This window comes from Helianthus annuus, chromosome 6 (genome assembly GCF_002127325.2).
Source record: "Helianthus annuus cultivar XRQ/B chromosome 6, HanXRQr2.0-SUNRISE, whole genome shotgun sequence".
Classification (NCBI taxonomy): domain Eukaryota; kingdom Viridiplantae; phylum Streptophyta; class Magnoliopsida; order Asterales; family Asteraceae; genus Helianthus; species Helianthus annuus.
The window spans coordinates 47,177,410-47,249,498 of record NC_035438.2 but is presented as its reverse complement, the minus strand read 5'-3'; the positions used below and the strand labels follow the sequence as shown (position 1 = coordinate 47,249,498).

The window sequence follows — 72,089 nt, the reverse complement described above, 5'->3', positions numbered from 1 at the left end:
AAGATCTTGTTGGGCCACAATTGAAGGTTCATAAAGATTATATGTTGTTGTGTCCACGAGCCCATGAACACTTGGTTTTTCACGAACAGTAACACTCTTCGAGAAGTGATCTCCCACGAGACTAGAAGGTCTTTGTCTAATATACTCTTTGTCCAATAGATTGTTCGTCAATACAGTGGTTGGTGAGATTCCCTTTCTTACAGTAATTTACCTTTTCTGATTTTAAGAAAGTTGGTAGATGAACTACTAGTTTTAGTTAAAAACCGATATTCTAAAAATCAACTTTTCAGTAACGTTTTTGAATCTTGTCTGTAAAACATGAATATTCCGGTCACCTCTTCCGGCCAAACACCTTACTGGAAAATTTTGCGAAACAAGATTTTGCAAGAAATTTTAACAAAAACCTGATTTTAACATGTCTTCATGTGTTTTAAAAAGGTTTTAGTAAAAATTTTAAGCAAACAACAAGTTTTTCCAAGGATTTAACCCATTTTTCTTTTAAACCACATAAACTTTCTGAATTTTTTTTTAAATGTTTGAAAATTCGCCACACGACTTGGTTTTAACAAGGACGAGAGCCAAGGCTCTGATACCACTTGTAGGTCCACTAGAGGAGGATCTAGAACACCTTCACCTTGTTACCGAACACACCCGCAAGTGCGGAATCCAAGCGGGTATAAAACCAAGCCAAAGAGCACACACACAAGAGAAAGATTCAACGTTAAAGCTCAAATGTATTAACATTCAGCAGAGTTTGGTTACAAAGATTAGTACAAGAAAGTGCTCTCTCAAACTCACTGGTGTGCTCTATCTGTTCTGTGTGTTTGTGTCTGTATATATATAGGCCCCAATACCTAGTACCATTCCGAAGAGTGATACTGGGCCACGAACAATTAAGAGGTCCACGAAGACTGGGAGTCTTCGTGGACACTACCAGCGAACCCTCACACACATTGACGAACCCTCACGTCTTCGTGAAATGGAGTATTCGTCACAAGCAAGGAGTGTTCGTCGCCTGGAGTCTTCGTCAACAGAAGCAGTGTTCATCTCACAAGTAGATCCTACGAAGACTAATTATCCTTCGTTGCATTCAAGACTTCGTCAAGGAGTCTACATCAATACAGTCTTCGTGCAAACATGCATGGAGTGTGTTGATACATATTGTGTGGACACGGATCGTTTCGGGATCATTCTAGTTCGACTCGGCTACAAAGTGAAGGCCGAAGTCAAGATATCCTCCTATCTTGACTTGGTACATTGTTTACTTTGTAATGTACAATGTAAATGCAACTGCGTGTGTGCAGTATGCATATTAGTGTATTAACTGTTAAGTTGTTTGCTATTGACAAAGTTCCCCATGGTGAAGTTTAAAGTTCCCCATGGTGAAGTTTAAAGTTCCCCATGATGAACTTTAACGTTCCCCATGACGAAGGTTCCCCATGTGGAAGGTTCCCAATGAAGAAGGTTACAACCTTCTTCACCTGTGAAGCTTCGTCATCAACCTTCGTCGCACATGTGAAGGTTCGCCGTCCACTTCAGTATATAAACAGCAGACTGAAGACACAGATAGAGGCAAGTCTGAATAGATTTGAGAGCGAAACACTGTAACACACACACACACTGAGAGTTTACAGAGGCCATTTGTAAACATTGCTTTGTAACCGTTTTCTAGATTAATACAATGGAGTGTTAATCGGTGAATCTCGTGTTTGTCGTTTTTATATTCGTAACTTGGTTTAACTTACCCATTTGGATTCCGCACTTTCGGGTTTGTCGGAAAACAGGGAATAGAGGTTACTCGATCCTCCGGGTGGACCTACAATTGGTATCAGAGCGTTTGGCTCGATTCCTTGTTAAAACCAAGTGTTTTTATTGAGTTTGAAAGTTTTTAAAGTGTTTTTCTTGATTTTGAGCATTGAAGATCATACTTTTCTGGAAAATCATTTTTAAAATCTTGAAAACCTTGTTGTTTTGCTTATTAATTCATGCAAAACCTTGTTATTATCTTACGCATACATGTTAGTTTAAGGTTTTTATTGAAGTTCTTTGCAAAACTCGTGTTCGGAAAAATATTCCGGTGAAATTATTGTCGGAATCTTCAAAAACTCATCGGAGTTCTTTATTTGTTCTTCAGGATCTTCATGGTGTTCTTGATAAATTATCCATGTTTGATCTTTGCTGAAACATTACTAAAGTGTTTGTTGATTATTATATTGTTGTGTTTGAATTATTTGACAACCAATGATGAAATGTTGAAAAACAAGTCACAAGATATGATCTATTTGAAAATAGAGTGTTATGTGTCAGACAAATAAGATGATAAGGTGTTTGACAATTGGGCTCTTTTTGTCAGAAGATAAGGTTCAAAAGATAAGATTTACTGTTTGTGTGAAAATATCTAATTCAACCTTCCTCACCTCAACCTTCCTCACTCACAACCTTCGTCACACTCACTTTAACCTTCCTCACCTCAACCTTCCTCACTCACAACCTTCGTCACACTCATCTCAACCTTCCTCAACTCAACCTTCCTCACCTCAACCTTCCTCACCTCAATCTTCCTCACCTCAACCTTCCTCACCTTAACCTTCCCCACTTAAACCTTCGTCACATGCAATCAACCTTCGCCACTAGACAACCTTCGCCACTAAACAACCTTTGCCATACATTCCAACCTTCGCCACTCATAACGACCTTCGTCAAACCCTTTAAACCTTCGTCGACTCTACCACTCGACGAACCTCCCAACCTTCGTAATCTTGTTGATTGCTGAACATTCATATACTACGTCACATTCACTTGATCTTTTTAACAGAAGATATTTAACTTGTTTGTTTTGATTTTGTAAGCAGGTACTCATCAACATACAGTTAAAATGAATCCGGATTGGTGGGGTACTCCGTCTAATACGGAAAGTAAGTATAGAAGCACGGGATTATCTCCATCATGGGCCGAATCTCCCGCACCACCTCGAATTACGGCAGAACAATGGGCATCGGTTACTAACCAAAAGCAGAGTGAACCGAAAATGACAACAGACATATATGGAAATCCAATACAATCAGTTCCCAAACCGGAAAGAACAACAGACTTGTATGGAAATCCATTACCACCAGTTGCTTCACAACGTCATCGTTCTACTGTAGCACCATCATCTCTTGATCCAAGGAACTGTAGTCAAACAAAAACGACGTTTTATGTCAAAATTGTCAAAGATGCCAGCAATGGAGAATCCTTGGGAAACGATGACAGTTCTGAACATGACAATAGTTCAGTTGAAGAAGTTTAAACTTCAGTTGAAGATGTTACAACTTCAAGTTCAAGTTCAAGCGAGGTTGGATCTGAATGTGAATCAACAAAGGAGGTTGTTGATTCTGATACAGATAAGTCAACATCTGAGAGTGATTCCAGTCAGGTACGTGTCGATGAATCAAAATATGATAGTTGTGATAGATGTGATATGTGTGTTGGATTAAATGTTAAATTGTCTGATTTCCAAAGTAAATATGATGATTTGCAAAGCAAATATGATGTGACATTTATCCACAATCAACATTTGATCGTGGATCTTTCAAAATGCACAGAGGCCAACATGTTTTGTGAAAATTATGAAAAGGAATTTAAAAAGATAATTGAAACATTAAAACAAGATAAGACCGAGCTAACGAAAATGGTTTCAAGAAAACAAACTGAAATAAACCTTTACATCAATAGGCTCGAGTTAATGCAAAAAGAATTGGCCTGTGCTAAGTGTGAAAGTGAGGCGATCCAGCTTAAGCTGAATAGTTATTCAAACTCTAGGTATGTGCTGGATCACATCATTGACATACAGAAAAAGAAAAATGATGTCACGTGCATAGGTTATAAGAAATGTCCACCGCCTATTAAACACGATTATTCTTCGATGCCTGATGAGGAAAATAAACCTCATTTTGAGCCCTCAGTTTCATTGAGCCTTGAGGAATTCACATTTGGGCTAGGTTACAAAAAGGAAGTATCCTCAGATTCGGATGAATCAGCAGATGCGAAAGTGTCAACAGCTGAACGAAATCAGGATCCTCCGGTCATTGTTGAGGATGCTGATTCGTCAGATGATGAATCCGAGGATACTAACTTCTAAACAATCAGAAACGGTAACAAAAGAGGAAAACATACCTCTCAAAAATTACATTCTTTGTCATCCACATGCAAAACCGTTTGTGACTGCTAAAGCCAAGTCTGTTGAATCCTCATCTGGAAGTTGTGAAAGCGTGAACTTGCTTTACACGTTGATTGGACCTGATAAAATATACTCAGACAATGATTTTCCAATCAAGAATGTCAATCAATCTTTGATTGATAAAGTTTTCAAAGATTCTACCAGTAAGTTTTTGGGAAAGTCGAGCCCAGGAGTTGTAGTAACTCAGTGTGCTCCTATCCCAAAATCCGAAGTTAGAAAGAAATATGGGAATCAAAAATTGCAACCACAACACAATCAACGAAAGCAAAGTCACGTTCACCAAGGAAAGGGAAAAGGCAAACAAAGCCAAAACAAGAAGACGATTCAGAAGGTGAACTTCGTGAAATCCAGAGGGACCGATAAAATTGAAACTTTTGAAAACAAATCCAACACGGATTTTGTTAAACAATTTAAAATTTTGAAAAGAAACAGTCAAAACAATTACACATAACACACAAACGGTTGTGATGTAGGACCAAGAACCTCAAGATCACGAAGTTCATCATCAAGTTCTTACAGTTATGATACTCCGAGGTTTGTTGAGCGGAGATCATGCTTTGAATGCTTTGAGTATGGGCACATTGTTAGAAACTGTCCATATCTCACGAAAGGAAAGGCAAAAGTTGATGCCCCCCATGGTAACAGTTACCATAAAAGATCTGTTTCACCAAAACAGGACCCTCGTCTTGTTAAACAACGGGAAATGAAACAGAAAAAGAAACAACGAAAAGAAGTTGAAAAGGTTTTAAAACCAGAGTTGTCCAAACACAGTCTGTTAAATCAGATGTTAAAAATGAAAAACAAAAACAGATTTGCAAACCAAAATCGGAAACTGTTTCAAGGGGAGCTACATCAATTCCGAATCATCGGGAAATGGATGTTACAATTCTCGATGATGACGGACGACCCAAGTCTGTGAAGGCTTGGGTCACCCGCTCTAACTAATCTCTAAATGAGTGTGCAGGATGTTCCAGGAGGAAGTATTGATAGTCTTAGGATTGTTGATAGTGGAGCGTCCATGCACAAGATTGGCGACATAAGGCTCCGAAATATTGTTACATTTAGGAGAATATTGTTGCCATTGATGGAGAGGAAAAAGGAATGAAGTTAAAAAATTCGACCAGATGAAAAATGTGCCAAAATTTGGTTGTTATGGTTTTTGAACGGGTCCCCAGGATATATTCAATGAAATGTACGCGCCTGCAGCACGTCTGAAGCTTTTCGAAGATTCATGGATTTTTCTTCCACAAGAAGTTCAAAGTCCACAAGATGAACGTAGTGTACTTTTCTCTACGGTGTGATTGAAGAAAATGTGTTGGTTGATCAAACCAACCGGGTGTGCGGATGCCTTGGCGTGGATTGAACAACCTGTAGGTCCCTGTCACGAGGATGACGAACCTAAACCTTGTTATACAAACCTACTAGCGAGTGCGGAATCCAAGCTAGTAAGCAAACCGAGATGAAGCAAGTAGAGAAACAAACACACAAGAGTTCACCGATTAACACCACTGTATTAATACGTATGAAGGTTCCGGTTACAAGCACAATGTTTACAAATCTAACTTGCAAACTCTCACTATGTGTGTGTGTGTGTGTTTCGGACAGAATGCTCTCAGCTCTATCTTTCTGTCTCTGTGGGAGTGTCTGTCTCTTCTAAGTGTCAAAAAGAACACAACACACTGCATGGGTATTTATACCCATTCACAGCAGGTCTTGCTCGAAGGATTCGATAGATGGTCCGAAGGATCATCTTTCGAATGCAATGCTCTCGAATGATCAGCAAGGACCTCGAAGGATGATCCTTCGAGGTCTATCAGTCGAAGCACATCTTTCGAGGAGATCGAAGGATCCACATTATCCTTCGATCTCTTATCCTTCGAGACAGACTACCATCTTTCTAACTGTTTACCAAGTCAAACCAGGAGGACGGTTGACTTGGTCAACTTACAGGACTGACACTGACATCGTTTACATCGTGACCGAATACAGACAAAGTACAGACACAAGTGCACCAACAAACTCCCCCTTGGCTGTAGCTTTGTCTTTATCTTCTATAGTTGTAGACTCGTCTCGAACTTCGATGGTCTTTGGTCTTCGAGTTCTCAAAACTCTGATGTCCTTTCAAGTCTTCAATGTCGGAGGATCTTCAAAGTCTTCACGTCTTGAAAGCAGAGAGTGTATCAACAAACTACCCGTATCATGTAGGAAGTGTGTTGACAAACTCCCCCTTAACATAAGCTCCCCCTTGAGTTATGCTCGTGAGAAACTTGATCTTTATGAAGTGAGATCCTTGTGGTGTTGATGATGGCCAGCGTCAACTCGATCATCTTCATCTTTTGAGCGCCTTCTCGTCGTATCTTCATTCCAAAGCTTGTCATCGACCATGTTCTCCTAGCTTTTAGAATCTGCACATGCAAGAAATCTAAACGCGTAATGAGAACAACTGCTTGGAATAGTTAGTATAACCAAATGACACACGAATGACCATGTCATAATCAACCACCGTCCGACAGTTTGAAAGTTTAATAAATTTGTCAATGTTAGTTTTAACTTTCAAAACTTGCAAATTTCGACCGTTTATGAAGATTTAGTCAGTTCGGTTTTCAGTCAGGTTTCAGGTAACGAAGACTAGAGTTCCAACATCGTTCGATCGAAAATAAAGTAGAAATAAAATCTTTTTGACTTTTATAAAGTTTATATTAAAACACACATAAAATCTTTTTGGTATTTTTGAACTTAAAAGACAACAATTTAAAATCCTTTGAGTGTTATCAAACGACATCACCGCTAATGTCGTGCTGATATGCACCAAACGACGAAACTGTTTAAAAGAAAACAATAAAAGTTAAGCAGTAAACAGATAAATATATACAAACATTCTTTTTGCGAGTTTCGAGGGTAAGAGAATCATATCAGTGTACGGTCATGCCAAAACACTCTTGTTGTTCAGTTAGTTAACATTAAGATAAGCATCCTATAACAATTATCGGTATTGTTGTCCACTTAAGCTCAACTTATCAGATGTAATCATGGCGAGGGGATACGTTAAGGTATGATTTATACTTACCGACCGGTGTTCATCCACATCACGACACATTCCCGTATCAAGGTATGCACGAGAGTTCATCTTACCGGTGAGTATACCGATTATCATCTGTTTGACCGTATAAGTTGTGAGATACTCACTTATTTTGATTTGAAAACAATCCCTATGTGATATAATCACTTATTTATGAGGAACTTGATTTTCATATGCATGAGGGCACAGGTGCAAGTCCGTGAACAGGTCAGTACTTCCGTACAGCAGAGAGACGAACTTGACGCCCGGAAAAATGTGATATTTTATCACTTATTTGTTTGGACATGTGATTGTTTATCACTTATTGAGGTCGAATGCAGTATGTAATATGTACACGTATGTATAGTATCATGGAAGATCTAGACTTGCGTCCCCGTTATTTTTCGGTAAAAGATACAACCATGATACCCAGATGATGAGCAGCATAAAGACCGAATATCTCAGAACCTCGGCAATCTATCAAACGAAATTTCGGTACTAAGACCATATGCCAATGAATGGTTCCCACCTGATCTTCAGTCGATTAAGATTTATATCACCCTGCACACTTTAAAATGATTGTGAGCCTACCGATACATCTTATATAGAGCTGCTTATCGTTTTACATTTAAGGTTTAAAGAGGTTTGGACAGACCACTGATGTACTATCATTTTCTCTTTTGCTTTCCAGGAAACTCATTTTTGTTTTTCTATTGTTTTTGTGTTTTTGAAATTTTTCAATGTTTTTGGATTTTCAGATTTTCGGATTTACTCCCCCTAAAATCAATAAACTAAGATAAATTTAAAACACACAAAGATATTTACAAAAATGATTTTCCGATGTTGGTTTTACTCTTGCTTGACCTTAATGCCGTTTACCAATAATAAGAAGTCAAATCTAGATTTTTCAAAAGCTTTGGTAAATAAGTCGGCACGTTGGTCATCGGTGTGGACCTTAACAACATCGATTAGCCTTTTCTCAAAGCAATCACGTATGAAGTGATATTTGATTTCGATGTGTTTGGTCTTTGAATGCTGCACAGGATTTTTAGTGATATCTAAAGCAGCAGAATTATAAACGTAAATAGGAGTAGTTAGGAATTCAAAACCGTAGTCCCGCAATTGTTGTTGGATCCAAAGAACTTGGGAGCAACAACTTGAGGCAGCAATGTATTCAGCTTCGCATGTTGATGTAGCGACGCATGTCTGCTTCTTGCACTGCCATGTGACTAGGCGATTTCCTAAAAACTGACATCCAGCCGTTGTGGATTTGCCGTCGATTTTGCATCCACCAAAATCAGAATCACTGAATGCGACCAAGTCAAAGTTATTATCCCTAGGATACCACAGACCGGTGTCGGGGTAAGCCTTCAAATAACGAAAAATCCTTTTGACAGCTGCAAGATGTGAGGCCTTCGGATTAACTTGATATCTGGCAAGCAGGCACGTTGGATACATTATGTCTGGCCTTGATGCTGTGAGGTACATAAGAGATCCGATCATTGCGCGATAGTATGAGGGGCTAACAGGTTCACCCTTCAAGTCAGGAGTAATTCCGTGATTAGTTGGCAATGGGGTACCAATGGGCGTTGCATCTGACATCTGGAACCGGCTCAAGATGTCACCAACATATTTAGTCTGATGGATGAATATCCCAGACTCCGTTTGTTGCACTTGTAGGCCCAAGAAGAAATTCATTTCCCCCATAGCACTCATCTCGAATTTATCCTGCATGATGCGCTCGAAATTCCTACACAAAACATCATTAGTAGAACCAAAAATAATATCATCAACATATACCTGTACCAGAAGAAGATCCCCATCTTGTTCTTTGATGAAGAGAGTACAATCGATAAGACCTCTTCGAAAACCGTTCTCCAGCAGATAGGTAGATAAGGTTGCATACCAAGCTCGTGGCGCTTGATGAAGACCATAGAGAGCTTTGTTGAGCAACCAAACCCGATCGGGATGGACAGGATCTTCAAAACCTGGAGGCTGTTCGACATATACCTCTTATTCAACCACACCATGTAGAAATGCACTTTTGACGTCCATCTGGTAAACCTTGAATCCTTTGAATGAGGCATAAGCCAGAAAGATCCGAATAGCTTCCAGACGTGCAACTGGTGCATAGACTTCGTTGTAGTCGATCCCTTCTATCTGACGAAAACCTTGAACGACTAAACGAGCTTTGTTCCGAATAACCACTCCACGGTCGTCTTTCTTGCATTTGAAGACCCATCGAGTGCCAATCTTCTTGTAGTTCTCAGGCTTTTCAACAAGCTTCCATACACCAAGCTTGTGAAATTGCTGTAATTCTTCCTGCATGGCTTCAACCCAAGCACTGTCTTTCAATGCTTCTTTCCACGACTTTGGTTCTTCTTGTGACACGTAACACGCGAAGGACCAGTCATTCTGTTGACCAGATTCTCTTATAGCTGAATACAAACCAGCATTCCGGTTGTTTCTCAGCTGATTACGCGTCTGCACACCGCGATGGACATCTCCTATTATGTTCTGCTGGGGATGGGTATCATGAATCCTCATTTCAGGATTATCTGGCACACGAGCATTGATACCCAAGTTGGTAAGATTAAGATCAACAACCAACTCCACACCAGGAATGTGGCTAGAGGTGGATGCATTCCCTTCAGCAGTGTCTATATTCTGCGTATGAGGTGTATCACCAGAGGCACCTTGAACAGGAGCAGCTGGAGCTGAGGATCCTTCAGCTGCATCATGATATTCATCATCTTCAGAAGAATCATTATAATCAGCAGCATCTTCATAAACCTCATTTTGAACCATATTGTTGACAGACGAAGAAACTTGAGGATCAACAACAATAGGTCTAACCAAAGGCGAGACAGCAGCATTGTCACTTTCCAACAACATCCTAGCCGCTGCTGATTCTTCGTCAAAGGTTGGCAGATTGAAGGAGTCAAATAGCCCATCATAATCGAACATCCACGGATCACCCGGAGCCCTAACAGGACTCGTGTACCTTTGAACCCTAACTTCGCTCCATAGCTCAATCTTTTTGGTAGCTAGATTCCAAATACGAAAATTCGGAGTAGCATATCCAAGGAAGAAACCCTCGATAGCTCTTGCACCAAACTTTCCATCCGGCTCAATCATAGTACAAGGAGCACCAAACGGTTCAAGGTAAGAAAGATCCGGTTTCCTTTTCTGAAGGAGTTCGAAGCAAGTCTTGCCATGTCTCTTTACTGTAAGAACTCTGTTTAACGTGTAGCATGCAGCCGATACAGCCTCCCCCCAGAATTGAATAGGGAGTTCCGACTCTACTAACATTGTTCTTGCAGTTTCTATAATCGACCGATTCTTCCTCTCAGCGACACCATTTTGTTGTGGAGTATAACGAGAACTGTACTCATGAAGAATGCCTTTAGAAGTACAAAACTCATCCATAACTTGATTCTTGAATTCGGTTCCATTGTCGCTACGGATCCTTTTTACTTTCAACGAATAGAGATTCTCCAACATTGTAAGAAGATCCTTGAGGATGCCAGGAGTTTGACTCTTGTGTGCCATAAAGGATACCCAAGAAAATCTAGAATAGTCATCAGTAACTACTAAACAATAGGCATCACCGAATGTTGTTTTGTGCTTCATAGGTCCAAAAAGGTCCATATGAAGACGTTCGAGAGGCATGCTGACAGTGTTGATTTTCTTCAAAGGGTGAGATTTCTTTGTTTGCTTCCCCTTTTGGCACGACACACAGATATCTTGTAGATGAAAGCTTCTCACAGGCACACCATTCACAAGATTATTTTTCACCAAATGGTTCATTTTTCTCAAGTGAATGTGCCCCATTCTTCTGTGCCAAGATATAGACTCCTTTTCCGTGGCTTTTGAGACAAAGCAAGTGACTTGTGCAGATGTTGTAATCGCTTGGCTCATGTCGAGAATATAAAGATCATTAACTCTCGGAGCCGATAAGAGAATCCATTCTTGTGGAATTTTGAATCCAGGTTTAAGCACATAGCAGCCGGCATCATCAAAATGCACGGTGAATTTCTTATCACAGATTTGTGACACACTGAGAAGATTATGATCAATTTGCTTAACTAATTGATCTTATCGAAGCACACCATGCCATTTGAAATACTTCCTTCTCCAGTGATAAATCCGCCTTTGTCACCCGCAAAAGCAACATACCCTCCTCTAATGTTTCTCACGTCGTATAGGAGCCGTAAGTCGCCAGTCATGTGCCTGGATGCTCCACTATCAACAATCCAATGACTATTAATAGTTCCTCCTAGAACATCCTGCACATGTCAATTAAACACATCAGTTGAGAATGGGGACCCAAGCCTTAGTGGTCTTGGGTCGTCCCTTAGCATCACGAAACGTGAGCTCGATCTCTTGATGGTTTTCAAGAACAACTGCTCCCCCTGAATTGTCACCCGACTTAGGTAACCAAGTTCGTTTTTGCCTACCAGTTTTTGAAGATTCTGGTTTTACAGGTTGTGACACTCTTGGTTCCTTTTGAACTGTTTTAACTTCAGATTTTAAAGCTATTTCAACAGTTTTCATGTTTTTACGTCGTTGTTTAGTTTCTTGTTCTTTTACAGTTCGTTTATCATGTTTAGGTGAAACTGACCGACGTTGAGGGCGAACTGTTTCAGGTGGAGCTTTCTCAACAAATTTCTTCTTCGGAGCATTTGGGCAGTTTCTGATAATGTGCCCAATTTCTCCACATTTGAAACAAGTTCTCCTTTCAACAGACTTAGGAGAACTTGATCGACTACCAGATGTTGAACCTGTAGAACCTGAGGTACTTGCTCTTTCATCACACCCGTTTGTGTGTTGGGTGTAATTGTTATCACTGTTACGTTTCAAAATCTTGACTTGTTGTACAAAATCAGTGTTTGATTTGTTTTCAAAAGTCTCAATTTTATCTGTACCTTTTGATGCTACAAATTTAACATCTTTTCCTTTCTTCGTGTAACGAGCTCCTTTTGATTCAACCTTAGCCTTTGGCTTTGGAGCTCGTTGTTGTTGTTTACCCTTAGAAGCAGTAGGTTGTTGAGTGGTTGGAGATTTTTGATTACCAAACCGTTTTCTAATCTCAGCCTTAGGAATTGGATCACATTGTGTTACCACAATTCCCGGAAGTGTTTTTCCCAAAAATTTGTTTGTGTTGTCTTCAAAGACTTTATCAATCAAAGATTGATTTACATTTTTAATTGGAAAAACTTGATCTGAGTAGATTTTATTATCTCCAACCAGTGTATACAACACATTACTGCTTTTAACAGTAGACATACATGTCTCATCAACTTTGACAGAATCAATCACTTGCTTCTTAACAGATGGAACATCAGGAGCATCAGGATCACAAAGGATGTGATTTTCTCGTGGAATATCTACTCCTTTCATCTTGCTAAGTGATTTATCCTGATCACTTACAGCCACTTCTGATTCATCATCCGATGTCTCATAGTCCTCGATAATTGGAGGACTTTGCTTCATGGATGATGAAGTTTCTTGTTCCTTAGAGGCTGTGTTTGAAGAATTGTCCGGTTTGAACCCAAGGCCAGTAGCAAACTCCTCAACATCAAGAGGCACACTGGGTTCATACCGAGGCATTTCTTCCTCATCAGGCATCTTGGTATAGTTGTTCATCAAGGGGGGCGGACATTTATTATACCCTATGCCTTTCTGATTTCCCTTTGGTTGTTGAACATCAATGATGTGATCAAGCACAAATTGGGAGTTAGAATAACTATCCAATTTCTGTTTGATCGCATCATGTTCGCATTGGGCAATGGCTAATTGCTTTTTAGTTTCTTCCACAATGTTAATATATTCATTTATACTCACTTGCTTGTGGTAAACTACTTTGTTAACCTCGGACACATCTTTCTTTAATGTTTCTATTACAGATTTAAATTCTTTTTCATTCCGAGTTAAAGCCATGTTTGCCTCTTTGCATTTCGACAATTCAATAACCAAATTCTGGTTATGACTATGAAGCTTTTCTGATTCAAGCTTCATATCAGCACATGATTTACACACAATAGGAGCAGGAGGTTCAGTATTTACCTGACTAGAAGAGGCTGAACCATTTGCCATAAAGGCAGTTTGAGAAGAAAAAGCTCCATCTTCAGAAAATAGCTTCTCCATTTCCTTTGATGCAGTAGCAGCCTTCCTAATCAGAATTGATTTCTGACATTTAAGCTCATCAGCTTCATTCAATAGATCCTGAATATCATCATCTCCTTCCTCCTTCTCTCCAGGCTCTGAGTGATTATCCCCAGAAACAGAGCCTTCTTCATCCGAACTTCCAGAATAACCAGAACTGTCATCACTTCCAGAAGACTCTTCTTTATCAACATGCTCGATGACCTTAGCATACAAAGCAGTTCCACTTCCCTGATCACCTTCACCAAACTGCACTGACCAGTCACATCCTTCATCAGCTTGAACAACCAAAGCTCGATTGTGATTTGTAGTTCCAGGTTGTCCCTGATTGTTATTCACTGCCACCATCCTCCGTTCACGGTTTTCTTGTTGGGCATTCACATTCGTCTGGTTTCTGAAAGGGTTGTGATTGCCGTGTTTTGTTGGTAGAGTGCACTCACGTTTGAAGTGCCCTTTATTACCATAGTTGAAGCATGTAACGACATTGATATCAAACCCATACTTCGTATCTTTCTTTCCTTCTAACGAAGTTCTACCAGTACGAGCCATGAAGTCTTTGGCCCTTCTAACCGCACTTGCAAAAGCCCACTTGATATCCATCAACTCCATTTCTTCCTTGTCGATCTGTTGGTAGTCTTCATTGGTCATATTGATGTTTCCAAGCTGACCTGCTACCAAACCACAGTAAGCACTGACCATGGTGTTGATAATTTCCATATGTTCCTTAGCAACTTCAATGCTAAGGTGTGAAAGATTTGAATTGTCGACTCGGATTGTGTTAGGATTTTGGGGTTGAGGTTTAGGATTGCTTGCATAATGAGCTTGCTGTTGTTGTTGTTGTTGAGGTTGTGGTTGTGGCTGTGTTGGGACAGGAATGTAAGACCTCGGATCAAATTGAGGTTGTGGTGGAGCAGCTGTTGATTGAGGAAATGGAAAGGAACTTGTGTTGGAGACAAATGCAGTCTGCAGTTTAGGTTGCTGGGCTGCAGCTGCTCTTGCTAGAGCATCGAAACCCGGAAGATACATTTCTGTATTTTGAGGGGCGGGAGCTCTCCTGGCTTTCCTGATTTCTTCATCATTTTTGTGTTCCAGTTTCTGAATGAACTCATAGATGTTGACTTGATCTAGAGTTCCAGTATGCTTCAACAACTCAATGAAAGAGCTCCACTTTGGAGGTAAGGCGTCAGCAAACCTACTCACCATGTCTTGTTGAGTAGAGACAACTCCATAAGCACACATTTCACTAATCAAATGATAGAAACGTGTGGTCATATCATTCAGAGTCTCGTTTTCCAAAAACTGAAAAGATTCAAACTCTTTCTTCAACAAATCATGCCGAGACTTTCGAGCAGCTGCATTGCCTTCTCCTCTAGCTACTAAACAATCCCACAATGCTTTCGTAGACTTGCAGTATGAGAACTGATGGTAGATGTCTTTATTGAGTGCTTGAGTAAGTGTGGCAAAGGCCTTTTTCTCCAATTCATAAGCCTTCTTGTCTTTTTCAAGCATATTGGCATAACCCTCAGAAGTGGACGCAGCAGTCTCCAGATTTTCATTGAATGCATTGATGAAACACGTCCAAAGATCGGTGCTTTGCCCTTGGACATACGTGTGAAAACGGTTTTTCCATGATGGAAACTCATTCATATGATTTAGCTTTGGTGGACGATTGTTGCTGCCCGTTTCGCTTTCACTGATCAAAAGGTTTTGAATGCTTTGACTTTGATTGGATACCAAAGCCCATTGACTTGGACTGATTGATGGAGAAGGTAACATACTCTTTGCCCAATCTGCAGCAGTGACTAACTCTTGATTGGATCGTGAGTCCAAACTCCAATCCCATGGACTTGTACAGCTCATTTTGATCAAATATTAATTGAGAATCTACACAAGCACAAACTGTTAAGTGTACACAGACACAAATCGAAAGATACAAGACTTGTTCGAAAGATCAAGATTTGTTCGAAGGATCAACAGTGATCGAAAGATTACTGTTGAGTTTCGAGCAAAGTCTTCGAAAGATTCACAATGAAAGATCCTTATCTTTCGAGCAATTATCACGAAAGATTCACAATTCGAAAGATATTTATCTCTCGAATACTGATCTCGAAAGATTCACAATGAAAGATCCTTATCTTTCGAGATGAATCCTTATCTTTCGGACAACTAACTTTCGAGAAGATTCCCTGGTTCGAAGGATAGATCTTTGACTTCGAAGGATGGGTCGAAAGATGATTATCTTTCGAGCCTTCCTTGATCGAAAGATGGTCTTTCGATGTCGAAAGATATCTTTCGAGACCTTCTGACACACTGACGCGGATGTGACAGGTTGGTGAAAAGGTGATGGGTAGGTAAGTCAACTTTCGGCAGAAAGGGATGTGCAGGCTGTACCTTTCCCACCAACTTTGAAAAATTGCCCAAAATGGATAACCTTATCCCCAAACCAGTCACCGGAATCCTTAACCGGAAATATGGCCGGAAAACACAAAGACACTTAAAAACAACTTTTTAAGTTACCCAACCCAACCTTGAACACTCCCGAAGGTTTAGAATCCGTTTTTCAGTTTAAATATGCAAGAAAAACCACCAAAACGGGTGCTAAACCAAGTGTCCAAACACACCAAACACTTGAACAAACCCGGTTTTAAACAAGGTAAAGAGCCAAGCTCTGATACCACTTGTAGGTCCCTGTCACGAGGATGACGAACCTAAACCTTGTTATACAAACCTACTAGCGAGTGCGGAATCCAAGCTAGTAAGCAAACCGAGATGAAGCAAGTAGAGAAACAAACACACAAGAGTTCACCGATTAACACCACTGTATTAATACGTATGAAGGTTCCGGTTACAAGCACAATGTTTACAAATCTAACTTGCAAACTCTCACTATGTGTGTGTGTGTGTTTCGGACAGAATGCTCTCAGCTCTATCTTTCTGTCTCTGTGGGAGTGTCTGTCTCTTCTAAGTGTCAAAAAGAACACAACACACTGCATGGGTATTTATACCCATTCACAGCAGGTCTTGCTCGAAGGATTCGATAGATGGTCCGAAGGATCATCTTTCGAATGCAATGCTCTCGAATGATCAGCAAGGACCTCGAAGGATGATCCTTCGAGGTCTATCAGTCGAAGCACATCTTTCGAGGAGATCGAAGGATCCACATTATCCTTCGATCTCTTATCCTTCGAGACAGACTACCATCTTTCTAACTGTTTACCAAGTCAAACCAGGAGGACGGTTGACTTGGTCAACTTACAGGACTGACACTGACATCGTTTACATCGTGACCGAATACAGACAAAGTACAGACACAAGTGCACCAACACAACCGCACACTACTTCTGAAAGAGAAAGACAAAGACCTTCACTGGTGCAATGTGGAAGACCAGCCGGACCCAGAGGTTTCTGATCTTGTTGTTGTGAAGAGATTTCTCAGTAGCTACAAAATCGAATTTGAAATCCACACCTGGTGGATATCCAGCTTAGGAGACCACTCAGATTCCTTGCAATGCATGAAGCTGTTGCAGGATACGGTTTTAAGTTTCTAATCTCTCCTATACTTGTCGATATTTAATCTGCTTTATGAATTATTATCATCTCGTATAAGCACTCTTTGACCTGACACGTTGAACTCGAATATCACTTCACACGTGATTGTTTCACTATGAAACTCGCCAATGTTGTCATAGTCCATACTGATGACCAACGTGCCGACCTTTTTACCAAAGCATTTGATAGATCAAGATTTGACTTTTTATTATTGGTAAACGGAATTAAGGTCAAGCAAGAGTAATCCGCATCGGAAAATCGTTTTTGTAAATATCTTTGTGTTTTTAAAATTATTGTAAGTTTGTTGATTTTAGGGAGAGTAAATCCAAAATTTGAAAATTCAAAAACATCGAAAAAATTTCAAAACTCAAAAGCAATAGAAAAACAAAAATGAGTTTCCTGGCTAGCAAAAGAGAAAATGATAGTACATCAGTGGTCTGTTGAAACGTCTTTAAACTGAAATGCAAAATAAAAAATGTTAAGCAGCTCTATATAAGATGTATCGGTAGGCTCACAATCATCTTAAAGTGTGCAGGGTGATATAAACTTAGATCGACTGAAGACCAGGTGGGAACCATTCATTGGCATATGGTCTTAGTACCGAAATTTCGTTTGAGAGATTGCCGAGGTTCTAAGATATGTGGTCTTTATGCTGTTTATCATCTGGGTATCATGGTTATTTCTTTTACCGAAAACAACGAAGACGAAGTCTAGATCTTCCACACTACAAGAAAATGAAGCTATTGCAACTCCATTAAAATGTTGCATTAGGCCTTGAAAAGGTTGCATTAGGCCTAATGCAACCCTTTATCCAGAGCTACATTAGAAGCAGTTGCATTAGACCTAATGCAACCTTTTTAAGGCCTAATGCAACCTTTTCTAAAAGTGTTGCATATACTATTTAAATGCAACCTTTTTAATACTCAAACGCAACTTTTATTTTAATGTAGTTACAAAAATGCAACTTTTTCTACACTTAAATGCAACTTTTTATGTATGTAAATGTAACCTTTATACGAAAACGCAACCTTACTCTAGACTTAATGCAACCTTTTAATATAATAAATGCAACTTCTATTTACACCCAAATACAACTTTGGACAACTACTTTTCAAACACTACAATTGCTATCAATTTACCTTTTTATTAACAATAATAACACCCATATTATAAAGAATCTTTATGCAGTTTTACATATATGTTCAAACTCAAAATAACGTATTCAACATAAAGTTGTCACTTACAATTAATTAAGAGTAATAAAAACCTTCTACACATGTTAAAAACTCTCCACCTCTAAAAGGTAGTTGCTTCGGTGTTTTCTTATGGGTTGTCAATTATCTTTCCATGTGGCTTCTACCTCGGCGTTTTTTCCTTTCACGATCCTCTTTAATATCTTTTCGCATTTCATGCAAATTATTGTTTTAACTTCAACACTAGCTTTGAATGATTCCATAAGTCCCTTGGAATCATGTATGGTAATATATCACAACCATCCACTTTTTTATCAATTTGTTAATAACGCCTCTACCATAAAGTCCACAGTGTCCTTATGCTCTTTGTTTGTCACAACCACAAATTAATCCACGGAAGCACTTCCATCTTTTGAAGATTCGTAGCCCTTCATTTGTTCCTTAAATATTATTTTGAAGAGAAAAAAGAAACTATTATCAAAAATCGATATTTATGTTTGAAGGTACAAAACTTTAATAAATTAAACCATGGTTAAAACATGACCCGTTGAAACTTCGTAGCAAGATTCCAAATGACCAAGTGCTTATAAGTTATTTTAGTTAAACTCTCTCATTCAGTTGTGGATATCAAGAAGGTCAAGTTAGAGTTGTAAGGTGTTCAAACAAAAACAAAAAGAGGTATATGTGCAGACGTGGGCTGCTATCACAGAACGATGGAGGTGACAAGTTTCACCCACTATAGTTATTCTCTTAATGATGGGTCAATTTGGATGTTATCTTATAGCAAACGGGTCAACCCACCGCCCATTTCGAGCCTTGCTAATAAATAAACCACTTCAACCCTTGTTGATCTTGCCAACCCGCACGTCTTGCCACCTATAACTAGTACTTATAATTATGTACCTCTCGGTTCCTTGGCAACACGTTTATCAGTATTGCATTCAGTATTTCCAAAACACTCATGAGAAAGTTGGTATATACTTGCAGTGCAACTCACTAAAACAAAGTATCATAATTTAGAAGAATATATAACAAAGTTGGTACATATCTCCGATTGATTCGTAAAACATCAATTATACAATCTTTGTAACTATTCTACAGCTTTTAAATGTATACTATAAACGGCGGTTTACCTGAAACAGAAGAAAAACGACGCTAATTCACGGTCTGCGGATCGAATCGCCGGCGGCTTCATGGTGTGCGGATCGATTCGCCTATTCTCTGAAGTGTGTAAATTAGGGCAAATTCCAATGTATATTTGGGCGGCACTTCACTTTGGGGTTATGGAATTCTAATCTATACTATATAATAAAAGAAACCTGTTTTGTGACACTTGTCATTCTCTCATTTAATTGATTAAAATTATTAATAATACTAATAATAATAATATTTAATCTAAATTAGTACAAATTTTTATTATTAATAATATTTAATCAAATCTAAAATCTAATCTAATACAAATTTTTATTATCAAAAATATATAATCAAATCTAATAACAATTCATACGAATTCCAAAGTTGATATTAACTTTCAAATAATTAAAAAAAATCCACCTAACATCACAAATGTTTCCGTTAAATTCGATTAATTAATTTGTTCAACAATCACTATTATCTTTATCATTCAGTACGGTTAACCGATTTATTATCATACAACCTCCCACCTATTCAATCATATGATTTTTCAATCTTATATTAACTAAATAATTAAAGATTAATATTCAATCTTATCCTACCTTAAATATAAAAAAAAATCCGTTAGTTCAGATTAATATTCAATCTTATTCTACTTTAAATATAAAAAAATCTGTTAGTTTTTTAAATATATATATTTTTTTAGAGTAAATTACAAGTTTTGTCCTTTATCTTTACATCAAATTTCAGGCGCTGTCCTTTAGCCAAAAAATTGACAGGCGGTGTCCTTTATGTTGCCAAATCTTGCAAGTTTTGTCCTTTTAGCCAAACCCAGTTAGAATATTTGGTTAAATCTGGTCATGTGCCTTGCACACGAGGGCACTTTTGTCATTTTATCTCCTCAGGGACTATTGTGTAAAATATCTTATATTTAGGGGTTAGTTTCTAAAAAATAAAAAGATTATAAAGAAGCCCTCTCTCTCTCTCTCTATCAGACGTGCTATCTCTCTCTCTCTCTCTCTCTCTCTCTTCTCTCTCTCTATCGACTCCAACTTTCTCAGATCTGGAGGTGGCTTTAGCGGTGGTGACGGAATTGGTGGTGGTAGATTAGATTGAAGGTGGGTGCGTGGTTGATGGTGGTTGTTGGCGGCGGTGGAAGTGGATGGTTCCAGATGGTGGAAGATGGGTGGTTGCAGATGGTGGAATATGGGTGATTTAATCGCAGAACAATTTAGGGAAAGGTTTGAGTGTGGGTATTCATGGATATCGATTTTGTTTAATCGGTTGTTTATCGATTTTGTTGAAGAATTCGTTTTTAGGGATTTGGGGATTTTTGGGGGATGTTGGTTGTTGATTTGGAGATGGTGGAGGGTGGTGGTAGGCGGTGGTAGATGATGAAAGGCAAATCTGGTGGTGATGGCGGCGGCGGTAGGTGATGTGGAGTGGCGGTGGCAGGTGGTAGATGGTACAAGTAGGTGGGTGGTGGCAGTTACAGATGGTATGGGGTTCATGGGTGGTGGTGGTGGTGGTGGTGGTGAGGGTTGTGGGGTAGCAGGTGGTTGTGTGGGGTGTGATCAGACGGCGCCGACGACAAAAACAATAATGGCATCACCCACACCAAGTCGCCTCTTAATGTCAGTCAGTACCTTCTTATTTTCGGTTGCCTTGCATTCTTTTGTGGCTCTCAGCTACATGTAAATTTATTTATACCAATCTGTGTAAATAAGATTGAAAGTGCAAACAAATTGATTTGGAATTTGATGATTTGATGAACTGTGAATTGATGCTGTGAATTGATGATTCCATAAGTTGCAGATTATTTGAACTTATATGATATTAGTATACTTAAAATCGATCCGGTTATGCTTGATCTGTGTATGGTAATTGTTAGATGGTCCCTACATGACAAATGGTTCTTCATCTTTTGGGTGTCATGATTGTTATGTTGGGCGGTTTAAGGTGTGTTTGATGGTGGCGGTAGTGGTGGTGGTGGCGTGGTGGTGGTGGCGTGGTGGTGGTGGCGGCGGTAGAGGGTGGTGGTGATGGTGATGAAGGGTGGTGGTGATGGTGGTCAGTAATTTACTCTATATAATAATAATAATAATATTTTAAATTTTTTTGTTTTATTTTTAGATAACATTAAATAAATGGGGTAGAAAGACTAAAATGCCCTTAAGTGACCAGATTTAACCAAAAAATCTAACTGGGTTTGGCTAAAAGGACAAAACTTGCAAGGTTTGGCAACATAAAGGACACCGCCTGTCAACTTTTTGGCTAAAGGACAGCGCCTAAAATTTGATGTAAAGATAAAGGACAAAACTTGTAATTTACTCTTTTTTTATTATTTGGTATATAAAATCATATTTATTCAACCCATGTAATATACATGGGGTTTTTAAAAATATAACTTTTTTTTTATTATTTGGTAAACAATACTACATTTATTCAACCCGTGTAATACATTGGCTTTAAAGATATAATTTTTTTTTTATTATTTGGTATATAATATTACATTTATTCAACCCGTACAATACATATGGTTCTTATAGATATAACTTATTTTATTATTTTATATATAAAATTACATTTCTTCAACCCGTGTAATAAATGAGGCTTTTAAAAAGATAATGTTTTATTATTTGGGATATAAAATTCATTTATTCAACCCGTGTAATACACGGGGTTATAACCTAGTCGTAGATATACTTAAGAGGAACTTTAGAGGAAAAAGTTTTAGACTTAAAATACAAAAAAGATAATTAGTTTTTCTTATAAATTAATAATTATTTGATAATAATAACATTATATAATAATGTTTATACTTGTATAATAATGTTTATACTCATATTATCCGTGCATACCGACCTTAAGATATAACGTATAGAAAATATTTAAAAAATAGACAATGATGATAATTTTCACCATTACTATTAGTGTATCACTTTTCTACAAAAAATATTTTTTTTAGATTTCATTGGATCGATAGGTTATTTTTTTTAAAGATCGAAAAGTTTTTTTACATTCCTCCAAAATTTATCCTACCATTTATTTTATTAAAAAAATATTATATGAGTATCAAACATCACCAAATTAACAATAAAAGTTTTTTATTATTTACTATTAAAACATTCTATGTTTTTTTTTTTTGTCGCTCATTGAATTACGCAACCTTTTAACACTAGAATTGCATTCATGTTTTAACAACGCAACTTTTATAACAAAAGTTACAAATTTCAATAAAACATGCAACCTTTAAAGAAAAAAGTTGCAATTTTAATAATATTTTGTAACTTTTTTATGAAAAAGGTTACATTATATATTTAACGCAACCTTTGTGTTGAACTAAGTTGCATTAGAGTCAAATGTAACACAATTGAAAAGAGTTGTATCTAAAAAGTTGCGTTAGCCTCATTTTCTAGTAGTGATGATATCATACATACGTGTACATATTGCATATGACCTCAATAAGTGATCAACAATCACATGTCCACAAAATAAGTGATAATATATCACATTTATCCAGGAGTCAAGTTCGTCTCTTTGCTGTACGAAAGTACTGACCTGTTCACGGACTTGCTCTTGTGCCTTCATGCATCTGAAAATCAAGTTCCTCATCAATAAGTGATTCTATCACATAGGGCTTGTTTTCAAACAAAATAAGTGAGTTTCTCACATTTTCATATACGTCAAAACAAATGATAAATGGTATACTCACCAGTAAGATGAACTCTCGTGCATACCTTAATACGGGAATGTGTCGTGATGTGGATGAACACCGGTCGGTAAGTATAAATCATACCTTAACGTATCCCCTCTCCATGATTACATCTGATAAGTTGAGCTTATGTGGATAACAATACCGATAATCGTTGTAGGATGTTTATCTAAATGTTAACAAAAAGAACAACAAGAGTGTTTTGGCATGACCGTACACTGATATGATTCTCTTACCCTCGAAACTCGCAAAAAGAATGTTTGTATATATTTACTTTTCTTAGTTTCTGCAACTCTGTATATATTTATTTACTGCTTTCAGTCTTTAAATTTTAAATATTCAAAATGCCAAAAAGATTTTAGGTGTGTTTTAATTTAAACTTTATAAAAGTCAAAAAGATTTTATTTCTGCTTTAGTTTTGATTAACCGATGTTGGAACTCAAGTCTTCGTTGCCTGAAATCTGATGAAAACCAAAACGACTGAATCTTCAAAAACGGTCAGAGTTTGTAAGTTTTGAAAGTTAATAATCAAAATTGAAAAATCTGTTAACTTTTCAAACTAAATTGTCGGACGGTAGTTGAATGAGAATTGGTCTCATATGTGTCATTTGTTTAATGTTAACTATATTCCAAGCGTTTGTTCTCATTACGTGTTTAGCTTTCTTGCATGTGTAGATGCTAAAAACGAGGAGAACATGTTCGATGATAAGCTTCGGAATGAAGACACGACGTGAAGGCACTCAAATGATAAAGATGATCGAGTTGCCGCTGGCTACTCATCATTACCATAAGGATCTAAAGTGCTGAAAATCAAAAGATTCACAAGCATAACTCAAGGGAGAGTTTGTCTTAAGGGAGACTTTGTTGATGCACTTCCTAAATGAAAAGGGAAGTTTGTTGATACACTTTCTACTTGCGACACGTGAAGACTTAGAAGATCCTACGAAAAAAAATGAATGAACCATCACGAGATGGATAACGAAACGAGTAGAAGAACGAGCAGCGTCCAGGGGGAGTTTGATGTTACACTTCCTATTTGAGATGTGTTCGAAACGATCAGCGTCCAAGGGGGAGTTTGTTGATGCATATTGTGTGGACACGGATCGTTTCGGGATCGTTCCAGTTCGACTCGGCTACAAAGTGAAGGCCGAAGTCAAGATATCCTCCTATCTTGACTCGGTACATTGTTTACTTTGTAATGTACGATGTAAATGCAACTGCGTGTGTGCAGTATGCATATTAGTGTATTAACTGTTAAGTTGTTTGCTATTGACAAAGTTCCCCATGGTGAAGTTTAAAGTTCCCCATGGTGAAGTTTAAAGTTCCCCATGATGAACTTTAACGTTCCCCATGACGAAGGTTCCCCATGTGGAAGGTTCCCCATGATGAAGGTTACAACCATCTTCACCTGTGAAGCTTCGTCATCAACCTTCGTCGCACATGTGAAGGTTCGCTGTCCACTTCAGTATATAAACAACAGACTAAACAGTAGACTGAAGACACAGATAGAGGCAAGTCTGAATAGATTTGAGAACGAACACACTGTAACACACACACACTGAGAGTTTACAGAGACCATTTGTAAACATTGCTTTGTAACCGTTTTCTAGATTAATACAATGGAGTGTTAATCGGTGAATCTCGTGTTTGTCGTTTTTGTGTTCGTAACTTGGTTTAACTTACCCGTTTGGATTTCGCACTTTCGGGTTTGTCGGAAAACAGGGAATAGAGGTTACTCGATCCTACGGGTGGACCTACAGAGTGTTCGTCCTAGTCAAGTCTTCGTCCAAACATGTAAATTCTAGTGGATGCCATGCAATTTAATATACATAACATCATGATGTGATCATTCTTCAAACGGATCACTTGCGGCTTTTCATGCTTTGTGTATCGATCTCTGGGGCGCACGACGGAGGAATGTCGCGACGTCGGGCTCGAACCAAACCGAACCAAGTCGAACCAAACCGAGTCGCGTCCACATAAAATGTATCAACAACCCGTAATATGTTGATGCTCCTTATGTAATCTGGATATCATTTGGTGTGCCATGTATTATGTATTTAGTGTTAACTAAGCATCTATCACAGGAACCGAAGGTGAATAATTCACTTTGAGCTAATAGAATGGATTTAGCAAACTAGGACACTCAATTCTTGAAAATGCGGCTATGGTGTGTTTAGAGTGTTTTTTTTTTAATTTTCATTATTTATTATCTAAACTCCTAGTGTGTCATGATAGTTATTAGGGGTAGGATTGTACTTCAAGTTCTTGCTGGAATCACAACTTCTTGGAATCACAACTTCTTGGAATCATTATTTGTAGCAGTTCTTGCTGCTACAAATCACCTGGTAACGTATAAACATTGTCTACTTGTTAGTCACTAGCAACTTTTCATATCCCTCCTGCACTTCTATCCCATGAACATTTGATCTTTTGTGGTTGATCCTTGTCTACGCTGAAATGGATGATGATATTGAAATGGCTAGACATGCTCTTTTATGTTCACCAAAAAAAGAGAATCCCATGCCCTTGGGTTTGCCATCTTAAAGCTTCTGAACTTAGGTACTTTTAATTTTGTCACTTTTTTTGTAAATTTACCATGTAGTCATGTGGCCATATTGATTATTGGTAACATCATTTAACAAACTTCTCCTAATTAAGAAGCCATTTAATTTTTATATTTGTAATCATTTTTAAAATTCCAGGATTTCATGGTTAATCTTGTGAATATGATTGGCACATGATTAACTTAAAGGATTTAGAATGTTAGGTTCTTGGTAAACGAATGGGTAATTTTTATTGAACGGGTCAAATGGGAAAATCTATTTAACGGTTCAACCGACCCCATTCTTTTTGTCATTTTATACAAAACATGTTAAGGATATTGTAGTGTGTTGATACATATTATGTGGACGCGACTCGGTTCGGCGCGACTCGGTTCGGTTCGACTTAGGTTCAGCTCAAGCCCAACGTCACGACATTCCTCCGTCGTGCGCAACAACAAATGTGGGCCGAAACAACGAAGGGCTTTGACCTTTGTCCTTGGGCTGAAACCAAATGGATGAGACAAAGAAAAAGAAGACTTGGGCCTCAACTGTTTGGGCCAAAGCCCAAGTCGACGAAACAAAATTGATGTCGACGAAACATGTCTGTTTCGTCGACCTTGATCGAGTTTCGTCGTCTGCTCATGCATTTCGTCGAGACCTGCTTGTGTTTCGCCGTATCTGTGCTATATAAGCAGACTGAAGACACAAAACAAGATAGAGAAGAGCCGTGTGAGAATAGAACACAGAGAGAGAAGTGTGAGTTTATCAGAGAGTTTATTAAGCTTACTTCTTGTATCATCTTGTACAAGAAACTTTGCTGAATCAATACACTTCTGTTTAAACATTGAATCATTGTATATTGTGTTCTCGATCTCGGTTTGCTTTCCCGGTTGGATTCCGCACAACCGGGTTGGTTTGTACACAAGGATTAGGCGACTAGATCCTCCCCTAGCCGGACCTACAAGTGGTATCAGAGCCTTGGCTCTTCTCCTTGTTTAAACCGAGTTGTTTTCGGGTTTTTAAGGTTTATATTTTCTGGAAAAACACTTTAAATCTGTGTTAAATCTTGTTGTTTTGCTGTTTGTTTTGTTAAAAACCTTGTTGAGCACATGTCTTCATGTTAAATACTAGTTTTTATTAAACATTTCAAGCAAAATCGTGTTTTCGGAAATTTACGGTTCACCGGAAAACTCATAAGTTTACCGGAAAATTCAAATATTCTGGGTGTGTTCTTCATATATTCAAGAAATCTTCAAGGTGTTCTTGGATAATCATTGATTTTAAAATTAAAAGTGAAATTGGAAATTGTTTAAAGGATTAAAATATTTCATGCCATACGTGGTTGGTCATTTGAGCATGGTGTTGGTTTGAAAGGGTGTGTCGAGTGTCAAAAGAGTTTGAAAAATCTCACCAAATTCACCAACCTCTGCAACCTTATCCATTTCTGTTTCATCACTCACAAACAAATCGACGAAGCTCGATTTCTTGTTGAAAACCGAGTTACCGGTGTGATTTTCGAGTGGGTTTTGAGTTATTCTCCGATAACTTTCAAAAACCCAGTTCTTGTTCATAAAAATCTGGATTTAAAACTCGAAAAATCTGTGTTTGTTTGATGTTGTTTGGTTTAAAACTTGTTAAAAGTGTTGGAGATTATAGAAGGTACAAGTTGTATCGAGTATCTCCGTCAAAATCTGTTGTTCGGAAACTTCGTTAGTGGCCGGAAAATTCAAACCTTCAAAGTGTTCTTCATGATATCAACTTTTTGATCCTTTCTAAATGTACTGTTCAAGTTGTTGGTGCATTGAAAATTAGAAGTTGATTCAAATATTAGTGGCCATACTTTCAAAGTAAGATAGGTATGGTAAAGGATTGAAATCGGTGTACTAGTGTCAGAAAGGATAAGATTTTGTGTTGAAAATTTTCACCAACTTTTATGATCTTATCTTTTTGGAAGGTTTAGTCACACATAAACAAACCGACGAAACAAATTGTTTCGTCACATCATTTAAATCATTGACCTGTTTCGTCGAGCTTAGACTTTATTCAGTTTCGTTGGGTTTCAAATTGTAATCAGCTTCGTCGATCATCTCAAACAAATTGGTTTCGTCATCCAATTCTTCTGTTTCGTCGAACAAAAAGGATCCAACAAAACTGAATTGGGCTTCGCATTTCATTGGGCTTCACTATTGGGCTTCATCTGTCTCGTCGATAGAATTGTTTCATCAACCTTCTCCTGTTTCGTCTCTTAAACAAGAGTTTCTGTTTCGTCACAAAATCAGTTTCTTCATCTTTCAAACACAAGTGTGTTTCGTCGTTCAGTAATCAGGTTCGTCGTGTATTGGGCCTCAAATTGAGTTGGGCCGTTTCATCGATCAGAAGCCCAAAAGGAATTCTGTTTCGTCGACGAATCAGACTTTGTTTCGTGAAAAGCATTTCGCCGTATTGTTGTCAAGTTTTAACATAAGGGTTGCAAAAGTATCTTAACTGCTTGTTTCAGGTGATCTTATATGATATTCAGTTTTAAGTATTCAACATGAATCCGGATTGGTGGGGTAATCCGTCTACCGTAGAAAGTAAGTATAGAAGCACGGGTTTGTCGACATCATGGGCCGAATCTCCCGCACCGGTATCTTCGCAAGCAAATCCAATTTCGACAGGTCAATGGGCGTTTATTTCAAATCAAACTCCAAGTATTCAAAGCATACTCCTAAGCGAAAGCGAAACCGGAGGTCTAAATCGCCCACCGAAATTGATGCACATAAATGAATATCCTGGATGGGTAGAAAGATTCCATACATATGTTCTTGGGAAAAACACGGAATTGTGGTTACGTTTTACCACAGATTTCGATCAAGCTCTTGAGGTTGCCGCTTCAACTGTCGCGACATTTGCCGATCTTTCGGAAGATCAGAAAAAGAAATATGATTTAGAAAAGAAGGCATATGCTATTCTAACTCAGGCGTTGAGCAAGGATATATACCATCAGTTGTCAGTTTCAAAACGACAAAGCGATTATGGGATGCATTGAAGACGAGGGGTGTAGGAAACGAAGCGACACGTCAATTGCGACATGACTTACTCAAGAAGGAGTTTGATGGCTTCACATGTATGGAAAAAGAATCTTTGGGAGATTTGACAAGTCGGTTTTATCACTTGCTGACTGAATTGGGTAATTATGGAGTAGTAATAACTCCAGCAGAGGTAGTCACAAAGTTTGCCGATGCGTTGCCACCTCAATGGAATAGTTTCTTGGAAATCTTGAAATACAATGGAGTATTGGCTACGACAAATATCAATGACTTCGTTCAGCTCTTGGAAAACAAAGATCAGGAAGAAACCCTAAAGGCGAAAAGGGTTCCAGTGCCACAAAATCCTGATATGTATTATGGAACTTCTAGCACTTCTGCAAGACCAGTTTCACATGCTCCACTTCAAACGGCGTTTGTCACAAGCACAGATTTGTATGGCAATCCGATACAAGTTCCAGTAAAGCCAGCTCCAACCACAGACCTGTATGGAAATCCTCTACAACCAGCTCCACAACAGCAAGGCTATCGGCCATCTGCCGTAGCAACTGACTTATACGGGAATCCACTTCCTGTCCAACAACAAGCTTGTTATGGGAGCACATCATCTGCTGGTCAGCCATCTAAGCCAAATACAGTACGGCTTGACACGTCCAGCTTCTCGAAAGTAATGATTGTGGCGATCTGAGGAAGACATCTCCTCTGTTTTTGCTCTTATTTTTGGCCTTTGGGCTTTTTGACTGTCCAACTCAATATCTTAAAATAGAAGTCATGGAGCTACTGAACACCTTGGTGAGCGCGTATTGTGGGTTAGTAGAAGGTCAGATTGGAAACATCAATCTGACACAAGAAGATTATCAGCAGATCGATAAGGAGGAAATGGATTTGATGGATATCAAATGGGCTTTCGCAAGTGCTGTAAGGCGAGCAAAGGATTTTATGGAAAGGACTGGCAGAACCAGCTTGGAAAGCAAGAAAGATACCAAGTATGGGTTCGACAAACAGTCAGTCAAGTGCTTCAACTGTGGTGAGCGAGGTCACTTCAAGAGAGAATGTACAAAGCCAGCTCAGCACGGGAACCAGAATCCGTTCAAGAATCAAGGCAATCAACAGAATCAGAACAGGAATACGAGCGTACGTTGATGCCTGTTAACAACCCAAGTCAAGCAGGACCATCAAATGCCAACCAGGCTCTTGTGGTACAAGTAGATGAAGGTTGTGATTGGTCAATTCAGTTGGGAAATGATATTCCGGATGGAACAGCTTGTTTTGCTGAGGTTGTCAAGGATCTAAATCACGCCAGTGGTGGAGAATCTTCCGCCAATGGTGGTGAATCTTCTGAAGATGAAGACAGTTCTGGTTACAGTAGAAGCTCAGACGAAGAATCCTCAACTTCAGGCGATGATCATTTGGATGACACGTCAAGTGTGTCAGTCGATGCAGATGTTGATGAGCTATTGGGAGAAACTGCAGCAGGAAATCATAGAAGATCTATATTGGTGGATCAAGCTGCTTATTCTTCTTCTTCTCTTCATTCAGCCTTTATGGCTAATGTTGGTAGTTCATCAAGTCAGGTATGTGTCGATGAACCTACTGTTGTTGATTGTGAAAATTGTGCTAGCTTACGTGTTAGATGTGCTGATTTAGATGCTAATATGTCTGAGTTGCAAAGCAAACATGATGCTTTAAAACCTAATTTGTTTGACTTGCAAAACAAACATGTTTCTTGGGATGCTAAGTGGTGTGACTTGCAAAGCAAACATGAGGCCTTGCAAAACAAGTATGATGTGACATTCATCCACAACCAAAAGTTGACCGTGGATCTTTCTAAATGCACAGAAGCCAACATGTTTTATGAAAACCATGAAAAGGAATTTAAATCGGTGATTGAAAAGTTAAAGAAAGATAAAGCCGAGCTAACAAAAATGGTTTCAAGAAAACAAACGGACATAAATTGATATATCAATCGCCTTGAGATAATGCAAAAAGAAATGGCTTGTGTTAAAACTGAAAGTGAGGCGATCCTGCTCAAGTTAGACAGTTATTTAAGCTCTAGCTATGTGTTGGATCACATCATTGATGTTCAGAAAGAGAAAAGGGATGTCACATGCATTGGATATAAGAAATGTCCACCACCTGTGAGACACAATTATGATGCCATGCCTGATGAAGAGGATATAACTTACTTTGAACCATCTGTTCCTTTAAACATTGAGGAATTTGCGACCGGACTTGGATACAAACCGGAAGTATCATCAGATTCGGATGTATCAGCAGATACAAGTTTGTCTTCTGCTGAACAGAATCAGGATCCTCCAATTATTGTTGAGGATGTTGATTCTTCTGATGATGAATCCGATGATACTGACTCATCAAAGTCTGATACCGTAATCAAAGAAGAGGACATACCTCTTGAGAATCATATTCTATGTGATCCTCCCGCACAACCTGCTAAGACTGTTCCAATCGAGTCCATGTCTGCAAAAGAGTCTGAGAGTGTGAATTTGCTGCACACTCTTGTTGGTGATGATAAAATTTATTCTGACAAAGATTTTCCGATAAAGAATGTAAATCAATCTTTAATCAGTAAAGTTTTTGAAAATTCGACAAGTAAGTTTTTGGGAAAGTCGGGTTCACATGTTGTGGTAACACAGTGCCCTCCGATTCCAAAGGCCGAAGTTCAAAAACAATATGGCAATCAGAAATTACCGACAGTGAAAAAGCAGCAAAATCATACCAAACCAAAAGGTAAATTACCGACTCAAGGTCAAAGGAAACAGACTCAGAAAAGGGACAAGAAGGTGAACTTTGTGAAATCAAAGGGAACGGACAAAATTGAAACATTTGAAAACAAATCTAACTTAGATTTTGTTAAGCAAGCAAAAATGTTGAAAAGAAATGAACCAAACAGTTCAAAACCAAGTACCTCGGGATCAAAAAAGTTCATCATCGACAAGACAATCACATGTTACTTTGGGGTTTGTTGAACGAAGATCATGTTTTGAATGTGGTGAAATTGGGTATATCATTCGAAATTGTCCGTATCTTCATAAGTTAAAAGCCAAAGTTGATGATCCCCGTGAACGAAATTACCAAAAGCGATCTGTTTCTTCAAAACAAGATCCCCTCCTTGTAAGAGAAAGGGAAAAGAAACAGAGATGCCAACAAGTCAAGGGGATTGAGAAAGCACTTAAGACTGATGTGGCTCAAAAACAATCTGTTCCAGTTAAACCAGAAAGTTCAAAGTTTCCAAAAACTTCAAACAATCACGAAGTTAAATTTTCAAACAATCAAACTGGTAAAACTCAACAGACATGGAAACCTAAAATGACCACAAATTCAGGGGACCATCACAATTTCCTAACCATCGAAAAGTGGAAGTAATTGTTGTCGATGAAAATGGAAGACCCAAGACCACAATGGCTTAGGTCCCCATCTCCAACTAATCATGTGAGATCATGTGCAGGGTGTTCCAGGAGGAACTATCAGTAGTCATTGTGTTGATGCATTTTTGTGTCTGTCACTAGTCTTGTAATTTACGATGTATTTTGTACGGTCTTTTATCGTTTATCGAGTCTGTATTTGCCGTTGACCAAGTCAGATATCCTCCTATCCGCTTGTGTCCGACTTGTTTGACTCCTTTTGTTGTGTAATGATCCATGAACAATGCATGTTGCATGTAAAAGGTATTTCTGTTATATGTATGTGTTTATATGTGTTGCTGTTTGCAGCAAACAGTTAATATTTTGTAGCCATCGATGAAACAGGCTGTTTCGTCGAACACTTATCGACGAAACAGGCTTGTGTCCATATCATTCTGTTTCGTCATGGTCAGCGACGAAACAGACTTGTTTCATCGTCTGATGGGCTTAGTGTTGTGGCCCAGTTCCGTTTCGTCGACCCACCTTGTGTTTCGTCGGATCCCTGGCCCAGGCTGCTATATATAGGCACAGTCTGTTTCATTTAGAAGTTAGAGATGAGAGAATACCCTTAAAGTTACTCTGTCAAATTGTGTGTGTATCAGTTTGATCTTGTTCTCATCTGTTTAATCAATAGAGTGTGTTTCGTTGGTTAAATTGTGCTCTTATATAACTGTGTTTGATTTGGCATAGTTACGGGGATTCCGCACCCGTAACATTATTTGTTATAAACAAGGACTAGGTTGTTGTTATCGATCCTCCGATTTCGAGACCTACAAGTGGTATCAGAGCATTAGGCTCTTATCCTTGTTTAAAATCAAACATAGTTCGGTTTTATCAAGTGTTTGTGGGTGATTTTCAGAAAAGTGTTCTTAAAACTCATAATCTTCGGAAAAATTCATGAAAATCTGTTCAAATAGTGTTGTTTGCTAAAGAGTTTTATCAAAAACCCTGTTAGATTGTTTGTTCGTGTGATAAACTGGGTTTATATTGAAAGTCTTGTGCAAATTCGGGTTTCGAAAATTTTTCCGGTGACCGGAAAATTCATATTTCTGGGTCTTGGTCTTCATATATTCAAGTAACATTCAAGTGTTCTCGCATAATAGTTGAATTTAAATTAAAAAGGTTAAAAACAGAAAAGAATTAAATCAATTAAAAAAATATTGTTACCATACCCTGGTTGCTAGTCTTAGCATGGTGTAAAGTGAGAAAGGTCGTGTGAGTTGACAGTTTGTGGATAAGATTTGACCTACCTCACCAACTCTCTGGTTGCTTTTTCAACGAAACAGACATACGACGAATCAGACAATCGACGAAACAAAAGCGTTTCGCCGATAACAATTAGCGACGAAATACATTCTGTTTCGCCATACTCCATCGGCAAAACACATTGCGTTTCGCCTTAAGTGATTTCGACGAAACAGAATCTGTTTCGTGGGAAAGTGTTTCGTCGTGTGTGGTGTTGTTTTTAACAGAAGGTTTGCAAAGTTGTCATAACATTGTGTTTTCAAGTATTTGATCAGGTATTCTACTTGTATACATTAAGGATGAGTTGCACAAGTCCGTGGGATTGGAGTACGGACCCACAACCAGGTCAAGATCAAACTTCCGCAGCCGCATGGGCAAGGAGTATGTTTCCTCAACCAGCTATCAGTGCAAGTCAATGGGCGTTAGTGTCAAATCAGAACCAAAGCATTCAAAATCTTCTACTTAGCGAGAGTGAAACGGGCAGCAACAATGGTCCACCAAAGTTGAATCACATGAATGACTTTCCATCATGGGAAGGTCGCTTTCACACATATGTTCAAGGGCAAAGCACCGAACTTTGGACGTGTTTCATTAATGCATTCAACCCTGCCCTCGAAGTAGCAGCATCAACTTCAGCAGGTTATGCTAATATGCTTGAAGATAAAGCCTATGACTTAGAGAAAAAGGCGTTTGCTATTCTTACACAAGCACTTAACAAAGAAATCTATCATCAATTCTCTTACTGCAAAGACACGAAAACATTATGGGATGCCTTGGTAGCGAGAGGAGAAGGCAATGCAGCTACTCGAAAGTCTCGCCATGATCTGTTAAAGAAAGAGTTTGAATCATTTCAGTTCTTGGAAAATGAAACCCTAAATGATATGACTACACGTTTTTATCATTTGATTAGTGAAATGTTTGCTTATGGGGTTTTGGCAACTCAACAGGAAATGGTGGCTAGGTTTGCTGATGCTTTACCTCCAAAGTGGAGTTCGTTCATTGAGTTACTGAAGCATACGGGTACTCTAGATACGGTCAACATCTATGAATTTATTCAGAAGCTGGAACATAAGAATGATGAAGAAATTCAGAAAGCTAAGCGAGTTCCTGCTCCTCAAAATACAGAAATGTACCTTCCAGGATTCGACTCTTTGGCCAGATCCAGTGCAGCTCAGCAACCAAAATTGCAAACGACATTTTTGTCCAATACAAGTTCCTTTCCGTTTCCTCACTCAGCTCCTACTCCTGCTTTTGATCCAAGGGCTTATATTCCAACACCTCAACCTCCACCTCCAGTTAATACTGCTCAACCTCAGTTCGATCCGAGGGCTTACATTCCTGTTCCATCACAACCACAAGTCCAACCACAACAGCAAGCTCATTATACCAACAATCCTCCACCTCAAAACCCTAACACGGTCCAAGTCGATACTTCAAACCTTTCACAAGTTAGCATTGAAGTAGCAAAGGAGCATATGGAACTCATTAATACGATGGTCAGTGCTTACTGCGGTTTGGTCGCAGGTCAAATTGGAAACATCAATATGACCAATGAGGATTATCAACAGATCGACCGGGATGAAATGGAGTTAATGGATATCAAATGGGCATTTGCAAGTGCAGTTAGAAGGGCAAAGGACTTCATGGCTCGAACCAGAAGAACCTCATTGGAAGGCAAAAAGGATACGAAGTATGGGTTTGATATAAATGCAGTCACATGTTTCAATTGTGGGGAAAAGGGACACTTCAAACGTGAGTGCACCCGACCTAGCAAGCAAGGCAATCAGAACCCATTCAGAAATCAGACGAGTACTTCAAATGTCAATGCCCATCAAGAGAATCGTGAAAGGAGGAATGTAGCAGTGAGTAACAATCAGAACCAGTCTGGACCATCAAATCCCAATCAAGCATTGGCCGTTCAAGCTGACGAAGGGTGTGATTCGTCAGTACAATTTGGGGAAGGCGATCAAGGAGGAGGAACAACGTGTTATGCAAAGATCATTAATCACATCAAGCACGTTCACAAGGAAGAATTTTTGAAAGTGACGACAGTTCGGGTTATACCGGGAGTTCTGATGAAGAAAGTTCTGTTTCGGGAGATTGTCACTCTGATTCTGATGTGAAGGAAGAAGCAAGTTCTGATGTTGAAGACTTATTAAATGAAGCTGAGTAGTTGAAATATCAGAAATCAGTTCTGATCAAGAAGGCTGCTGTAGCATCTAAGGAAATGGAGAAGTTCTTCGCTGAAGATGGATCTTTTTCTTTTCATACTGCCTTTATGGCAAATGTCTCAGCCTCTACGAGTCAGGTAAATTCAGGTAAATTCTGAAACTCCTGCTCCTAGTGTTTGTAAATCTTGTGCATATATGAAGCTTGAATCCGAAAAGCTTCATAGTCATAATCAAAGTTTAGTTATTGAACTGTCTAAGTGCAAAGAGGCAAATATGGCTTTAGTTCGAAACGAAAAGGAATTTAAATCTGTAATTGAAACCTTAAAGAAAAGCGTTTCTGAAGTTAACAAAGTGGTTTATCATAAACAAGTTAGCATAAACGATACATTAACATTGTTGAGGAAACCAAAAAGGAACTAGCCATTGCCAAATGCAAGCATGATGCTATCAAGCAAAAATTGGAGAGTTATTCTAACTCCCGATTTGTGCTTGATCACATCATTGATGTTCAACAACTGAAAGGAAACAAGAAAGGCGTAGGGTATGAGAAATGTCCGCCCCCTTTAAGACATAATTATACTCATATGCCTGATGAAGAGGATATGCCACGGTATGAACCCAGTGTGCCTCTTGATTATGAGGAATTTTCTACTGGCCTAGGGTTCAAACCGGACAGTTCTTCAAGTACATCATCTCAGCAACCAGAAACCTCAACATCTACGAAACAAAGTCCTCCATGAGGACTATGAGTCGTTAGATGATGAATCAGAATCAGATATTAGTGATCAGGATAAATCACTTGACAAGATGAAAGGAGTAGAAATTCCACTTGAAAATCATATTCTTTGTAATCCTGATACTCCTGCTGTTTAACCTGTTGTCAAACAAGTGATAGATCCTGTCAAGAATGACAAGACATCTGTGTCTACCATTGAGAGCAGTAATGTGTTGTACACTTTAGTTGGTGATTCTAGAATCTATTCAGATCACCTTTTTCCAATTAAAAATGTCAATCCATCTTCGATTGATAAAGTTTTTGAAGATAATACAAACAAGTTTTTGGGAAAAACAATTCTAGGAGTCATTGTAACTCAATGTGATCCAGTTCCAAAGGCTGAGATTAGAAAACAATTTGGAAATCAAAAACCACCAACAAAGCAACAACCTATTGCTTCTAAGGGTAAACAACCAGAAAGGCAAGCTCAAAAGCCTAACGTTTCTCAATCAAAATCTGAAACAAAAGGAGCTCGTTATCAGAAGAAAAACAGTAATGTCAAATTTGTAGCATCAAAGGGTACGGATAAAATTGAGACTTTTGAAAACAAATCAAACACCGATTTTGTACAACAAGTCACGGTTTTAAAACGTAACAGTGAAAACAATTACACTCAACATACAAACGGGTGTGATGAGAAAGCAAGTACCTCAGGTTCTACGGGTTCGACATCTGTTGGTCAATCAAATTCTCCTAAGTTTGTTGAAAGGAGAACATGTTTTAAATGTGGGGAGTTTGGGCATATCATTAAGAACTGCACAAACACTCCGAAAGATAAATTTGTTGAGAAAGCGCCACCTGAAAAGGTTCACCCTCAACGTCGTCCCATTTCACCAAAACATGATAAACGAACTGTTAAAGAACAAGAAACGAAGCAACGACGTAAGAACATCAAAGCTGTTGAAAAGGCTTTAAAATCTGAAGTCAAAACAGTAAAAAGGGAACCAAGTGTTTCACAACCATTAAAACCAGAAGCTTCAAAATCTGTTTACAACACTCAATCTGGTAAACAAAAACAAACTTGGAAACCTAAGACGGGTGATAGTTCAGGGGGAGCTGCTGTTTTTGAAAATCATCAAGAAATTGAGATCACTTTTCGTGATGCTCAGGGAGGACCCAAGACCACTAAGGCTTGGGTCTCCATCCTCAACTGATCTTTGAATGATATGTGCAGGATGTTCCAGGAGGAACTATTAATAGTCATTGGATTGTTGATAGTGGAGCATCCAGGCACATGACAGGCGACTTACGGCTTCTGTATGATGTGAGAAATGTTAGAGGAGGCTATGTCGCATTTGCGGGAGACAAAGGCGGATACATCACTGGAGAGGGAAGTATCTCCAATGGTATTGTATGTTTCGATAAGATCAATTATGTTCGTCAAATTAATCATAATCTTCTCAGTGTGTCGCAAATCTGCGATAAAAAGTTCACCGTGCATTATGATGATGCCGGTTGTTATGTGCTTAAACCTGGTTTCAAGATTCCTAAAGAATGGATTCTCTTATTGGCTCCAAGAGTTAATGATCTCTTTATTCTTGATATGAGTCAAGCGATTACGACTTCTGCACAAGTCACTTGCTTTGTCTCAAAAGCCACAGAAAAGGAGTCTATATCTTGGCACAGAAGAATGGGGCACATTCACTTGAGGAAGATGAACCATTTGGTGAAAAACAATCTTGTGAATGGTGTGCCTGTGAGAAGTTTTCATCTACAAGATATCTGTGTTTCGTGCTAGAAAGGGAAGCAAACAAAGAAGTCTCACATTTTGAAGAAAATCAGCACTGTTAGCATGCCTCTCGAACGTCTTCACATGGACCTGTTTGGACCTATGAAACACAAGACAACATTCGGGGATGCTTACTGTCTAGTGGTTACTGACGATTATTCTAGATTTTCTTGGGTATCTTTTATGGCACACAAGAGTGATACTCCTGGCATCCTCAAAGATCTTCTTACAATGTTGGAGAATCTCTACACGTTGAAAGTTAAGAGGATCAGAAGCGACAATGGAACGGAGTTCAAGAATCAGGTGATGGATGAGTTCTGTACTTCTAAGGGCATTCTGCATGAATACAGTTCTCGCTACACTCCACAACAAAACGGTGTCGCTGAGAGGAAGAATCAGACGATAATTGAAACTGCAAGAACAATGTTGGTAGAGTCGAAACTCCCTGTTCAATTCTGGGGGGAGGGTGTGTCGACTGCTTGCTACACATTAAACCGAGTTCTTACAGTTAAGAGGCATGGCAAAACTTGTTTCGAACTCCTACAGAAAAGGAAACCGGATCTTTCTCACTTAGAACCGTTTGGTGCTCCAAGTACTATGATTGAGCCGGATGGAAAGTTTGGCGCGAAAGCTATCGATGGTTTCTTCCTTGGATATGCAACTTCAAATTTTCGTGTATGGAATCTGGCAACCAAAAAGATTGAGCTATGGAGTGAAGTAAGGGTTCAAAGGTACACAAGTCCTGTTAGAGCTCCAGGTGATCCTTGGATGTTCGATTATGATGGACTATTTGACTCCTTTAATCTGCCAACCTTTGACGAAGAATCTGCAGCTGCTAGAATGTTATTTGATAGTGACAACGCTGCTGACTCGCCATTGGTTAGACCTGTTACCGTTAACCCTCAAGGTTCTTCTTCGGTTAACAATACGGTACAAAATGAGGTATTTGATGATGCTACTGATTACAATGAGTCATCGGAAGATGATGAATATCATGATGCGGTAGAAGGATCTTCAGCTCCAGTTGCCCCTGTTCAAGGTGCTTCTTTGGAAACTCCTCATGTGCAGAATGTAGATACTGCTGAAGGGAATGCATCCACTTCTACGCATATTCCAGGTGTGGAATTGGTTGTTGATCTTAATCTTAACAATATGGGTATCAATGCTCGTGTTCCTGAAAATCCTGAAATGAGGATTCATGATACCCATCCTCAGCAAAACATTATAGGAGATGTCCATCGCGGTGTGCAGACGCGTAATCAGCTGAGGAATAACCAGAATGCTGGTTTACATTCAGCCATTAGAGAATCTGGTCTTCAAAATGATTGGTCCTTCGCGTGTTACATTTCACATGAAGAACCGAAATCTTGGAAAGAAGCCTTAAAGGATAATGCTTGGGTTGAAGCCATGCAGGACGAACTGCAGCAATTTCAAAAGCTTGGTGTTTGGAAGCTTGTTGAAAGGCCGGAAAATTACAAGAAAATTGGCACTCGCTGGGTTTTTAAATGCAAGAAGGACGATCGTGGAGTAGTTATTCGTAACAAGGCGAGACTGGTTGTTCAAGGTTTTCGCCAGATTGAAGGCATTGACTACAATGAAGTTTATGCACCTATTGCACGTCTGGAAGCTATTCGGATCTTTCTTGCTTATGCTTTTTTTAAAGGATTCAAAGTCTACCAGATGGATGTCAAAAGTGCTTTTCTTCATGGGATAGTTCAAGAAGAGGTGTACGTCGAACAACCTCTAGGCTTTGAAGATCCTATTCACCCCGATCGGGTCTGGTTGCTCAACAAAGCTCTTTATGGTTTACATTAAGCACCTAGAGCTTGGTACGCAACCTTATCCAACTATCTTCTGGAGAATGGATTTCGACGAGGTCTTATTGATTGCACTCTCTTTATCAAGGAACAAGATGGAGATCTTCTGTTGGTACAGGTATACGTTGATGATATCATTTTTGGTTCTACTAACGATTCTTTGTGCAGGCAATTCGAACGTATTATGCAGGAAAAGTTCAAGATGAGCGCTATGGGGGAGATGACTTTCTTTTTGGGGCCTACAAGTTCAACAAACCAAGTCTGGGATATTCATCCATCAGACTAAATATGTTGGTGACATCTTGAGCCGGTTCCAGATGTCAGATGCAACACCCCTTGGTACCCCACTTCCGCAGAATCACGGGATTACTCTGGATTTGAAGGGTGAAAGCATCAACTCTTCATATTATCGCACCATGATCGGATCTCTCATGTATCTCACTGTTTCGAGGCCTGACATCATGTATCCAACGTGCCTGCTTGCAAGATATCAAGCCAACTCGAAGGCCTCTCATCTGTCAGCTGTTAAAAGGATTTTTCGCTATTTGAAGGGATGCCCAGACACCGGTCTTTGGTACCCTAGGGATGATAGCTTTGATTTGACTGCATACAGTGATTCTGATTTCGGTGGTTGCAAAATTGATGGCAAATCAACAACAGCAGGATGTCAATTCTTAGGAAATCGCCTGGTTACGTGGCAGTGCAAGAAGCAAACGTGTGTTGCTACATCAACTTGTGAAGCAGAATACATTGCTGCCTCCAGTTGTTGCTCCCAAGTCTTGTGGATACAACAACAAATGCACGACTACGGTTTTGAATTCCTATCTACTCCTATTTTTGTTGATAACAGTGCTGCCTTACAGATCACTAGAAATCCTATGCAGCATTCCAAGACCAAACACATCGAAATTAAATATCACTTCATACGTGATTGTTTTGACAAAAGATTAATCGATGTCGTTCATATCTCCACCGATCACCAACGTGCCGACCTGTTTATAAAAGCTTTTAATAAATCACGGTTTGATTATCTACTTTTGGTCAATGGCATTAAGGTGATACCCGAGTAAACTTCTTTGGCTAATCGTTTTTGTAAATATTTTCTTTCAAAACTCTAAAAAATACAAAAAGATTTTCATTTTCGTAACCTTTTAGTATTTTAGGGGGAGAAAATTTCAAGAAAATACAAAAACATTTGAAAAATTCAAAAATCCAAAAAGATGTCTTTATGTTCTGTCTTTTCGTTTAAAAAAAATTCTGAAAAATTCAAAAATTCAAAAAAAAAAAAAAATTAGAAAACCCAAAAATGAGTTTCTTGGAAAAAGGAAGATGATGATATTCACTAGTGTGGTCGGTCAACGTGTTCAAAAATGTTAAACAAATGATAAGTATCTCTACTAACGATGTATCGGTAGGCTCACAATCAATCTAAAATGTGTAGGATGATACAAACCTAACAGACTTCAAGTCAGGTGGGAACCATTCATTGGCATATGGTCTTGGTACCGAAATTTCGTTTGAGAGATTGTCGAGGTTCTGGGATATTCGGTCTTTATGCTGCTTATCATCTGGGTATCATGGTTGTTTCTTTTACCAAAAAAAAAAAAACGGGGACGCAAGTCTAGATCTTCCATGATACCACACATACGTGTACATATTGCATTCGACCTCAATAAGTGATCAACAATCACATGTCCCTCAAATAAGTGATAAAATATCACATTTATCCGGGAGTCAAGTTCGTCTCTCTGTTGTACGAAAGTACTGACCTGTTCACGGACTTGCTCCTGTGCCCTCATGCATCGAAAATCAAGTTCCTCATCAATAAGTGATTCTATCACATAGGGCTTGTTTTCAATCAAAATAAGTGAGTATCTCACATCTTTATACGGTCAAACAGATGATAATCGGTATACTCACCGGTAAGATGAATCCTCGTGCATACCTTGATACGGGAATGTGTCGTGAGTGGATTAACATCGACTTGTAAGTATAATCCTTACCGTAAATCGTATCTCCTTGTGATTACGTTTGATAAGCTTGAGTTTATGTGGACAACAATACCGATAATCGAGGTAGTATACTTATCCAGAGCTTTAAACAGAAAATCAAAATCATGTTGACTAAGACCGTAAGCTGGTATGATTCCTTATCCTTGAAACTCGCAAAAAGTTGCACTTGTACAGTTGTTTATTTCTTTCAATTGCTTTTCGTTTAGTTTTCCACGCTTTAAATTTGTTTTTAGTGTAGTGTGTAAGTTCTTTTTTTTTATTAAGCCAAAGTTGTAGCTTGGTGTTACTGCCGGAAGCCTGAAACCTACTTCATAAAACGTCCTTGCATTTGAAAACTCAAACAAAATGGAAAAATGTTTCAATTAATCAAAATCTGTTCAGTGTGTGCCAAATTGTCATGCCTTGGTATTTCTGCAAAATGTAGTCGACGAATCAAAATATGGTCAACGAAACAGATTCATATCGACAAAATAGCTTGGTCAAAAGTCAAAGTGTCAACATTTGGTCAAAATATGGCCCATTTTTGTTTCGTCATGGGCTAAGTTTACAAGCCCAAGTCCAAGCCCAAAATTCCGTTTCGTCGAGGCCCGTGTTCCGTTTCGTCGAAGATATCCGTTTCGTCGAAGTGGAGTCGGTGTATAAAGGTCCCAACTATCAGATATGTGTTCACTTTTTCAAACTTCATCTATTCATCTTCTCCAAACACTCCAAACCCCCATACTTTCGGTTACCTACTCAAACCCTCAAAACCCTCATTTTTTCTGTTAAATCTTACGATTATCAAAGGTACTAAGATGTTCCCGATCACTGGTTTAACATTTTGAACCGTCGGTTTTGTCGAAAAACCTCGAAGATCTTATTTTCTTCTTGTTTCTTTGATGTTTCATGATTTGATGTTGAACTTGTATTGATTTCTGTCAATAACAGATAGATTTAGGGTGTATGTGCGATTATGTACTGTGTTTTGGGTTTGGGTTTATGTAACTAAAACAGGGGATTGTTGATTGTTGTGGGTTTGCAGTTTCAACCAGGTTTTTGACCGGAAACCACATCTTCATTAATCCTTGGGTATGTTTCCCACTTGGTTTGGGTTATACAAAGTATTGATTTTGATAAATGATAATCTGCTACTTGTTTAAACCCCATACGGCGAAACGCCCAAATTTCAAAACCCTAACCATGGCGAAACAGGCAAACGGCGAAACGGAACAGTCAATGAAACGAATCTGTTTCGTCGTGTAACTGGTCAACAAAACAAATTGGATCCGTTTCGTCGATGAACTGATCGACGAAACAAAATGGTCAACGAAACTGAGCTGGTCAAATGTCAAATTCTATTTCGTCGAACATAATTTTGTTTCGTCGAGTGATATCTGTTTCGTCGTCCATGCCTTAGTGAAATCTTCTGTATGGTGCTTGTTCACAGAAAGTGTGTAATTATGTGCTTAATGTCCAGTTGATGTTCAAACATGTTTGTATATAAGTCTAATACACTTATTATGACATAGTGACTTATTGTGAATGTTTTTCATATACAGATGGCACCGAAAGAAGGCAAACGGAAACCCGCGACAAAGAAAGAGAACAAGACGGAAGAGGAGATTATGTCCGAAAAGCGTCATAATCAAATCGCCTATTTGGATCCGGAAGAACAACTTGCTGAACTGAAAGATATCACGAAATGGACCAGGGAGTCGCGGATAAACTATGCTGTCACTTTCTCGACGCCGGTTTACAAGTCTCTTATCAAAGCGTTCTGGGATTTCGCAAGCGTTGTGCAATTGGATGGAAAGGATGTTATCAGAGGCCGTGTGAACAATTTGGATGTGATAGTATCTCCGGATATTCTGAACGAAGTGTTACAACTACAAGACCATCCGGACGCTCCAGATTCTATTCCAATCATGTGTACGCGAGGCTTCTTGTTACGTATGAAGTGTACAGGAGACATCTTCAGCACTCAAATCAACAAGGGTGATATGCCATTACGCTACAAGTTTCTGCTACACGTTCTCATTCAGTGCCTTAGCAATAGACGTGCCGGATATGACATGGCTGGCAATGATCTAGTTGGTTTCATGGTGGCGTTGGTGCTAAACAATCCATTTAGCATCTCAAAATACATTTTCGGCAATATGAAGGAGAACATGACGAGAACTGGAAGTAGAATAACCGGGAACAAGTTCTGGATGTATCCACGGTTTCTTCAAATGATTATGAATATTCAACATCCTGGTCGCCAACAACGATATTCTGAAGATAGAAGCGATGAACTTCAATTCTTTAAGGATAATCAAGAATCTTGCGCACAAAAGATACAAAGAAAGCGATCCTCCAAGAAAGTTGTTCGGTGCGCTAGGAAACACTGATTACGTTGCTCCTGAAGAACATAAATGGCGTCACGATGACAGCCAATCCGATGATGAAGAGCCGGAGTTGAAAAGAAGAATGAGTGAAAAGTTTGGTCCAGATCCAGTTGATTTGGAGAGCGATAGTGATGATGAAGGTGATGATGGTGGCGATACTGGTGCCGTTGGTGCATCTAGTGTTGGAACTATTGGTGGTACATCAGCAGGTGGTACATCAGCGGGTGGTACATCAGCGGGTGGTGCATCAGCAGGTGATACATCAGCCGGTGGCGATGAAGAGGTTGATTCTAATTCTGATGATGATTATCTAATCAAGCCTGGATACGAAATGTATCTCGATGAACGTCGCGTTAAAAGATTCAGGAAGATTCAATAGGAAGATGATCCAGAATACGTTCCTTCTGATTCTGAAGCGGAACGTTTAAGGAAAAGGAAAGCAGAAAAATCTGCAGAACATCAGAAGAAGAAGAAAGCTCGAAGATACTTGAGTACCTCTGCTCGGGAATCTATTCCACAAGCACCAGTTCAAGAACCACCTGTAATATCTTCAGCTCCTGAAACTCAAACAGTATCTCCTCAGGCTGTTCCACAAAGATCAATGGCTGAAGCAATTAGAGCAACTACTTCTCAGCCTAGTGGTGTGCGTCAAAGGATTTTCTCGGAAATGACTCAAGACGAGAAGAATAACTTCCTATTCTCTCAACTTGAAGCAGCGGCAGATCGTATTCAAAGACAGACGGATTTCATTAGGATCACGAAAAATGATCAGATCACTCATCAGGTGGACATAGATAAGTTGAAGCTCACTGTTGGCGAACAACAAGCTGTAATACAACGCCAACAAGCTGAGATTGATCAACTTAAGGCTGAAAACGTCCGTTTGAAAGCTGCAGACGCAGAAAGGGAGAGAAGGAGTTCTGTACTTCAAAAGTTAGCTGAAGATCTGAAAGGTAGATGTGACTTCATGAAAGATTGGTACGAGTCATGAAATACAACTATAGCTGAGGGAGTGAAGAAGATAACTGCTGGATATGAGTTTCTTCGAAAGCAGGTTGCTACACTATGGGATGATAGATGTAAACAGCAAGAAGTTATGCAGAAACGAGATGATGATCCTGAAGATCAAGGAAATCCTGATCCTTCTGCTACATCTCAGCAGCCACCAGCCACTACATCCTCCGCAATGGTCGTCTTTCAGCTATCAGTGATCGGATCTTCTCAAGGAACCTCCAGTGGAACAGTTGCTGAAGAACAACTGCTTGAAGCTTTGACTGGTATATCCTCTGTTCCTAGTTCAGCTGATCTGGCATTGCAGGTTATTCATCCAGTTACCGGAGAATTTCTTGAAGAACGTGAAATTGTTGAAGATCTCTCACATCAGCAGTTGATTACTCTGAAAGCAATGAGAGATATTGATGACGATGAGATTGAGAAGATGCCTAGTGAGCCGGAATCTACTAATGTTGAGAACATTGAAGAAATTGGCTTCGAGGGAAATGTGAAGAAGTCTTTGTATGTTCGACAAGACGGAACTGAGTTCGCCCTGTTTGGTGAAGATTGGCTAAAAGACAATGTAGAAGACATTGATGAGCATCTGAAGAACCGCGATACATCAGAAAATGCCACCGATGCGTTCTCCGCGTGGCGTCAACGGTTCTTGTCAAAGGTTTCCAAGCCCGTGCTAGAGGCTGCTCAGTTTGACTACTTACTGCTTGAGAAAGCGAAGCCTAGTGGGCGAATCCTATGTTGGATGTTTGTGAAGGAAATACATTGCGTTGCCATTAAGCGGGAGTTTGGAATCCAGTACTTTCGGTCTTTGCTGAGCATTCTATCTTTGCCATTTTATGATGTGGCCGCATTGACATAGATAGAGCTCATAAATCGCTCAAAATATGATGGTGCAATGTTGTTCGAGCGACTGATTAAGTTGAACAAGAAGTCTGGGTGGAAAGACAAGTCATACAAACCTCAGTTCCCCATCTATCAACAAATCAAGTTTACGCTTGATCCGGCAACCAACACTGGCAGATACAAGCTTGTTTATGAGCCAGCGAAAGTGGTGGACAAGATACCCTTGATGCCAATGAGGTAAGACTTTCTTGGTGAAATGCGATTATGGTGTTATGATTCCGACACACATGAGGCAGTGATCGTTTTTAATGGCGATCAAGAAAATTTCAGGATGCTGGATCCGATGTGGATCGTCAACATGTCTGCATCTGACATTAACAAGTTATACCGGCATGACATTTTCTATGAAGACAAGGACGCGCATCAGGCGTTGAAATTTCAGCGCGTCGCTTGTTTCTGTTACTATCGGGGAATACATTCGGGCAGTTCGTGGTCCGAACGACACTGAAGAAGGAAGATTTAAAGACCGAAGACGAGTAACAGACAAGGGGGAGTTTGTTGATGCATTTTTGTGTCTGTCACTAGTCTTGTAATTTATGATGTATTTTGTACGGTCTTTTATCGTTTATCGAGTCTGTATTTGCCGTCGACCAAGTCGGATATCCTCCTATCCGCTTGTGTTCGACTTGTTTGTCTCCTTTTGTTGTGTAACGATCTATGAACAATGCATGTTGCATGTAAAAGGTATTTTTGTCATATGTATGTGTTTATATGTGTTGCTGTTTGCTGTCTGTTTGCAGCAAAAAGTTAACATTTTGCAGCCATCGATAAAACAGGCTGTTTCGTCGAACACTTATCGACGAAACAGGCTTGTGTCCATATCATTCTGTTTCATCATGGTCAGCGACGAAACAGACTTGTTTCGTCGTCTGATGGGCTTAGTGTTGTGGCCCAGTTCCATTTCGTCGACCCACCTTGTGTTTCGTCGGATCCCTGGCCCAGGCTGCTATATATAGGCACAATCTGTTTCATTTAGAAGTTAGAGATGAGAGAATACCCTTAAAGTTACTCTGTCAAATTGTGTGTGTATCAGTTTGATCTTGTTCTCATCCGTTTAATCAATAGAGTGTGTTTCGTTGATTAAACCGTGCTCTTATATAACTGTGTTTGATTTGGCATAGTTACGGGGATTCCGCACCCGTAACATTGTTTGTTATAAACAAGGACTAGGTTGTTGTTATCGATCCTCTGATTTCGGGACCTACACATTGGATTGTTGATAGTGGGGCATCCAGACACATGACAGGCGACATGAAGCTTCTCTACGATGTCAAATCTATTAGAGGAGGTTATGTTGCTTTTGCTGGAGATAAAGGCGGATATATTACTGGTGAAGGAATGATATCCAACGGGGTTGTAAGCATTGACAAGATCAACTTTGTACAATAACTTGATCACAATCTTCTCAGCGTTTCACAAATCTGTGATAAGAAGTTTTCAGTACACTTTGATGCAAATGGATGTTATGTGCTGAAACCCGGCTTCAAGATTCCAAAAGAATGGATTCTCTTATCAGCTCCAAGGATAAATGATTTGTATTTCCTTGATATGAGCCAAGCTATTACAACGTCTGCACAAGCAACCTGTTTCGTTTCCAAAGCCACAGAAAAAGACTCAATCTCTTGGCACAGACGAATGGGTCACATTCACTTACGCAAAATGAATCATTTGGTGTCAAATGAATTGGTGAATGGTGTTCCTCTTAAAAACTTCCATCTTCAAGACGTCTGTGTCTCGTGCAAGAAAGGAAAACAAACGAAGAAGCGACACCCGACTAAGAAGATCAACACGGTGGCCGTTCCGCTCGAACGTTTGCACATGGATTTGTTCGGTCCTATCAAGCATAAAAGCATCCAGAATGATCAATATTGCCTCGTGATAACTGATGATTATTCAAGATTTTCTTGGGTGGCGTTCATGGCACACAAGAGTGAAACTTTCCGTATTATCAAAAACTTAATCATTCAGATTGAGAATTTGTATAAGCTGAAGGTTAGACGGATACGCAGCGACAATGGTATTGAATTTAAAAATCATGCCATGGCGGAGTTTTGCACCTCAAAAGGTATTCTTCACGAATTTAGTGCGGCTTTTACTCCTCAACAGAATGGCGTCGCTAAACGTAAAAACCGTACATTGATCGAGACTGCTAGGACAATGTTGGTAGAGTCACAGTTGTCGATTCCCTTCTGGAGTGAAGCTGTGGCCTCTGCATGTTACACGTTGAACCGGGTCCTTACAGTCAAAAGGCACAACAAGACCTGCTTTGAGCTTCTTAACAAACGGAAACCAGATTTGTCATATCTTGAACCGTTTGGAGCTCTGTGCACAATAATCGATCCAAATGGAAAGTTTGTCATATCTTGAACCGTTTGGAGCTCCGTGCACAATAATCGATCCTAATGGAAAGTTTGGGGCAAAAGCAATTGAAGGATACTTTCTTGGGTATGCCACCCCAAACTTAAGAGTCTGGAATCTCGAGACTAAAAGGGTCGAGGAATGGTCTGAGGTCAGAGTACAAAGGCATACATTGCCAGTCAAATGTCCTGGTCAGCCTTGGATGTTTGAGTACATTGACTTTTTCAATTCGATCAATGTTGAAGCAGTTGAAGAAAATGTTGCGGCAAGGATGTTTTTAGAGAGTGACAACGCAACAGATTCACCGTTGGTTCCTCCAATTGTTGTCAATCAAGAACCATCTTCAGTGAACAATAATGCTCTCGACAATGAGGATTTTCACGATGCTACCGAATTGAACGTATTTTCAGAGGATGATGAATTTCTCGATGCAGATCAAGAAGCTCCAACAACAGCAGTTCATGGTACCTCAGAGGCTACACCTCCAGTGGACGCCCCTAGAACAGCTGAAGCTACTGCATCATCCTCTTCGTCAATTCCGGGTATTGAATTGGTTTTTGATCTCAATCTCAACAATCTAGGTACAAATATTCCAGTTCAAGATAATCCAGAAACAAGGATTCACAATACCCATCCTCAACAAAACATCATCGGAAATGTACAGAGTGGCATTCAAACAAGAAACATGTTGCGAAACAACAACAATGCAGGCTTGTATGTGGCGATTCGAGAATCTGGTCAACAAAACGATTGGTCCTTTGCGTGTTACGTTTCACAAGAAGAACTAAAATCTATTAAAGAAGCTTTGAAAGGTAGTTCTTGGGTTGAAGCAATGCAGGAAGAACTGCAACAATTCCAGAAGCTAGGTGTCTGGAAGCTAGTTGAGAAACCTGAGAACTACAAGAAGATTGGTACCCGTTGGGTGTATAAATACAAAAAGGACGACCGTGGAGTATTTATCCGAAACAAAGCAAGATTAGTCATTCAAGGGTTTCGTCAGATAGAAGGGATCGACTACAACGAAGTGTATGCACCTGTTGCACGTCTGGAAGCAATTCGGATCTTCCTGGCGTATGCCTCATTCAAAGGATTCAAGGTTTATCAGATGGACGTCAAAAGTGCATTCTTACATGGTGTGGTTGAAGAAGAGGTGTACGTCGAACAACCTCCAGGTTTTGAAGATCCTATCCATCCCGATCGGGTTTGGTTACTCAACAAAGCTCTCTACGGTCTACATCAAGCACCGCGAGCTTGGTACGCAACCTTATCTAATTATCTGCTGGAGAATGGATTTCGCAGAGGTCTTATCAATTGTACTCTTTTCATCAAAGAACAAGATGGAGATCTTCTACTGGTACAGGTATACGTTGATGATATTATATTTGGTTCTACTAATGATGTTTTGTGTAGGAATTTCGAGCGTATTATGCAGGATAAATTCGAGATGAGTACTATGGGGGAAATGACTTTCTTTTTGGGACTACAAGTGCAACAAACTGAGTCTGGGATATTCATCCATCAGACTAAATATGTTGGTGACATCTTGAGCCGGTTCCAGATGTCTGATGCAACGCCCATCGGTACCCCATTGTAGCAAAATCACGGAATTAATCCAGACTTGAAGGGTGAAGTTGTTAGTCCCTCATACTACCGCGCGATGATCGGATCTCTTATGTACCTCACAGCATCAAGACCAGATATAATGTACCCAACGTGCCTGCTTGCCAGATATCAAGTCAACCCGAAGGCCTCACATCTTGCAGCTGCAAAAAGGATTTTTCGTTATTTGAAGGGTTGCCCTGACACCGGTCTATGGTACCTTAGGGATAATAACTTTGATTTGATCGCTTTCAGTGATTCTGATTTTGGCGGATGCAAAATCGACGGCAAATCCACAACGGCTGGATGTCAGTTTTTGGGAAATCGCCTAGTCACATGGCAGTGCAAGAAGCAGACGTGTGTCGCTACATCAACATGCGAAGCTAAATACATTGCTACCTCAAGTTGTTGCTCCCAAGTCCTGTGGATCCAACAACAATTGCGCGACTACGGTTTTGAATTCCTAACTACTCCTATTTACGTTGATAATTCTGCTGCCTTACAGATCACTAGAAATCCTGTGCAGCATTCAAAGACCAAACACATCTAAATCAAATATCACTTCATACGTGATTGCTTTGATAAAAGGCTAATCGATGTTGTTAAGGTCCACATCGATGACCAACGTGCCGACCTTTTTACCAAAGCATTTGACAAATCAAGATTTGACTTTTTATTATTGGTAAACGGCATTAAGGTCAAGCAAGAGTAAAACCAACATCGGAAAATCATTTTTGTAAATATCTTTGTGTCTTTTAAATTTATCATAGTTTGTTGATTTTAGGTGGAGTAAATCCAAAATTTGAAAAATACAAAAACATCGAAAAAAAAAATTTCAAAAACACAAAAACAATAGAAAAAAAATGAGTTTCCTGGCAAGCAAAAGAGAAAATGATAGTACATCAGTGGTCTGTCCAAACCTCTTTAAACCTTAAATGAAAAACGATAAGCAGCTCTATATAAGATGTATCGGTAGGCTCACAATCATTTTAAAGTGTGCAGGGTGATATAAACTTAAATCGACTGAAGACCGGGTGGGAACCGCTCATTGGCATATGGTCTTAGTACCGAAATTTCGTTTGAGAGATTGCCGAGGTGTTCTGAGATATTCGGTCTTTATGCTGTTTTATCATCTGGGTATCATGGTTGTATCTTTTACCGAAAAATTACGGGGACGCAAGTCTAGATCTTCCATGATACTATACATACGTGTACATACTGCATACGACCTCAATAAGTGATCAACAATCACATGTCCAACAAAATAAGTGATAATATATCACATTTATCCGGGAGTCAAGTTCGTCTCTTTGCTGTACGAAAGTACTGACCTGTTCACGGACTTGCTCTTGTGCCCTTCATGCATCTGAAAATCAAGTTCCTCATCAATAAGTGATTCTATCACATAGGGCTTGTTTTCAAATCAAAATAAGTGAGTATCTCACATTTCATATACGTCAAAACAGATGATAAATGGTATACTCACCAGTAAGATGAACTCTCGTGCATACCTTGATACGGGAATGTGTCGTGATGTGGATGAACACCGGTCGGTAAGTATAAATCATACACTAATCGTATCCCCTCGCCATGATTACATCTGATAAGTTGAGCTTAAGTGGACAACAATACCGATAATTGTTATAGGATGCTTATCTTAATGTGAACTAATTGAACAACAAGAGCGTTTTGACATGACTGTATACTGATATGATTCTCAAACCCTCGAAACTCACAAAAAGAATGTCTGTAAATATTTATTTAATGCTTTCAGTTTCTGCATCTTTGTATATATTTACTTACTGCTTTCTGTCTTTACATTTGAAATATTCAAAAATTCCAAAAACATTTTAAGTGTGTTTTAATATAAACTTTCTAAAAGCCAAAAAGATTTTATTTCTATTTTATTTTCGTTTGTACGATGTTGGAGCTCGAGTCTTCGTTACCTGAAACCTTATTGAAAACCAAATCGACTAAATCTTCATAAATGGTCAAAATTTGCAAGTTTTGAAAGTTAAAAACCTAAAATTGAACAATTTGTTAAACTTTCAAACTGTCGGACGGTAGTTGATTGAAATATGGTCACATGTGTGTTATTTGTTTATGTTAAACTATATTCCAAGCATTTGTTCTCATTACGCGTTTAGATTTCTTGCATGTGCAGATGCTAAAGGCGAAGAGAACATGTTCGATGACATGCTTCGGAATGAAGACACGACGTGAAGGCACTCAAAAGATAAAGATGATCGAGTTGCCGCTGACCATCATCAACACCACAAGGATCTAAAGAGTTGAAGATCAAAAGATTCACGAGCATAACTCAAAGGAGAGTTTATCTTAAGGGGGAGTTTGTTAACACACTTCCTACATGAAAAGGGGAAGGCACTCAAAAGATAAAGATGATCGAGTTGCCGCTGACCATCATCAACACCACAAGGATCTAAAGAGTTGAAGATCAAAAGATTCACGAGCATAACTCAAAGGAGAGTTTATCTTAAGGGGGAGTTTGTTAACACACTTCCTACATGAAAAGGGGAGTTTGTTGATACACTTTCTACTTACGACACGTGAAGACTTTGAAGATCCTCCGACAGAGAAGACATGGAAGACGAATCTCACGAGTAGCGTCCAAGGGGGAGTTTGTTGATACATATTATGTGGACGCGACTCGGTTCGGCGCGACTCGGTTCGGTTCAACTTAGGTTCAGCTCAAGCCCAACGTCACGACATTCCTCCATCGTGCGCAACAACAAATGTGGGCCGAAACAACGAAGGGCTTTGACCTTTGTCCTTGGGCTGAAACCAAGTGGACGAGACAAAGAAAGAGAAGACTTGGGCCTCAACTGTTTGGGCCAAAGCCCAAGTCGACGAAACAAAATTTATGTCGACGAAACATGTCTGTTTGGTCGACCTTGATCGAGTTTCGTCGTCTGCTCATGCATTTCGTCGAGACCTGCTTGTGTTTTGCCGTATCTGTGCTATATAAACAGACTGAAGACACAAAACAAGATAGAGAAGACCCGTGTGAGAATAGAACACAGAGAGAGAAGTGTGAGTTTATCAGAGAGTTTATTAAGCTTACTTCTTGTATCATCTTGTACAATAAACTTTGCTGAATCAATACACTTCTGTTTAAATGTTGAATCATTGTATATTGTGTTCTCGCTCTCGGTTTGCTTTCCCGGTTGGATTCCGCACAACCGGGTTGGTTTGTACACAAGGATTAGACGACTAGATCCTCCCCTAGCCGGACCTACATAGTGTGTGATTGTGGTGGAGTTGCTGAATTTTAGACTTGATTATTACCCAAGGCACATACCCTTACAAAGTTCACGAGCCCGCCGCAACGCGCGGGTTGCCTACTAGTTTTAGTTACTGTGTTATTTTAATAAAATGAAATTTAAAGTAGTTTATACCAAAAAAAAAAAAAAATCCATATGGCTGGCCATGCCAGCAGAAGCCAAGCCACACCACACCCCTTGTTTTTGAATATTACCTTGTGGATCCCATACTCGTCACGTGTCGAGCAATGCCCCCAACCCATGCCCCTCCACACCTCATAGTCTAAGAAGATGGAAATTGTAGAGGTGCCGTTATGGCGTTATCACATGGAGACAACTGTTCTTGGACAAAACGAGTGAAGAAAAAACTTAGAAGACAGCGTATGTTTAATGTAGACAGATTTTAGTCACCAAGTAATTTCTTGCCGTGTGACACAGGGCACTATACATACCCACACGGCACGGCAGCATAAAGTTTGGATGGATCCTTGAGTCTGTGCAAACGAATTTTCTCCTCCAGGTTATAATCACATCTTTTAACGTCATCTAAATAATAATATTAGGCATTAAATGAAATAGAAAAAAGAAGATAACGCACCCCACCAATTGGTTGGTGAGAAATAGCGTCCATCTTATGCTAGATATATATAATAAACAAAACATAAAGACATTTTTAGAATCTTGAGAGGAAAAATGGAGAGAGTAGCTATACTTGTTCTTTTACTTGTTTCACTCCCCATTCAGAAAATCTATACTGCCGAAATCAATATCATTTCAGATTTACAGTTCTTGACAGAAAAAGATACATTGGTGTCGCCTGCCGGAACCTTTGAACTTGGCTTTTTCAAGCCGGGTAGCTCTGGGAATAGCTACCTTGGCATATGGTACAAGAAAATATATGTCAAAACAGTTGTTTGGGTTGCCAACAGAGAACACCCACTCACCATCGCATCATCAGGCGTGTTAAAGATTGTCCATCCAGGAAGTCTTGTCCTCATGAACAATAGTACCAATGGTATAATGTGGTCATCCAACACAACATCCTCAGGAAATGCGACTGCAAAGCTTGATGACAACGGAAACTTAGTCATGACGGACGGAGACAACGTAAAGATTCTCTGGCAGAGTTTTGATTATCCAACTGATACACTTTTGCCTGAAATGAAGTTCGGGAGGGACCTGTTGACGGGCAGGGAATGGCGTCTATCATCATGGAAAGGCAGTGAAGATCCAGCTCCAGGTGAATTTACCTACAGCATTGACACACATGGTTATCCTCAGCACATACTCAAACAAGGCGAAAATATGATCAAGTTCCGGGCAGGACCATGGAATGGTATTAGGTTTAGTGGGGATTCGGCTGTTAGACCCTAATTCGTATTTGACAAAAAGTCGCAGCGGAAATTCGTGCCATAAAATTTCTTTCATTACAAACATCTTGACTTACTTGAAAGTTCATTTTAATATGTATCTTTTACAAAAATAAAGTATAAGTCCTGCTTACTAAAGTACATACTCAAATATTCCCGTACAATCTATCTTGTGACTCGATCTTTGATCTCTATTCCTCGTGATAACCGCCCGTGATTCGTACAACCTGCACTCACCACATACATTCGTAACATTAGTACACAATACATAAACAAGATTCAATCTCGTACACTTCCCATTTCGTTATCTTTCTAACTTTAAGCATTTCATCTGCGTATCCATATCCTGGTGAGGCTTCAATAATGTACCTGCATTACTTTTCATTCTCAAGGCACACTATTAGTAACGTATTACTCGGCGTATCTAAATCATGCATACATACATTCTTACGTGCATACATACACATCTACATACGTACATACCTTCCTATATCTCTACATACATGCATACGCTCATACGTACCTTCATATATACCAAAATATACATCTACATACGCACATACATTACTACGTCTCTACATACGTACATATGCACATACGTATCTTCACATATACATAAATACACATCTACATACGTACATTCATTACTACGTCTCTACTTACTTGCATACACTCATACGTGCCTTCATATATACTTAAATACACGTCTACATATGTGCATACACTCTTACGTACATGTTCAAGATCTTACATACCTCTTATATATCCATACATTAATTACATGGTACTTAGACTTAGATTTTTAGCCCATAAACGTCAAAGGAACGATAAAAATCATGTTTGGGAGGCCCGCCGTGGTCCACGGATAATAAACCGAAGCCTACTATACCCAAATCAACTTAGATAACATTTTTCAGGTTTTTGAACATGGGGAGGCCATCGGCGACGACCCTAGGGGCGTCGGCGACGGCCCTTGCAATTGCCCGTAGCCCAAAACTTCCGTAGACAGCCAAATAACACGTCAGCCAAAAACTGACTTTCTAGAGCCCGTCGGCGACGCCCTCTAGAAAATGCATTTTTCTGCAGCTCCGTTTCATCGTCCGTACGCACTAAAACGCGCATAACTTTTGAACCGTTTACCCGTTTAACCTCCCGTTTCTTCCTACATGCTTGTAAATTCACATTCTATCATGTGGACTTGAAATCCCATATCCAGATTAAAGAAATTCCTAACTTACGCACTATCGGATTAATATTCATTTTCACTCAAAGCTTATTTTGACCCGTTAAGGTGATTACGCATTAAATGGTCTATGACTTACAAAACCATTCTCCCCACTTTCATACTTGACCAAAACATTACACTAATCGAATAGCTTGTTTCTAAACTACTTTTAAGATCGTTTGCCCAATATACCCATCAAGGGCGTTTTAGACAACTTTAATCCCATCATTTACGATGAAAGACTTTGACACATAATTAACCTCAAACATCATGTTTAATTTATTAAAACATTATATTACTCAAACAAACTAAGAAGTGATTACGGAAATCACTTACCTTATGCATCCGTGTTTGCATCAGTTTCCTTGCCTCATCTTGACCTGTTAGCCTTCCATGCTTGGTCCATGCTAGTGTGGTTCCTATTCTTTCATGTCGTCATGCCATAATAATGTTAGCATTCATGCTCATTCATATTAATACACATTTTTCAACTCTTATCTACATTGACTTTTACTAACGCGCATACGACATGATTTGTCAACCACATTGTTCAATATCTTCAAAATCCAAATTCGTTATCACACATAGCACATAATTGGTCTAACACATATTCCATGATCTCTTGATTCTTATATTTGTGTCAAAATGCCTATCCATACTATAAATTCTTGGTTGACTTTCAGAAAGTCAACCTTCTAGCATATAACTTCTAACTTTTGAACACGCATTCATATTGATATAGTAGACCATATTAATGACGTGATATTCATTTCATACGTAATGTTGTATGACACATACAACTACATGATCACCTAGTCACATACACAATATACACATAATCAATTCACACATACTTATACTTTCATAATTCTATATTCGATAACCACACCCTATAAGAATCAACTTAACATAATCGTAACATCATCCTTGCTAGTAAGGTATATGCTATACATTTAGTACACGCTCACTTTTAGCCTCATTTAAGGGATTAGTAGACCACATAGCAAACCTCACCCGTTCAAACACAATGTACAAGCTCCTAATGCTTAAACTTGACTCACACATACATTCAACCCGAATCCTTATACGAGTTCCATCTTGAGCACATTCTTCAAGTTAGTAAAGTACTAATCATATCATTATCCTATTCTCGTTTACATATATCACGCCATTTCATACAATCTCACATCTTAACTTCACTTAGACATTTCATCATACACTTGGTGTGCGTACAACTTCCTAAGCACATAGCACAAGTAGTTTAAGCATGTTCTTCCCAAATTCATCTCATGAACTATTTTATTCAAGCAATATCACATTGTCATCAATTCTACATCATGTTTACTATCAAAACCTATCATATAACATCTTGTGCAACAACATAATCTTAATATCAAAATTCACATGTTCATCATAATCATTCTCACACTCATACACATGGGTTTCATTCTAATTCACTAAGATAACTAAAATTCGGCCATGATTCTACTTAAACATGATAACATTAGCAAGCATACAACTCATACCCACTCTACTCTATGTGGGTTTTCACTCCCAACATTGATTAGCCGATTTTTAAGCATACATAATGTTCTAGATGGTGATCCTAGTTCAACATCATTCTAATTCCATATAAACTCATGGATTTTCTTGAACCCTAACATAATCAAGTTCATTAAAATGTCAAATTCTTCTTACCTTAAGCTTTAGTAAGTCTAGATGATCAAGAAATCACCAACATGCATGAGCAATGGCCATGATTAGGGCTTCAATTGGATGAATTTGTGTGATTAGAAGGGTTCCCCTTCTTCTCTTGGCTCTGGCGTCGAACACACACACACACCTGATGTGTGTGTGTGTTTTTTTTAATTTCATTTTTATTAATTCAACTTTCATAACATGTCACCTTTAGCCCCTTAAGTTTAGTGTGGTAATTGTTTAGTCACCAAACTTTACTACTACTATCTAACTTGTACCGGTAACCAAGTTAAATAACATATTTCTCACATTTTATTTCATATTCCATGAAATCATATTAGTGAGTTAAACGTTCGGGTTTTGTACACTTTTGCCATTCGATCTACTTAGTTAACTAACTAAAACCTTTAAACACAAGGTGAATTTATAATTCGGATTTTGGGACGTTACAAGTCTACTCCCCTTAAAGGAGGTTTCGTCCCCGAAACCTTTCTGATTCTAACTCTTACCTTTTCATTTTATTTAATCAAAGTGCATAACACGTACTAAATACATTCGGAGTCTTGGCTAAAGATTTGGTTCATAAACAACATATTTGTACACATTCTTCCTACCTTCTTTAATTAAGTAATTTACTATCACAGGCACATAATAGGTCAGAAATTTATCCAGGGCCCTTACTAGTGTCATTACACTTTATAATGCTAGTTCCTAGCACATCTCTTTACTAACGGTTCGTTCATCAATCTATTGGCTGTACAACCTATGTTTACGACTTGTTTCTATCTTTCTAATTAATCATAATACACTCATGTTTCTATTTATTCGAAATATTTCCATTCATTTCATTCTAGTCATATATTATGTTATAGCATCTATGATATTTCATTTTGATCACCATAACTAAATCCCAACATTCCATACCGTACTGTACTATACCTATCCAACACGGGTTAGTCATTTTACTAACCTCGTTTTTATTGCGTAGACTAACAATCTGCAAACCAGATCGGCCCGCTTCTGAACGAATTAGCGCCAAGGCCGATTCGATTCCTTCCTTTCATGAAGTGGGTCTCCGCTCAAGAGCATCCTTCCACCAATATCTTGTTCAGATGAATATGGCCAACGAGCCTAGCATCAAAGTTAGCATTTTCCATCGGTACTTGTCATTATCACTTTCTCTTCAAATTTATTTTATTCGGGGTTTTAAATACTCACAACTCTTTCATTCTTATAATTATTTCATTAACTTTTTGCAAACCTTCCCTTTCCCGTCCATACTTAAGTTATTGTTCGGGTCGTAGCCCGTCATTCATTCCGACTCCCAAGAGTCATTTACCAACACGTCTAACATGTAGCTTAATCCAAACTTCGTTCCTTAACTCAAATTTAGGTTCGCGTGCCATTTATGGTCATTCTTTCGCTTAAGGAATATTTACTTGTTGGGTCCGAATTACTTACACATTCGAATATTTTCATTCTTATCATTCTTTTGTTCATTTGCTTTACATTACTACTTATATAACTTGTTTGACGCAAACATGGTCAAGCTATCGACTTCTTCTTATGTAGACTAGTTTCGTCTTTTATATCTTAAATCTGTTTCGCGGATTCGAACACATTATTCATACCTTTCGTACCTTCTATGTTTTAAATCCGTCTCGCGTATTCAAACATTGCATTCACATCTTTCATTCTTTGAATCCGTCTCGCGGATTCAAACATTTCGTGCATGTCTTTTATTCCTTGAATCCGTCTCGCGGATTCAAGCATTGCATTCATATCCTTCATTCTTTGAATCCGTCTCGCGGATTCAAACTTTGCATTCATACCTTTCATTCCTTGAATCCGTCTCGCGGATTCAAGCATTGCATTCATATCTTTCATTCCTTGAATCCGTCTCGCGGATTCAAGCATTGCATTCATATCTTTCATTCGTTGAATCCGTCTCGCGGATTCAAACTTTGCATTCATATCTTATTGAACCGTACTTTCTTACGGATTCAACATTCTTCATTCTTATCACTTATACATTTGACTCTTACGTAGTACTCTCAATCTCCCGAGAGTCTTACTACCCATTTCACCCACACACCCACCTTCTACCTAATTCTAACGGACATACCTGTAACAATTATCGCGGTCTCACGAACGTCATACGTTTCTTGTGTACTGGCCAGGTACACAATCCATGTACCAGTTTCGTGTCTTCGCGTAATCGCCACCTTATGTCCGAAGAATTAAGTTTCGGCACGTGTAACATTTTTAAAACCTCTTTACCATGTCGTTATTATATTCATTTAAAATTTTCTTTCACTTGCTTAATTATACCATTTCATACGTCCACACGTTAAGTTTACGTACCTAGGGTCAATTCGTCTTATTACTTGCCTTGATGCCGGTCCTAGACCGCATTCACGGATCATCCCTTCCGAACAATTGCGCTTACCCTTAACATAACGTACTATTAGTCCCCTTCAAATGCATAATCTAATACATACATACCTTTGCTTCTACCTTTAGATCTTGATCGAGTCTCGGATTGTACGGGTTTCTTGTTACAAGAGCACACAGGTTTGAGTTCAAGTATTCATCTTCTCATACTTGATTTCACTCAAACCATGGCTCTGATACCAACTTGTTAGACCCTAATTCGTATTTGACAAAAAGTCGCAGCGGAAATTCGTGCCATAAAATTTCTTTCATTACAAACATCTTGACTTACTTGAAAGTTCATTTTAATATGTATCTTTTACAAAAATAAAGTATAAGTCCTGCTTACTAAAGTACATACTTAAATATTCCCGTACAATCTATCTTGTGACTCGATCTTTGATCTCTATTCCTCGTGATAACCGCCCGTGATTCGTACAACCTGCACTCACCACATACATTCGTAACATTAGTACACAATACATAAACAAGATTCAATCTCGTACACTTCCCATTTCGTTATCTTTCTAACTTTAAGCATTTCATCTGCGTATCCATATCCTGGTGAGGCTTCAATAATGTACCTGCATTACTTTTCATTCTCAAGGCACACTATTAATAACGTATTACTCATGCATACATACATTCTTACGTGCATACATACACATCTACATACGTACATACCTTCCTATATCTCTACATACATGCATACGCTCATACGTACCTTCATATATACCAAAATATACATCTACATACGCACATACATTACTACGTCTCTACATACGTACATATGCACATACGTATCTTCACATATACATAAATACACATCTACATACGTACATTCATTACTACGTCTCTACTTACTTGCATACACTCATACGTGCCTTCATATATACTTAAATACACGTCTACATATGTGCATACACTCTTACGTACATGTTCAAGATCTTACACACCTCTTATATATCCATACATTAATTCCATGGTACTTAGACTTAGATTTTTAGCCCATAAACGTCAAAGGAACGATAAAAATCATGTTTGGGAGGCCTGCCGTGGTCCACGGATAATAAACCGAAGCCTACTGTACCCAAATCAACTTAGATAACATTTTTCAGGTTTTTGAACATGGGGAGGCCGTCGGCGACGACCCTAGGGGCGTCGGCGACGGCCCTTGCAATTGCCCGTAGCCCAAAACTTCCGTAGACAGCCAAATAACCCGTCAGCCAAAAACTGACTTTCTAGAGCCCGTCGGCGACGCCCCTAAGCCCGTCGGCGACGCCCTCTAGAAAATGCATTTTTCTGCAGCTCCGTTTCATCGTCCGTACGCACTAAAACGCGCATAACTTTTGAACCGTTTACCCGTTTAACCTCCCGTTTCTTCCTACATGCTTGTAAATTCACATTCTATCATGTGGACTTGAAATCCCATATCCAGATTAAAGAAATTCCTAACTTACGCACTATCGGATTAATATTCATTTTCACTCAAAGCTTATTTTGACCCGTTAAGGTGATTACGCATTAAATGGTCTATGACTTACAAAACCATTCTCCCCACTTTCATACTTGACCAAAACATTACACTAATCGAATAGCTTGTTTCTAAACTACTTTTAAGATCGTTTGCCCAATATACCCATCAAGGGCGTTTTAGACAACTTTAATCCCATCATTTACGATGAAAGACTTTGACACATAATTAACCTCAAACATCATGTTTAATTTATTAAAACATTATATTACTCAAACAAACTAAGAAGTGATTACGGAAATCACTTACCTTATGCATCCGTGTTTGCATCAGTTTCCTTGCCTCATCTTGACCCGTTAGCCTTCCATGCTTGGTCCATGCTAGTGTGGTTCCTATTCTTTCATGTCGTCATGCCATAATAATGTTAGCATTCATGCTCATTCATATTAATACACATTTTTCAACTCTTATCTACATTGACTTTTACTAACGCGCATACGACATGATTTGTCAACCACATTGTTCAATATCTTCAAAATCCAAATTCGTTATCACACATAGCACATAATTGGTCTAACACATATTCCATGATCTCTTGATTCTTATATTTGTGTCAAAATGCCTATCCATACTATAAATTCTTGGTTGACTTTCAGAAAGTCAACCTTCTAGCATATAACTTCTAACTTTTGAACACGCATTCATATTGATATAGTAGACCATATTAATGACGTGATATTCATTTCATACGTAATGTTGTATGACACATACAACTACATGATCACCTAGTCACATACACAATATACACATAATCAATTCACACATACTTATACTTTCATAATTCTATATTCGATAACCACACCCTATAAGAATCAACTTAACATAATCGTAACATCATCCTTGCTAGTAAGGTATATGCTATACATTTAGTACACGCTCACTTTTAGCCTCATTTAAGGGATTAGTAGACCACATAGCAAACCTCACCCGTTCAAACACAATGTACAAGCTCCTAATGCTTAAACTTGACTCACACATACATTCAACCCGAATCCTTATACGAGTTCCATCTTGAGCACATTCTTCAAGTTAGTAAAGTACTAATCATATCATTATCCTATTCTCATTTACATATATCACGCCATTTCATACAATCTCACATCTTAACTTCACTTAGACATTTCATCATACACTTGGTGTGCGTACAACTTCCTAAGCACATGGCACAAGTAGTTTAAGCATGTTCTTCCCAAATTCATCTCATGAACTATTTTATTCAAGCAATATCACATTGTCATCAATTCTACATCATGTTTACTATCAAAACCTATCATATAACATCTTGTGCAACAACATAATCTTAATATCAAAATTCACATGTTCATCATAATCATTCTCACACTCATACACATGGGTTTCATTCTAATTCACTAAGATAACTAAAATTCGGCCATGATTCTACTTAAACATGATAACATTAGCAAGCATACAACTCATACCCACTCTACTCTATGTGGGTTTTCACTCCCAACATTGATTAGCCGATTTTTAAGCATACATAATGTTCTAGATGGTGATCCTAGTTCAACATCATTCTAATTCCATATAAACTCATGGATTTTCTTGAACCCTAACATAATCAAGTTCATTAAAATGTCAAATTCTTCTTACCTTAAGCTTTAGTAAGTCTAGATGATCAAGAAATCACCAACATGCATGAGCAATGGCCATGATTAGGGCTTCAATTGGATGAATTTGTGTGATTAGAAGGGTTCCCCTTCTTCTCTTGGCTCTGGCGTCGAACACACACACACACCTGATGTGTGTGTGTGTGTTTTTTTTAATTTCATTTTTATTAATTCAACTTTCATAACATGTCACCTTTAGCCCCTTAAGTTTAGTGTGGTAATTGTTTAGTCACCAAACTTTACTACTACTATCTAACTTGTACCGGTAACCAAGTTAAATAACATATTTCTCACATTTTATTTCATATTCCATGAAATCATATTAGTGAGTTAAACGTTCGGGTTTTGTACACTTTTGCCATTCGATCTACTTAGTTAACTAACTAAAACCTTTAAACACAAGGTGAATTTATAATTCGGATTTTGGGACGTTACAAGTCTACTCCCCTTAAAGGAGGTTTCGTCCCCGAAACCTTTCTGATTCTAACTCTTACCTTTTCATTTTATTTAATCAAAGTGCATAACACGTACTAAATACATTCGGAGTCTTGGCTAAAGATTTGGTTCATAAACAACATATTTGTACACATTCTTCCTACCTTCTTTAATTAAGTAATTTACTATCACAGGCACATAATAGGTCAGAAATTTATCCAGGGCCCTTACTAGTGTCATTACACTTTATAATGCTAGTTCCTAGCACATCTCTTTACTAACGGTTCGTTCATCAATCTATTGGCTGTACAACCTATGTTTACGACTTGTTTCTATCTTTCTAATTAATCATAATACACTCATGTTTCTATTTATTCGAAATATTTCCATTCATTTCATTCTAGTCATATATTATGTTATAGCATCTATGATATTTCATTTTGATCACCATAACTAAATCCCAACATTCCATACCGTACTGTACTATACCTATCCAACACGGGTTAGTCATTTTACTAACCTCGTTTTTATTGCGTAGACTAACAATCTGCAAACCAGATCGGCCCGCTTCTGAACGAATTAGCGCCAAGGCCGATTCGATTCCTTCCTTTCATGAAGTGGGTCTCCGCTCAAGAGCATCCTTCCACCAATATCTTGTTCAGATGAATATGGCCAACGAGCCTAGCATCAAAGTTAGCATTTTCCATCGGTACTTGTCATTATCACTTTCTCTTCAAATTTATTTTATTCGGGGTTTTAAATACTCACAACTCTTTCATTCTTATAATTATTTCATTAACTTTTTGCAAACCTTCCCTTTCCCGTCCATACTTAAGTTATTGTTCGGGTCGTAGCCCGTCATTCATTCCGACTCCCAAGAGTCATTTACCAACACGTCTAACATGTAGCTTAATCCAAACTTCGTTCCTTAACTCAAATTTAGGTTCGCGTGCCATTTATGGTCATTCTTTCGCTTAAGGAATATTTACTTGTTGGGTCCGAATTACTTACACATTCGAATATTTTCATTCTTATCGTTCTTTTGTTCATTTGCTTTACATTACTACTTATATAACTTGTTTGACGCAAACATGGTCAAGCTATCGACTTCTTCTTATGTAGACTAGTTTCGTCTTTTATATCTTAAATCTGTTTCGCGGATTCGAACACATTATTCATACCTTTCGTACCTTCTATGTTTTAAATCCGTCTCGCGTATTCAAACATTGCATTCACATCTTTCATTCTTTGAATCCGTCTCGCGGATTCAAACATTTCGTGCATGTCTTTTATTCCTTGAATCCGTCTCGCGGATTCAAGCATTGCATTCATATCCTTCATTCTTTGAATCCGTCTCGCGGATTCAAACTTTGCATTCATACCTTTCATTCCTTGAATCCGTCTCGCGGATTCAAGCATTGCATTCATATCTTTCATTCCTTGAATCCGTCTCGCGGATTCAAGCATTGCATTCATATCTTTCATTCGTTGAATCCGTCTCGCGGATTCAAACTTTGCATTCATATCTTATTGAACCGTACTTTCTTACGGATTCAACATTCTTCATTCTTATCACTTATACATTTGACTCTTACGTAGTACTCTCAATCTCCCGAGAGTCTTACTACCCATTTCACCCACACACCCACCTTCTACCTAATTCTAACGGACATACCTGTAACAATTATCGCGGTCTCACGAACGTCATACGTTTCTTGTGTACTGGCCAGGTACACAATCCATGTACCAGTTTCGTGTCTTCGCGTAATCGCCACCTTATGTCCGAAGAATTAAGTTTCGGCACGTGTAACATTTTTAAAACCTCTTTACCATGTCGTTATTATATTCATTTAAAATTTTCTTTCACTTGCTTAATTATACCATTTCATACGTCCACACGTTAAGTTTACGAACCTAGGGTCAATTCGTCTTATTACTTGCCTTGATGCCGGTCCTAGACCGCATTCACGGATCATCCCTTCCGAACAATTGCGCTTACCCTTAACATAACGTACTATTAGTCCCCTTCAAATGCATAATCTAATACATACATACCTTTGCTTCTACCTTTAGATCTTGATCGAGTCTCGGATTGTACGGGTTTCTTGTTACAAGAGCACACAGGTTTGAGTTCAAGTATTCATCTTCTCATACTTGATTTCACTCAAACCATGGCTCTGATACCAACTTGTTAGACCCTAATTCGTATTTGACAAAAAGTCGCAGCGGAAATTCGTGCCATAAAATTTCTTTCATTACAAACATCTTGACTTACTTGAAAGTTCATTTTAATATGTATCTTTTACAAAAATAAAGTATAAGTCCTGCTTACTAAAGTACATACTTAAATATTCCCGTACAATCTATCTTGTGACTCGATCTTTGATCTCTATTCCTCGTGATAACCGCCCGTGATTCGTACAACCTGCACTCACCACATACATTCGTAACATTAGTACACAATACATAAACAAGATTCAATCTCGTACACTTCCCATTTCGTTATCTTTCTAACTTTAAGCATTTCATCTGCGTATCCATATCCTGGTGAGGCTTCAATAATGTACCTGCATTACTTTTCATTCTCAAGGCACACTATTAATAACGTATTACTCATGCATACATACATTCTTACGTGCATACATACACATCTACATACGTACATACCTTCCTATATCTCTACATACATGCATACGCTCATACGTACCTTCATATATACCAAAATATACATCTACATACGCACATACATTACTACGTCTCTACATACGTACATATGCACATACGTATCTTCACATATACATAAATACACATCTACATACGTACATTCATTACTACGTCTCTACTTACTTGCATACACTCATACGTGCCTTCATATATACTTAAATACACGTCTACATATGTGCATACACTCTTACGTACATGTTCAAGATCTTACATACCTCTTATATATCCATACATTAATTCCATGGTACTTAGACTTAGATTTTTAGCCCATAAACGTCAAAGGAACGATAAAAATCATGTTTGGGAGGCCTGCCGTGGTCCACGGATAATAAACCGAAGCCTACTGTACCCAAATCAACTTAGATAACATTTTTCAGGTTTTTGAACATGGGGAGGCCGTCGGCGACGACCCTAGGGGCGTCGGCGACGGCCCTTGCAATTGCCCGTAGCCCAAAACTTCCGTAGACAGCCAAATAACCCGTCAGCCAAAAACTGACTTTCTAGAGCCCGTCGGCGACGCCCCTAAGCCCGTCGGCGACGCCCTCTAGAAAATGCATTTTTCTGCAGCTCCGTTTCATCGTCCGTACGCACTAAAACGCGCATAACTTTTGAACCGTTTACCCGTTTAACCTCCCGTTTCTTCCTACATGCTTGTAAATTCACATTCTATCATGTGGACTTGAAATCCCATATCCAGATTAAAGAAATTCCTAACTTACGCACTATCGGATTAATATTCATTTTCACTCAAAGCTTATTTTGACCCGTTAAGGTGATTACGCATTAAATGGTCTATGACTTACAAAACCATTCTCCCCACTTTCATACTTGACCAAAACATTACACTAATCGAATAGCTTGTTTCTAAACTACTTTTAAGATCGTTTGCCCAATATACCCATCAAGGGCGTTTTAGACAACTTTAATCCCATCATTTACGATGAAAGACTTTGACACATAATTAACCTCAAACATCATGTTTAATTTATTAAAACATTATATTACTCAAACAAACTAAGAAGTGATTACGGAAATCACTTACCTTATGCATCCGTGTTTGCATCAGTTTCCTTGCCTCATCTTGACCCGTTAGCCTTCCATGCTTGGTCCATGCTAGTGTGGTTCCTATTCTTTCATGTCGTCATGCCATAATAATGTTAGCATTCATGCTCATTCATATTAATACACATTTTTCAACTCTTATCTACATTGACTTTTACTAACGCGCATACGACATGATTTGTCAACCACATTGTTCAATATCTTCAAAATCCAAATTCGTTATCACACATAGCACATAATTGGTCTAACACATATTCCATGATCTCTTGATTCTTATATTTGTGTCAAAATGCCTATCCATACTATAAATTCTTGGTTGACTTTCAGAAAGTCAACCTTCTAGCATATAACTTCTAACTTTTGAACACGCATTCATATTGATATAGTAGACCATATTAATGACGTGATATTCATTTCATACGTAATGTTGTATGACACATACAACTACATGATCACCTAGTCACATACACAATATACACATAATCAATTCACACATACTTATACTTTCATAATTCTATATTCGATAACCACACCCTATAAGAATCAACTTAACATAATCGTAACATCATCCTTGCTAGTAAGGTATATGCTATACATTTAGTACACGCTCACTTTTAGCCTCATTTAAGGGATTAGTAGACCACATAGCAAACCTCACCCGTTCAAACACAATGTACAAGCTCCTAATGCTTAAACTTGACTCACACATACATTCAACCCGAATCCTTATACGAGTTCCATCTTGAGCACATTCTTCAAGTTAGTAAAGTACTAATCATATCATTATCCTATTCTCATTTACATATATCACGCCATTTCATACAATCTCACATCTTAACTTCACTTAGACATTTCATCATACACTTGGTGTGCGTACAACTTCCTAAGCACATAGCACAAGTAGTTTAAGCATGTTCTTCCCAAATTCATCTCATGAACTATTTTATTCAAGCAATATCACATTGTCATCAATTCTACATCATGTTTACTATCAAAACCTATCATATAACATCTTGTGCAACAACATAATCTTAATATCAAAATTCACATGTTCATCATAATCATTCTCACACTCATACACATGGGTTTCATTCTAATTCACTAAGATAACTAAAATTCGGCCATGATTCTACTTAAACATGATAACATTAGCAAGCATACAACTCATACCCACTCTACTCTATGTGGGTTTTCACTCCCAACATTGATTAGCCGATTTTTAAGCATACATAATGTTCTAGATGGTGATCCTAGTTCAACATCATTCTAATTCCATATAAACTCATGGATTTTCTTGAACCCTAACATAATCAAGTTCATTAAAATGTCAAATTCTTCTTACCTTAAGCTTTAGTAAGTCTAGATGATCAAGAAATCACCAACATGCATGAGCAATGGCCATGATTAGGGCTTCAATTGGATGAATTTGTGTGATTAGAAGGGTTCCCCTTCTTCTCTTGGCTCTGGCGTCGAACACACACACACACCTGATGTGTGTGTGTGTGTTTTTTTTAATTTCATTTTTATTAATTCAACTTTCATAACATGTCACCTTTAGCCCCTTAAGTTTAGTGTGGTAATTGTTTAGTCACCAAACTTTACTACTACTATCTAACTTGTACCGGTAACCAAGTTAAATAACATATTTCTCACATTTTATTTCATATTCCATGAAATCATATTAGTGAGTTAAACGTTCGGGTTTTGTACACTTTTGCCATTCGATCTACTTAGTTAACTAACTAAAACCTTTAAACACAAGGTGAATTTATAATTCGGATTTTGGGACGTTACATCGGCGTTCGGCCGGAACAAGTTCTTTACATACAATATGGTTATTAATGAAACATTGGTAGCTTTTACTTTTAATCTTATAAACATTTCTGTTGTATCGAGGTTAACCTTGATTTCTTCTGGGGAGGTACAACGTTCAGTGTGGGTAGAAGATGCTAAACATTGGCAGCTTATGGTTAGATTACCAAAAGATATATGTGATTCATACAACATTTGTGGTGCCTATGGAAGCTGGAGCACTGTGAAGACACAGAGATGTTTGTGCTTAGATGAGCCAAAATTTGTGCCTAGAAACTCAAAGGGTTGGGAGGATGCAGATTGGTCTGGTGGCTGTATGAGACGAACATCATTGGATTGCGAAAATGGACCTAAAGGAATGCGAAGCAGTATGCCATAAGAATTGTACTTGTATGGCTTATGCAAATACAAATATCACAGGGAAGGGAAGTGGATGCTTGCTTTGGTCAGAGTAATCACCGACGGCAACGGCGGTCATGATATATTGTTGGATTTCCAGATTTAGGGTTTCGTAGAACGAAGTTCTTGTGTTCATAAAATGAATTGATAAATCATTCGGTCATGTTACATATGAATATATATACATAAATGATATAGGCAATAACTGCCATATATATCGACTTAGGATAGTATAATAATAATAATAAATAATAATAATAATAATAATAATAATAATAATAATAATAATAATAATAATAATATGATCTAAGCTTATAAACATCCGTCTAACACCCTCCCGTAAGCTTGATCATTTCAGGTTCATATGCAGCAACTCCTTTATCCGAGTAAAGTCCTTTGGCTGGAGAGCTTTCGTCATAATATCTGCCAATTGATCTTTTGTTGTGCAGAACAAGACTTCCAGTTCCCTCTTCTTAATTAGGTCTCTAATGAAATGATACTTGACTCTTATGTGCTTACTTTTACCATGATATACCGGGTCTCTGGCCAGACAAATGGTTGATTTGTTGTCACAAAATATTGGGATTGAGTAGTCTTCTTTTCCTAGCAGATCATCTAGGATTCCTTTGATCCATAAAGCTTGACATCCAGCTAGAGAAAGAGCCATATATTCTGCTTCCGTTGAAGACAACGCTACTACCTTTTGTTTTTTTGATTGCCATGATATAGGTCCAGTTCCTAGATGAAAAATATATCCTGAGGTACGCTTGCTGTCATCTATATTTCTGGCATAATCGCTGTCACTGAACCCTGTTAAATGTTTTTTTCCCCCTTTCGAATATGTAACTCCTTGTTCTTGGGTTCCTTTGATATATTTTAGTATACGCTTTGCTGCATCCCAGTGACTTCTCTTTGGACATTCCATGAACCTACTTATCTTGCCGACCGCAAACATAATCTCTGGTCTGGTGTTTGTCAAATACATTAGGCTTCCTATTAGACTACGATATAGTCCTTCATCTACAAACTCTTCTGGATCATCTTTAGATAATTTTAGACCGTATTCCATTGGTGTTGATACCGTGTTGGAATGTGTCATCCTGTACTTTTCTAAAAGATTTTTCATGTACTTCTTATGTGATAGAATGATATTTCCATTTTCATAAGTGATCTCCATGCCGAGAAAGTAATGTAATCGACCCATATCCGTCATTTCAAATTCCTCTTTCATTGAATTTTTGAATTCTGAAATTAGTTTTTCCGAGCTACTTGCTATTATTAAGTCATCCACATACAAACAAATGACGATCTTTCCCTCATTTGTATCTTTGATATACAATGTATGTTCATAGATGTATTTTTTGAATTTGTTTTTAACAAAATATGCATCTATTTGATTATACCATGCCCTAGGGGCTTGTTTCAAACCATATAGTGCTCGTTTGAGAAAGCATACCTTTTTCTCTTCTCCCTTTTTAACATAATCTTGAGGTTGCTCGATATACACTTGTTCTTCTAGTTTTTCATTAAAAGCGCCGTTTTTACATCCATTTGATGGAGATGCCATTCATATTGGGCTGCAAGTGCCAGCACTAAACGGACTGTTTCGAATCTAATTACTGGAGCGAAGACTTCCTGATAGTCTATGCCATACTTCTGTTTGTATCCATTTACAACCAACCGGGCTTTGTACTTGTCCACATTACCTTTCTCATCATACTTCGTTTTGTAAATCCATTTAACTCCAATCGGTTTTTGCTGCGAGGGAGGATCTACAAGTTCCCATGTTTGATTTTTATGAATGGACTCTATCTCTTTGTTCATTGCTTCTAGCCATCTTGGATCTTGACTGGCTTCTTCAAATGATGTAGGATCAGAACTAGTGAAAAGAACGAAATTAACTACTTGATTCTCATGGTATTTCTGTCTAACTTCTGCTTCTGTAAGCACTCTAGTTCTTCGATATACGTTGTTTATGTTTTTAGTACGAATGACTTCATTCTCCGAATCTGATGTGGAGGAATTATCTTCGTGTTCCTGTGCAGACTCCACTAATGACTCGTTCTCGTTGTGCTGATTACAAACAGTCTCATGATGTGGTTCTTCGTTTTCTGGTATTGCTGTGTCATTATGCTCCGGTACATTAGCTTGTATCTGTTCTTCATGTATCTTGTCTGGTTCTGCATGTTTTTATGATATGGTTTCATCTCCGTCAGATATTATGAACGGAGCCTCTGAACTCTCTGAGGGTATAACCCACTGTTTACTCTCATCAAACACTACATCACGACTTATAATAATTTTATTAGTTTGTGGATTGTACAACTTGTAACCTTTACTTTGCTCACTGTACCCAACGAATACCGCCTTTTCGGATTTTTCATTCAACTTGCCTCTATGTTGCTTTGGAACATGGACATAAGCTAAGCAGCCGAAAACCTTTAGATGTTCTACACTGGGCTTAACACCATA

The 72,089-nt window shown here is 38.6% G+C and overlaps 1 protein-coding gene across 1 annotated transcript; it reads left to right on the top strand.

The window, feature by feature from the left end:
- The first annotated feature begins 53,990 nt into the window (after nt 1-53,990).
- LOC110944692 (G-type lectin S-receptor-like serine/threonine-protein kinase At4g27290) lies at nt 53,991-54,671 on the top strand. Its single transcript, XM_022186343.1, has one exon. The coding sequence runs from the start codon at nt 53,991-53,993 to the stop codon at nt 54,669-54,671; it is 681 nt and encodes a 226-aa protein (XP_022042035.1).
- The last annotated feature ends 17,418 nt before the right edge of the window (nt 54,672-72,089 follow it).

Bases quoted from the DNA above. Each gene is read 5' to 3' on its own strand.
- LOC110944692 (XM_022186343.1), top strand. From the start codon at position 53,991: ATGGAGAGAGTAGCTATACTTGTTCTTTTACTTGTTTCACTCCCCATT.